The sequence below is a fragment of the Fundulus heteroclitus genome, chromosome 18, assembly GCF_011125445.2.
Source record: "Fundulus heteroclitus isolate FHET01 chromosome 18, MU-UCD_Fhet_4.1, whole genome shotgun sequence".
NCBI classification, from domain to species: Eukaryota; Metazoa; Chordata; class Actinopteri; order Cyprinodontiformes; family Fundulidae; genus Fundulus; species Fundulus heteroclitus.
The window spans coordinates 24,455,656-24,527,473 of NC_046378.1; the positions used below are offsets into that span (position 1 = coordinate 24,455,656).

Here is a 71,818-nt window from a genome sequence, read left to right on the forward strand (position 1 = left end):
ATAATATCTGACTGGGCATGAGGGAAATAAAAAATATGTTTAAGGACAAAAATATAAATATAACATAAGCATAAAATAACCATGTCTTGTAAAGTAGTCAGAAAACAAGTTACCCATATATGAAAAGTTTTCAAACAATACGAACTCAAATTTATAAAATTAAAGTTAAACAGTTAAATATATTATAAACAGTTAAAACTGTTTATAAAGAGAGTATGATATGCAATAGTTGATCGTTGAGTTTTAGTTATTTTGTGTAAACTAAGCAACTTTTGTAGGCTACTGTACTTTTTATGCTTTTTTGTGTAACTTTAAACTTTTTTTTGTTTCCCCATTAAATAACTTTACCAAGCTTACTTGAGAAGATAAAACATCTTATTGACTAAAGCAATATTCTGAGCAAACAAAAGCAAAATGACAAACTCGCCTCAATTAAAGTTCTGGCTGTTTTTTCTTATATCAATAGCAGCTGTTTTTTCTATTCTAAAACTGAGGAGAAATACGTGTAGCATAAACAAGTACCAGGAAGTGCAGTGTTGTATTGAATGATCGGATTTATTGTTTGTTTGTTCTTTACAAAAGAGATACCGCACTCAAACTAAAATCTAATTATGTAAATGTTCTTTCTAACTCTTCCCAACATTTTTGTTTCTGTTTTTTTTTTTTTATTGCGACCCTGGCTCAGTTCCTTCCTTGACCTCTCTCCCTCCTTCACGCCTCCATTCGCAACCTTTACAAACAGTTCTCACTCCATCGATAACATTTGAGTCTCTTTCATCCATGTAGTCCCCCTAAAGCTATGGTTCACGAAGGAGCGCAGGATCAATTACCTGATGGAGAAACACTTTCACCTCCATTGGATCAGAGAGACTGCTGAGCTGAATGGAACAAATTGAATTAACCCATAACTCTCTGCTCCAAAACCTTCTCTTTCCCAGCTGGCTTTGTCCAGACAGATTTTTCTCACAGTTGCTCCCTTCTTATACTTTCCTTCCCTCTTTAGGCTTTATTTTTTTGTTTCACTGAGAGTTGCTTCAAACTTATTTTTCCTAAGTTTCTCTCACCTCTCCGCATTTCGGTTACCTCTACACAGAAAAAGGGGTTTTTCTTCTCCATCTTTAACTTTCAAGGAAGTGAAAGCCCGAGGCAAAGGCTGTGCTGTTGTGGCTATAAAACTGTTTACCCATGTTTAGGTAAAATCACGTTAGATTGAAATCTACAAGGGTTCATGCACTCTATATTGCTCTATGACCCCCAGAATTCAAAATCTAATCACTGAAAAAATTGCATTAAAGCCAAACATGGATTGATCCGTGTTGCACAGCCATGCATAGTGCTTTTAGGGGAAGAGGCAATGTGGATGCGAGACTGGGAGTGTGAAATTCTACTTTTGAATCACAGGTCAAACTCACATCATGGCCTTTATGTCCAAGTGCTGCCGCTGCTCTCGATGAGACAAGCTTTTGTTATCGTCCTCGCTTCTGCATGTTTCAAAAAGACAAAAAGAGAAATCTGTCAACACACCACATGCTGTTTAGCACTAATCTGTTTTAGGCAAGTTTATAGTTTTAAAAGTTTTTTCCTCAGGTTTGTTACTTTACTCCTCAGTGTTAAAACAGTTCTTTTGAACCAGAACTGAAGTTCTGTTTGGTTAAAAAAAAAAAAAAAAGCTTTGTTGATACAGTCTGTAATCCTCTTTCCATGGACTGAAGGTTTCCATAAAACAGAGGGAAAAATTGAGGCACTTCAGCATCTTACCTCTCAATCTTCTGAAGTGCTGGCCCTCCACTGTGGCTGCAGCAGCGATGATAGCTCTTCACTTCTTCCTGCGCAGCAAAAACACAGATAACTTTCAGATCACCACACCAGTGATGTGGCAAAGCATTGAGCTCTAACGTGACAGGATATAGTAAAAAAAAATGCATAGTTGCTCATATATGAGTAACCGCAAATGTGTGACTTAATTTTACTGCAACGAATGAACTTTCTTTACGTATTAAACTGATTATCATTTAAAAAAAAGAATAGAGACACAATTTTTCTGAAGGAACTAACTTTGATCAGGCAAAATATTATGACTTTGCAGCTATGCAGACTCTTATAACAAACTGCAGTGCAGAACCAACTTTAACTTCTTCAACAATCAAAATAACATAACCAAATTCATCACCGTTCTTACCTTAGATCGCTTTTAACATGTACTGAAAACAGTGAAAACACCCAAGAGCCCCTTGCAAATCTCACTCCAACCCTTACACTTCCCCAACTTTCCCGCTTCTAACTTTAGATTTGATGAAACAATGTTCCTTTCTTGCTTAATATGACCCACTCCAAATAGATGTAATGATGAACAGATAATCAGTGTTGTTCCATTTCACCTGGTCATAATAATATGCTTCATCAGTCTAATACTAGATGTAAACAAAATAAAAACATTAAACTCACAGCTTTATTTAATTTTGAAAAATATGTAACATACTGCCCTTTTTAAATTTATGGCGGACTGATGTCCCTTTGGGCTCCATCATTCATGGTAGCTTAAAAATAGGAATCAAAGCTCTACAGAACTTGCTTTTTGCTTCGCAAAATTTTTTTAGAATTAACCACAAGAAACAAGTAACTTATAACTTGCCAGTACTTTGTTTAATGAATTACTACCTGAATAGAAATTCTCATTAATGTTGCCTTGATAAAGAAAAGGCTATCTGAGACATGAAGCATGCCCCAGAATTGCCAGCAAAGGCATAAATATTCATGTTTATAGAGGTACAGGCAAGATTTCTTGATGATAAATTGAAGCATGTGTGGTGTGAAGGCGCTGAACACCTCTATAATAGTTATGCGTAGGACCAACACAGGTCTCAGAGTACAAAACCCAAGGAAAGTTGAAAAAAAATGTCTCAGAGTTGACAAAGATTAGTTTCATCTGTAGCTATCAGAGGGTAATTATTTTTCTTTATCTCTGTTCATGTTCCTGCACCTAAAGTGCCTTGTTTGACATTTGTACCTCTTGAACTTATCCACATTTCGTCACATTACAGCCAAAGGTTCCAGTTAATTTTCCTTTATTTTGACAGATAAATCCAGTTTAGCTACAAACTGTGAAGAGCAAGAGTTTGAGTTTGAACTATTGTGTGAAGATGCCTGTGCAAATTCTCAGTTATCTGGGTCATCGTAACAGAAAAAAAGGCTTAAATCTGAGAAAAACGGACTTTCACTCAGTTCTTTCTGAAAACGTTTCAACACATATACAGGAGTCTTTGTCAATCCTGCTGGCACACACTTGAGCCACTTGTGTGGAGAGGAATGGACAAATATCTCAATCTCTAAATGTGCAAAGCGTTAAAGACACACCATAAAAGTTGTAACTGCAATGAAAGGTGATTCTACAAAAAAAAAACAAAAAAAAAATGGACTTAATGTAAATACATGCCATACTCAGATTTTCATGTGTAGCATATTTTGAAAAAACTGTTATACTTTCCATGCAACTCAAAATGATGTACTTGAATTGATCTGTCATATAACATCCCAAGTTTCTGGTTGCAAAATGCTGGAGTGAGAAAAAGTTCAAGGGGTGTAAATAGTTTTGATACGGTGCCCAAGAGGTGCAAACACACTGCACATACATAATTGCGGTACAAACACAAAAAGTACTCCAAACACAAACACACAAAACACATGCAAAGGAAAAATGCAGAAAAGTGAAAGTCTGCAATCACAACTAGACACACAAAGTGCAAATATTCTGCAAACACAAATGATGCTCACACACAAAACACATGCAAAGGCAAAATGCTGCAAGAAGAAAACACAACTGCAAGTTCAGAAAAGCTGCAAACTAGCTCCACATTACGGAAGTGCTCCTGACCACTAGGGGGAGTCGGCCACCGACCAAGTCATATGCGACAATGTTGTATGTTTTCCTTCATGTCTTTTTAAACACTTTTTTACAATATTATAGGACAGCGGCATTTGCACCTCTCGGCTACCATGGAAAAGTTCAAGGGGTGTGAATACTGTTGATTGACACAGTAGTCATCATGTTTGAGTTCTGTCCAGCAAGTCAGTGAGTAAAGCAGATTTTCTGTTTGTAGGCCATAATTTTGTTTCCTAATTTTCTCTGGTGAATATGTGCTTGAAAGTTTGTAGCTGTAATGTGGCTACATGTGAGAAGAGATTATGGGTGTAAACACTTTTGCAGGTTCATGTACATGACTGGTAAAAGGATATATCCTATATTCTACTCTTTTATTCGACAAAATATTCAAATTACTATAAAACATAGTGTCAAAGACATATGTCATTATGGAACTCAATCTCAGCTTTATGGGGAATTTTGTGGCCCTTCTTTTTTGTTATTCTTCTTTTTGCTCTACAAAGGATCAATGTTTTGAACAGGTCCCACTTCCAGCTGCACTAGGCTGCCATTTTCAAAGATGAGGCCACTGTACACTGGATTACTTATTACCCTTCCACTAAGTGTCACAAAAGCATGAAGCTACATACTGCTGAAGAACATCTAGCAGCAGTTTTCAGCTAATAAGCTGCAGGAGTTGGTGAAAACAGAACTACCACTAAAAGTGAGTGAATATGCTTGCAATCGGCAGCTATATAGACAAGCAAAACGAGATGAATGGAAATTATGCTCGATGTTCCTGAACATCCAAATAAACAACTGCAGGGCTTTCAGCTTTAGGAGAGGATAGCAGATCAAGACCTCCTTTTTTTAAAGATAATTATACATCAAACCCATAATGACATATTGACAACAGCTGCATGGTTAACATGTACACATTTCAAAAATTTGAACAGGCAACAGACCCTGATGGAGACGTTGCGACATTAGATTTCAATATGACTTATTACAGGAAAAAACGCATAAACCTTTTTGGTCAAATCAGCGCTCCATGGCTCTAATTGATCGTTTGCATTTTAAATTGCAGCCATGGTACAATTCACAAGGTAGAAACATTAGTACACTAAACTGGGACAAAATACATTAAAACCAATTTTTTTCATTATTGTGTAGCGATGCATCTTGCCCAAACACTGTCTTTGCTGTATTCATTTTACTATTCTGTTGCTTCTTCACTCAGACTGTAGAGGTTTGCTGTTGATACAAATGGACAGAAAGCCAATAACGATTTGAGTTTAGATGAATCCAATATTGTAGGGATGCATGAACTGAAGGCTACATTCAGATGGCGGAGGAACATGAGCAATCCATGTTAAATAAAAGGGATTAATTAGTTGGTGAATTCACAAGGAATTAGCTTAATTTAAAAGGAAAAAAATCACAAATGTGATGAGATCTGGTGTTTTTATTTTACATGGAACAACCTTTTCATATATTTTTGGAGTAGAAAGCTATATCTTTAACATTGGGGAGCTGCTGAGGAGGTTATGGGAGTTTGATTTTTCACTCCACATGTATTTTATGAATCTCGAAAAGCCTTTGTCCCTTGAGGCATTTTATGAGGGATGCTGTGGGAGTTTGGGGTGCCGGTATATGGTCCTTGTAGATACTCCAAGCGTGTCTCCATCCAAATTTCCAGCAGAAAATTGAGCTTGTTCCTACTGCGGGTTTGACTCTGACAGGTATGTCCCTTGTCATTGATCTTGTTTGTGGTGTTCTTGGATGGGATCTCGAAGTGTAATAATTGAGAGGAGGGTGCCTGGTTTGGGAATGTCAAGGTCTCATTTTTGTTTTTTGCCGATGATGTGGCTCTATTAGTGTCTTCAAGCCAAGATGTTCTGGAACAGGTACCAGGCGTCGCAGAGAAGTTTCAGCTTCTCCAGTCCTGGCTCCATGATTCTCAGGCAGAAAAGGCGGGATTCCTTCCTCTGGTTCGATTGTCCATCTCTACCTGAAGTGTTTTTCAAGAGTCTTGGTGTCTTCATATAAGATAAAGGTTAGAGCGCCAAATGGATAGAGGAATCGGGGCTGCTGGTATGGGAATTCCAGTCTCTCCTGTACCTCCATATGTTTTCCTTTACGTCTAATGCCGTTGCTGCATGTATTTCTCTGCCAACTTGATGGCAGATTCTTGTTAAAAGCTGTAGGATAAAGGTTATTCCTTGAAGCAAGATCAACCTAGGAAGACCTTTAGAGGGCTTGATCTACAGTACAATGAGCGCTACTCAGCTTTGTCATGGTAAAGAAAAATTTGAGCCAACCAGCAAAGCTCTTGATTTACTGTTCTATCTAGGTTCTGACCCCCACATATGGTCTTGAGATGTGAATCAAGAATGAGATTCCTGGACACAAGTGACTGAGTTCAGGTATCTTTGTGGACGGACTGGGCTCACTATCAGATCCATCATCCAAAGGAAGCTTGCAGTATAGCCGCTGCTGCGCTGCATCAAAGTGTATCAGGTGAGGTTTGTTCAGGCATATAATCATGAGGTCTATTAACCACCTCCATTTGGAGGTTTTCTGAGCACACACCACTGGGAGGAGTTCCCAAGGGGACCCAAGGCATTCCCCTTCTTTCTGAGGAAAGAAGATCTGAAGAGTGCCACAGGGAACAGAGAGATCTGGGTTTCCACCCTGGACCTGAGACCATCAGAACTTCAACTCAGGCAAGTGGAAGTAGTGGGCATATGGATATAATCTACCAAGGTTATGAAACAAGTCCCAGAGGATTTATATGACTGAACCTGATGACAGGACAGACAATTTTAGCCAAAAGATATATTTAGTAAGCCAATAACCGTAAACATGGTCGCATAGAGACACTAATATTAATAGAATCTCTTCTCCTGGGCATGTAAACATCCTTATCCCATTAATTTCAATATCAAAATAAGGGCAGTCAGGAGATGGCACAGCAAGATGAGGTGAAGGTAGACAGTAATTAGAATTAAGCTGCTGAAAAATGGAAGACAGACAGAAAGAGGAAGGAAGGAAAGGAAAGCAGCAAACAGGCAACAGAAAGCTTGCTTCCGTTTAATTGATGAGTTATAAAAATCATAATTTCTCAGAGTCTTAGTCGTATCACAGAGATCCATTACAGGCTTAGCTGAATCATATATTAACTTGACCGCGTTAGAGATGTTCAAGATTAGTTTAACCCTTCACCAGTAGTAAAGCCTTTACACATATGCAAAGACGCGGGAAGTCACACATCAGTATGTGAGCTGACACGTATCAGTGACCTCAGTGGATCTGACTGCAGCGTGGGGATGTACTGACGCATCGGACAACCGGCTCTCTGGCTGCAACTTGATTTGCCGATCAACCTAAGGAAATACCCAGTCAGAAGGGGTGTACCATGGAAGACAGTGTTTCCCGCAGGAATTTGATTAGGCGAGGCGTAAGTTTGAGGGGGGGGGGGTGCGACGACACGCTTTCCGCGGACCGAGTCGCGGAGCGGGGGGGGGGGGGGGGTATTTTGGTTTGGACGACAAGTTTTACGCGGCCCGACGCGCGGAGCGGGGGGGGGGGGGGGTGGTGGGGGGTGTGTGTGTGTGTGTACAAAAGATTTAGGCGGCCCGACGCGCGGAGGGGGGGGGGGGGGGGGGGGGCGGGGGTGGGTACGACACGTTTTCTTTCCGTGGACCGACTCGCGGAGCGGGGGGTATCCAAGGGTTTTTTTCCCTGCCATTCACGCACGCGCGTGTTGACGTCACACTTTTTTTTTTTTTTTTTTTTTTTTTTTTTTTTTGGGAACGTTGGCGTGGCGGGGGCGTGAGTTTGGCGAGGCGGCCGCCACGCCAAGATAGCGCTGCGGGAAACCCTGGAAGATGTTCATTATTCACAGAATGGAAAATCAATTTACATGCGGAGTGCATGTAAGGAGTAATATGGAGACAACATTTACTCTTTCACCTCAGTGCCTGAGCTCAAAAACGGCCTGCTGAGGGAAGCAGGTCTAACTGATGTGTTCCTTCAGAAGCACAATTTTCTCTTGCTGTTTATGGCTATAGGGCAATACAGTGAACACTGATGTGTCCATGTAGTTTCTACAAAAACCTTTCAATACACTTATGGATGGAGACGCAGGAGAAGGACATTCCAGTTCAGTGGCATGAAAGGGTTGAGCTGTTATTGATAGATGGTAAAATGAATTCTACACATTAACATAAAACACAGGTTTCTGCACTTACAAAGCTGTTTACAGTAAGCTGGGTCAGGTACAACAGAGCAACCAGCACAGATAAAATAGTAAAAAAAGCAAAAAGGGCACAAAGATTTAATTATTGTTTATTTTATATCTATACAGCCTATTAAAAGCAATCATATCTTTTTTTTTTCATTTTGTGGCATTACAACTACAAGCTTTTTGTTGGGATTATTGTGAACTGAAGGGCAAATGCTTGTCAAGATTATTTCTCAGGCAACTGGTTGTGATGGATTTTACTTATAGGTGTAAAGGGAGCTGAATACATATGCATATACGCCTTTATTAGTTTTGAAAACCAAGATTGTCCTTCTACTTCACAGTTATGTGCTATATTTGTGTTGATCTACCACTTAAAATCTTTAAAAACATATTCAGCTGGTGGTTCTAACGTGAAAAAGCTCAAGTGGTATGCATTCCATCACAAAGTACTGTATCTTTAGCCGTTTTGGATAAAAAGGCACATTTCTGTTGGAGCAGCGCCTCATAAAGACATAAATTCTCTTCCTCATTTCACTTCACTAATCTCCACATTTAAGAAACAAAGCACTGTTAATTATTTTTAATTCTTCTTTGATAATGAGTGAGTATTATCAGAACACTTTGCCAATTAATTTCATGTTTAGCTAATAGCTTGAACAAAAGTGAAATGTCTCCCCAGGACTAACACGTGAAGAATCTAAACTATTCTGTGAGGAGTGGGAGAGCATATCATTAAGGAAGACATATTGTTAAAGAAAGATTAGGAGGAGAAGATTTCTGGGAAGATGCAAAGGTGTGTGGGTTTTTGACGGGTTGAGAAGGTAGAGGGGGAAAAGATGTTCTACAGACATAAAAGATAACAATGACTATATACAGCAACGACATTTCTTTATATTTCTGGTTCTTGGTATTGCTCAGAGGATGTTAAACTAAATCGGATGCTTTGAACTCTTGGCTTTTACATCTATATGAATGCAGATGCCTTTGTGCCTTTTAAATTCAATGAAATAATTAATCTGAAAGTTTATTTTTCATTTAAAAGGGAAATACTTTAAACCAAACAAATCAGAATATCATTATAAACTATGTTTATTTCAGTTATTCGGTGCAAGAAGTAACACTGAAATACCACAAAAACAATATATTATATATATTAATCACATCCATAGTGATGACATTGCAAGCTTTTTTCGGTTGATTTTGATGGTTATGGCTTACAGTTTATGGAAACCATAAATTCAGTTTCTTGAACAATTAGAATGGAACATAAGTTCAATAAAAAGGGATTTTTGTCACATATGTTATGGATATGATCAGGTCCATGCAATCATGGTGACTACAAAAGTCCCACCAGATGTCCTGCAGATAGTCAATGATAGGCCCCAGAAGGGAAAGCCAGAAAAGATCATTACTAAAGTAGCCTAAAGGTTGCAGAATGCTGTATTCAAGTTCATAAAAGGAAATGTGAACGGGAGGAAAAATTGTAGTGCGGCTGTGCAATTAACAGAACAAAACAATAAATTTCAAGCAATTACAAAAACAATGTAATCATCAACACACAAACATATATATATATATATATATATATATATATATATATATATATATATATATATATATATATATATATATATATATATATATGCATTTACGTTCGTTTTATCTATTACATTTTACAAGTATGCTTTTAATTTGTAATGTCACTGAACTGATTAACAGTTCTTTTGGAGGCTGAAACCAATTAGGGAGAAGACCAACAGTAGTTGGTCGTGGAAGACTTTACCATTTCACACCAGGAATAAGTTGGGCTTTAAAAATGTGAAGGTAGGAAATGGTAAAGGGGCAAAATAACCAGTAATAGCAGCAAAAGCAGTAGCCGTATCGGGCCCGATACCAGCATTAGTTACTCATACTCCTACTTGTAAAAGCAACCTGATACTCTGAACCAATACTAATTTTGTGCTTGATTTTTCCCTAAGGCTGAGCTACGCTGCAACTCAAAGGACAGTTGCCTCTCTATACCATGTAGTGGTGCTTTACACCAAGAGGTTATTTGCTGACATTCCAAAAAAAAAAAAAAAAAAAAGAAGAGAGGTGTGATCTATAAGTACCACTTTATTGAGTACTCAGTATCGGTGCTTGGAATTAGCTAGTATCTAAACTGAAGTACTCGTGCTTTTACTCGGTTTGTAAAAAAAATGGTATCGGGACACCCCTACCTGAAAATGTCCATGTCCATGAGACATAATGCAAATTTTTCAGGTATCCTGCTGTTTTGTCAGTATAAGCCTCAGTCAGTGCAACTTCAACGAAGTAAAACAATGTTTGCTGAAAAAAAGAGTCTCTTGAGAATATACAGACATATCATCATCTGGTATAAGGCTGTATCTCACAGATATACATAAATGTAGTTAGAGTTGCTTTTAATTGCTGAAAAAATGCTAAAATAGAACTTACAATGTAAGCTTTCAGTCTTCTGAGGTGCAATGAATGAGGTTTTCTTCCGTTGTATACTAACTTGTTACTATTGGTTACAAAATCTAATTACAACAGGATTCTTGTTTTATTGTAAAAATTTCATCCCTTTCCAGAGTCAGCTTTCTAGACGTCCATAGTCCTTCATGTGCATTTAAGAAAATGTAGGGGGTAAGGAAACAAAAACAGAAGGACAACATTTTTGCAGTGGGAATAAAGTCTGGAAATACAAATATATTCCATAATCTATTTTTTTCCCCAGAAATAATACAGAAATAATGTCCCAAACATTTGCATATTTCTTTCAGACGGCATATGGACCATGCTTCTAAAGATAAGGGAACAATAAATAAGTAATTTCATAGGACTGCGCGTAAAAAAAAAAAAACTCGGAACTATTCCTTTAATATACGGAGAGCAAGGTGCGTAACATCAATTATTGTGAAAAGTCTTCTTTAAGTGATCAAAGGCTAAAGCTTATACACCCTGAAACCATTCCAGCTCTGCAAGTGGTTGTAAACAGAGCAGATGTGAATGACTGCAGACCTGGGATATGTAGGTGTGAGCATTCATGCATGTGTCTTTTGCATATGAGTTGGTGGATTTATTGTGCAATTTAATGACACTTTTTATGGTATTGAACCACAGAACAGATCCACACACACACACACACACACACGGATAATATCTTTAAGTCTCCATCTGAAGTTCACGCTGTACCAAGATGACACGTATCCGTCAGCGTGCCGGTTCATCATGTTCCTGCACGGGTTATTACGACTCAATCGTGGAGCATTTGAGTGAGCCGGCGCAAATAGCGCTCAGCACTGCAGCGTCCCGCTGGGGGAGATACAATGATGCACTCCTGAAATATGACACCCATCCCTGGCACCACACTCCCACTACGTACAACCCCTATATGATACACAATGCTATGTCTGAGTGACATCCATCGAGGTCGGATACTGTGAAGCGCAAATGCGGTTCGTCTGTAAGAAAAAGGGTTCTTTAGAAAATCAGGGTTGCAGACATGAATCTTTTTTAAATAGGAACTGTGTATACTAATGTATATATTTCATGATTAAAGTCCATTAAACGTGGCTGATTTGGCACGCTGTTTAAATAAGCTCTGGGTAAAATGGTTAACAACACGGCATGGCTGTAAAATTCAGCTGTCCCATTGATTACGGGGTAATAGCTGGATAGATTAATGTGTTTCTCAGGGGGGTTCCCGCCTTGCCAATGAATCTGAATCACTCATGCAAACACAGCAAGCGGAGCTGCCTCCCTCACCAACAACCCACATTCGTATCCTTATTCATATTTCCCCCCCCTGCCGATCGCTGATTAGGGTTTCAGCAAGGTTCTGCTCGCTCCCTCTCCCTACCGGCTGATGTGGATCTGATGAGACCCGGATCGGTTTTAGAAACGCCGCAGCTGAAAAAGACCCAAACAGAAAAGTTTAGAGGAGCGGCGCAACAAATAGGAGGGTGTTGCGTTTTGCGCGTGCGACGGGATGCTGCACCGTGGCAACATATTGCAGAGTAAGTCGGAAGCCGTGATGGAACAGAGCTCTCAGACCTCACCGGCTCAATATCCAGGGCCGCCGATAATGCGCAACCCTACATCACTGGCATTAAATATTCAGAAGCTTCAGTACAAGGCAGGTGAAGCCCCACACCTACACTTAGCAAGTCACATAGACCCTGTTAAAGATGATGCATGCAGGTTCTCTCTTCAGCTAACGGCTGCCTGAGTTTCTAAACACCTATTAGACCCTGAGATTGAGCTCTGAACTCCGTGAGATGAGGAGCACCCCGTCGAGCTGAGCACCCCAGCTATTTCTCCTCCAGATGAGGTCATTTACAACTGGAGACATAAAAATATGATATATGGTATAAAAAACGAGAACTTGTGCAGCCGTTTTAATGATAAAAATCTTCAAATAGCCCTAAGCTACACTAAAAATAGCAGTATCCCAAATCAAACTGATTAATGCTAATCAGGCTTCTTTGAATGTGTGATTAAGAGAAACTAATTTACTATAAGACAATGGATCTTAATGCAGAAAAAAGGAAAAAGGGTCATTGGTATAACCAGACCCATTTTAACAGGAATGTGTGCACCAGAGTATATATCCTCTGTGCTCCAGTACAATTCCTGATTCAAAATTTAAACAAAACCGTGCAACTATTAATCAACAAAGTGCCTAATGATTGATTTTGAAAGGTTAGAAGAACAACTGATAGTTTTGAAGCATATTATTTAAATGAATCACTATAAAAACCTGCACAGCAGCCTACTGTAACATAGAAGTACTTTTATGACAAGGAATATCCTTGTCCAAATTTTGAATTCACAAAAACACAAAATGGGAACTAGTTTTACAAAAAAGAATCATGCAATATTAAAAAAGCTTTGCAACCAGCGTTTTAGAACCACTAAGTCATTAGGAAAGCAGCAAACTAAGTTATCCCCTACTATTTCTAAACACGGTCTAGCTTTCTGATGTGTTTGCTCCAAACAATCTGATAATGACTAAAGAGACTGGATATAAATAAACCGACAATGAGACTCACACGAAACACGTCTTCCCAATGGTAAAAGTAACAAGTCAGTCCATTTCAACTCAGTTTATATGTATACCTCCAAATTACGCCGATGGTAGTCTCAAGGCACAAAAATTTACCCAATTTAGATACAGAAATGTATGTTGCGTCAATGCGATCATACAGATAGATTCAAATTTAACTAAAAATTTTCTTAATTTCATCCTATCAAACCATGCAATCAAGTTCAGGTTTTCATTGAAAGGCATTAAAAAGTTTCCTGCCTAAAGAAGCCCAGCTAATGGTATGTCCTTTTTGAAATGAACATATGGAAATGTGAATATATATATATATATATATATATATATATATATATATATATATTATATATATATATATATATATATATACACACACGTGTGTTTACATTTTGCGCATAATTCATATACCGAACCTTTATGTGTTAGTTCTGCTTTACCTGCAAGTATATTCTACTGATCCGTCCTAAGATGAACTTACTGGTTAGTAAATTACATCATACCTGCATTGCTCTCTTATTAGAAAATAGGGGTGGGGGGGGGGGTCACTCAGCATTCTCCCAAAAGTAAAGAAAAACACACCATCTAGCACAATTAAAGCTGTTAACCCTCTTACCTTGTTATTGATGCACAAAGCAAGGTGCTTCCTCTCCCGAGCCAGACTCCCGCTGCGCAGCCTCACCTCCTCCCCTTGAGGCATGTTTCTGGAAGGACACCAGTCAAGTTAAAACACTGAAACTCTCCAGTGAACACATCTGTCTCTGAGCTCTCTCTGGTGTACACCAGCCCTCTGCGTCCAGCTGCACCCAACGTCACACGGGGTTCTTTCTATCTGTCGGCGCGTGCAGGAGCAGCCGGAGCACGGAGCTCGTCATATAAACGGAGAAACATCGTCCCCCTACAAACAGATGTGTGATTACAGACGAGTCGCTGCATGTGACACCGACCTGAACGCGCCGCTCCTCAGCATGACGACCTGTTCCCTCGCAGTCAGACAGAGATGAAGTGAGCACTTTGGGTCGGGAGCAGCCGGTGAGAGACCAGACTTGGTGGATTATCCCAGCCAATCGGATGCTGAGCGTGTGCGCAGCGCTGCCAGCACGTGTGTGACGACATCTCTTAACTTGGCAAATATATATATATATATATATATATATATATATATATATATATATATATATATATATATATATATATATATATATATATATATAAACGGAACCTTAGTTATTCTGCATGCTGTCTCTCTAGGGGAAAACAAATGACACTGTTATAATAATAAATATTATATTCTGAACTAAGACAGAAAAACATGCTTTCAAAGTTCCTATATGGGGTTCTTAAACAGCGTCACATAAAAGTCCTAGTTTTTTTTTTATTTATTATTATTTGTTGCACGTGGACGAGATGTGGCGTAATTTAAATTGTTGACGTGTTAGGGGAAAGCGAAAAACCTGCAATTAAAGCTCTTTCACGCACAAAAAGATCCGAAATTTAAGCATCACAGACACTTGTAAAAGTATTCATGCTCCTAATTCTTTCCACAGCATGTCACGTTAAAACCACAACTTGAATGTTTTGATTTGAGAACTAATGATAAAACAATGCAAAACAGTGCATCATTGTAAAGTGAATTGAAAATGATACATGTTTTTTACACGTCTTTCTTCTTCTGACGACCCTAAAGACAACATCCCTCTGATCATAAAAAAACAAAAACAAAAAAAAAAACATGGTGGTGGGAGGATCATGCTGTGGGCATGCTTTTCTTCAAATTATATATATATATATATTTGGTTGATTTTTAGCACATTTAAACAATATTTTACATTAACAATGATCCTTTACAATGCATTAAATAAGAAAAATTACAATAGTGTTGCATGCAAATGTATTGAGCCACTGGAATTAATACTTTGGAATGCGACTTTTTACTGCCATTGCAGCTGCAGCGTTTCTAGACTGATATTTATTTTACTATTGTTCCTTGCAAAATAGCTGCACAACTGTCAGATCTGATGGAGACCTTCTGTGAACAGCAACTTTTAGATTTTGCTACAGATTCTCAAGTTTAGTTCAGGACTTTGACTTGGTCAAAGTATGTAATCTAAGCTATTCTATTTTATTGCTGGGTGTACGTTTAGGAGCACTGTCCTAACAAAAGGTAAACCTTCACTCTAGTCTCTGGTCTTTTGCAGCTTCTGACAGCTGTTCTTCCAATTTCTGTTCAGCTGCCAAAGAAAAGAATCCCCACAGCACGGTATGGTCCCAATGATTTTTTTTCACTTTACATTGGACTTGCCAAGGAGTTAATTCAAAATAGCTTTTTTTGTTGTTTCTCTTCCACAAAGATCACATTTGTGGAAAACACAGCTAACAGTTGTCCTGACACCAGACTCTTCTGACTGAGCTGTGGGCCTCTGCAGCTCCTCCAAAGTTACCCCGGCCTTCTTGGCTGCATCACTGATTAAATTGATTGAATGGTGCTAAATGAGGAGTATTGTGCTAGTGTAAAGTTTATTTTCTTTCCGTTCCCTTACATGCCCTTACAATTGCCTGATGTGCAAAGCGAGTTTTCCTCTATTAGTCAGCTCACGAGAGAGTGATTCGGGTCGCTTTCTCTGGGCGTGCATGTGGGTGTGACCCGCAGTGCACTCTCGTTCGGCAGACTACTTTGTAGTCTCTGCTGTAATCGGTGCCTTAATGAGAGAACACAGGCTAACTTCAATATGTATAACTTTCTTACCCCAGAAGACATTACGCCTCTAATCAAAGACATGTGCAGTAGCAGCAACAGATGATTTTCCTCTTCTCTCATGTGCGTGCACAACACTGGTGTCATTTCAACTTGTTGCCAGAGGGGGCAACTTGTGCAAAAACTCTGGAACTTGCTTAGCACCTTTAAAGAAGGAATAAGTACTTATGACACCTTGTGGCTCAAGTCAGTACAACAGCCAGCCGATGACAATCTAATATTGCGTTTCTAAACAGTGTGTTGCTGTCGTGAAGCCCTGCTGATTTTTTAGTTCTACAGGAAAGGTATATGATGTTGTATATTGTTCTATTTCTGGTCTGCTTCTCTTACTGTCTTACTGGCTTCCATGTTTGCAGGCTGCTGCTCTTTTGCCAAAATAAAATACCAAATGCTGCGCTCTGTTTTGGGAACCCTGGGAACTCTCATATGATTGGCTGAGGAACCAGGCAGTAAACATGAGCTACACACTGAGCCGAAGTCGTTCTGAACCGTACCTCTAGGTTTGAAAGGACAAAAACTTGACTAAGACATTGTTGATGGAGCGGACCAATTGTTCATAGGGAATGTCACTTCCATCCTGGGTGACACATGAGAATGATTTTGGTTATTTGGCAGTACATTTTTTACTTATTGCTCCTTTAAAGCTCATGAAGTTTTTCAAACTAATCCTGCTTTTTATTGCCACACAACTTTATCCCTCACCACTTGTGTGCTCTTTGGTTTCTCTAACAACCCTCAGAGACCTTCATAGAAGAGCTTTATTTATTCTAAGATTAATTTATACATATGTGGACATACTTTACTAATTAAGCAAATTAATTTTAATCTTAATTTTAAAAATAATTGCAAATTATGTATCCTTTTCCTTTAACTTCACAGGTATAAACAATGTTGTGTTGGTTTATAACATCCCAATAAAACACATTCAAGACGTTTTTGCTTTTAGCATGAACAAATGTAAAAGTCTTCAAAAGGAAGAGACTGTACTATTTAATTTATGGAATTGATAATTCCAAAATTTCACCACCAATGAACAAGCCCACTAAACATCAACTTTGGCTGTTTGTTTTTTTTGTTGTTTTTTAAAAACTCATGTTTCTGTTGGTCCAAAAAGTGGGTTAAGAGCAGTTTTGCCTAACATCTCAAGCACTGAGATGTTTGACAAAATTGCCAATAATAATATCTATCTAGATCGATTTTTCATGAGAAAAATAAAGTTTTCATGACTGTCAGTCGTCAAGTTAACTATATTAGTCTGACATATAGAAAGTTGTGGAAGAATTTGGTCCCAACATCCGCAGCTCAAGTAATATATCTAATTCAAAGCCTTTCCATTGCAGATTTGTTGCCATGGTTGTAACAATCTATTTGGTGACCAAGCAGTTTGACAGACAACCTCATATTTGACTCTAAAATGCTTTGGTAACTAGACAAACTAATAGACATTTAAAGACTGCAGGGTGCCAAGGTGCTGTGGCTGCAAAGTAAGCCCAAATTATCACCTACCCAACAGTCTAATAAATACCGATCTGTTTTTCATGAAAAGCATTCAACAAAACAGTGTTGCTTAAACTATAGAAGGACATGATGATTGCTGTAGACACTGACATATTTAATGTTTTAGATTAGTCAGACCCTTCAGCAGCCTTTGACCACCACACCATCTTAGTTAAAAGACTGCACAGTTTGGTTGGGATTTCTGGAATCGTTTTTGAGTCATTTAGACCTTCTATTGATGTAATATGTGGGGTAAGAGACTGTTTTGGACCCACTTTGGTTTTTTGCTATTTATTAGTGTAGGAATACACTAATAATAAAATTTGAATTCAAGCCAATGGAGGGATTTTACTGAGTTATTTCATTGACGTGTTTCTGCACGATAACCTTTAATTTTCTACAAAGGTCTTTTTTTAAGTTTTCTTATTCTATTCCTTGTTGCAGGGTCGCACACTGGCTCTTTTGTGGTAGATCAAATCTTTGTTTATGAGGACCTCCCTGTTTATTGAATGAGTGACAATTTCCTATTTCCCAGTCTGAAAAGCCAAGCACTGTACACATCCTGTTCAATATTGCTGGACCTTTAGTTAACAACATCAGATACCGTTTGCATGGATGTGTAGAATTCAGTGCAGTGCATAAAGTTAAAAACAAAAAACACACAAGAAAAGGGCCCATCAATCAGGAGTAAAGATTCTACCAACAACTTCAATTCTAAAAGTATTTTTATTATTTCAAATATAAAAAATTACATGCTTAAATAAACTTCACAATGCTTCAAACTCTCCCTTATCCCAGTAACATGTGGTAGCTTAGAAAACATGAAGAAAATGTAACTGATTGCTTGATTAAAACAAAGCAAATCCCTGGTCATCCGTAACAAACATCTGGGTGCATTGGCGCCCTCTGCTGTTTGCAAGGGCTGTACGTCTAAAACGGGTAAAAAGACAAAAAAACAACAACAAAAAAAAAACAACATCAATGATCACCTGAGATCAATACTTTTCGAAAACATTTTTTTTGTCAAACTTTACCTTTACTTAAAGTGATCTCAAGTGTGCAGCAAATCCAATAATACATGAAGGTGTGCAATAAAAATGAGTGGTACGAATTAACAAAAGAAAAAAGGAAACCCCAAAAGATTCAACCATGAATATCAAGTCTCTCTTTTAGGTATGACACTTTCAAAGGAGAAAATGTAGAATCATTTTGTGGAAAACGTGCCACTTTTGAAGCACCGTCCTAATTCAGTGCATACTTGTCTCTACAGCTCTGCAGGAGCAGACAGATGAATGACGGCTGTCATTTCAGAACACTCCTGTGGGCAAGTGATGACAGATGGGTGGAGCAGTGATCTGGGAGCTGAGAGCAGAGAGGACAAATGAAATCAAGCAGGACAAAGCGACCACAGGCTAAACAGCACCACTGTTGTAAAACCCCTTTAAAAAAAAAATTATGTAAAAACAGAATATAAAGAGAATCTTTGTTGAATTTTGACTAATAATGAGTATACCTGCGCTCCCAGCCTGGAGAGGTACCTGTTACGCAAGCCAAAAGCAGACATGGGTGCCAGCCTAGCATGCTCGCCCTGTGTCATCATACTGGGCTGCATTTTAGTCCTGCAGGAATAATAATGTGGGCACAATAACCATCCTCGCAGCCACACTGACATGAGCATCACAACGCAAAAAGTAAGCAGACCAACGCATGACAGTTGAGAGATGCTGCAGTGATATAGAGTTCAAATGTTTAATAAAAGTTATTCACATTTATTATGTTATAGCCCTTGGTTTCAAATGTGATTTGGTGCAAACATTTAATAATCAGCATATCTCAATCACATAATTTAAACAAATCAACAACAGTTAATGCAGCCAGTGTTACAAAAACACCACCACCATAACTCAGTGTAACAAAGTACAACTTAGAAGATTAGTTGGACTAGATTTGCCTGGCTATCAGATAGCTTAAAGGGGACATATCATGCAAAACGGAGTTTCTAGTGTAGACATTTTGAATGTAACCTGTCCAGGAGCTGCATAGACATCTTTACTTTCTGTTTGGGCCATATTGTTCAAGCCATTCAGTTTTCTGTTACGTTTTCTGAACATTTCGGTCACGGTATTGACTGCGGAGCTGCTAAACAAGGTCATGAACTTCAAGATTACCAATTTAGCAAATCTGCCATTTTTATTTCTTGGAGCGATTTTGTAGTACAAGCTGAAGGATGCAGAAGCTACAAGTGGATAAATCAAAATGTGCAGTTGTTCAATACACCGTCCCCCAGCATACTACAAAAGCGGCCAAACGGGGTGGAGTGGACCGCTCTGAGACCTGGAGGCGGGCGGGGTATGAAGCGCCTCCTTTAGATCTAAAGAGACAGCACCAAAACAGGTTGCTCTCAGACAGACCTCAGAACAGGGGCAAAAGAGGGGCCGGAGGGCAACAATAATGACGGATTCAGACCAAAGCAATGCAGTTCCACTTTATATAGACCGCAACTGAATGATTTCAAAGCATGATATGTTCCCTTTAAATGACCCGCTACTCTAAAAAGGTCAGCAATGCAGAGATTTCATTTTTTTGTTACAGACTTGAAATCTAGCATTCAAATTGGCAGCCATTTTTTAAAATGTTTTGTGCATCAAAATAAAATATTAAATGTTATAGGTGACATTATTACTGCGTCAATATGTTAGAAATACAAATTATTACAAATTATTTTTTCCCCAAATAATTTCATCATGGTACACATTTTTGTTTCAATTTTAAAATGAATGGATGGTGTGTGTCTCATACCAGCTCATACATCGTCTGAAACCCAGAAGTAAGCATATGGAGAATAATCTTCAATTACATTGTTAAAATACTAATTGTTAAGAGTGCATGATGAGTCTGTTCAAATGAAGCAAGCAGCAATTTTGGGAAAGTGCTTTGATCAGGTTAATCCTGTGAATATAATACACGAGAATAACCTATAAAACATTTAAGTTTTTTAAAAAGGTCCCCTTACAGAAAAAAAAAGGTCCCCTTAAGGATCAAGTTTATAAAAGATACAGCTGAGTATCCTTACACAGTTAAGTGCATTCAAAAGTGGGCTTAATGTTTTTTTTTATACTGGTACATTAATATACCATTTGATGATGCAACAGAAAATTACCTCTTGTGAACTTCACAGCTCATTGATAAGCAGTTTAGGAAATAAAATAATTGAGCAATAAAGCTTAAGCAGTCAAGACCATGCTCTTTTGGAAATTATTCAGCAACTAAAAAGATCAATGAAGCATCTGATTCAAGCTGATGGAGAAAATAAGTGTGCTTATTTCATTATGAAACAGTTCGCTTTGGCAGTGATTATGCTGACATGTGTTAACTCAAATAAGCTCTTCTGGAAACAAAGCAATACCCATAACGTTTGCCTAAACTGAAATAGGAACCCTATATCTCGAATTACAAAGGGAGGTAGTAAAAATCTAGGATATTTAAGGAATAAGTGCATCATTCCTCTTGACAGTATTTAAAACTTTCCAGCACTTAAGGAACTTTTCGCTGGACATGAAAAGTTAGTTGTCAGTGTGAGCAGGTAGAAATGAAGTCAGATGAAAAGTAGTTATGTCCAAAATGAGATTTGTCATTTGTCAGTGTCCTTATATAAAACGCAGGGTTAAGCAACAGCCAATCCCAGACAGTCAGTTCAGGTTCGAAGAGCCACAGATGACATCACTGGGCAGAGCCAGAACCGCAGTCCCGCCCCATTGGCTGTAGACTGAAAGCTGTGGGGTGGACAGTGCAGCCTGCTTTTTCTGAAGCCCAGGACCCATGTGTGTTCGCTCATCACCATCATCATCATCATCTGGAAAATATCAGTCACAGCATGAATCAGAAGATATTAGTTAGCCTCTGTAGGTCTTATGTCCAACATACAATAAAATTCAGGTTAAACACACACACACAAAAAGTTAATTGCAATTGTTACAACATGAACTGGTGGTAATTGTAACACATTTTCATGCAGTTAATTAGAACAAAAGTAGTCATGGAAAACCATTTAGAGCACATACACAAGAAGTGTAGTAGTAGCATGCATTATGCAATGTATGGAAATTTAAGAAACCTCAAAAGCAGCAGCTTAGAGGAAATCACAAAAAACATTCCCCCGCATGATGTTTAAGGGTATTAAGGAAGGATGCTCCAATATAATCCTGAATATTGAATCTGTCTCCCAATTAGGGGATTTTTGTTCGGCATCCGTGTCAACCCAACTTCCCAAACCTCTTGTTGACGTGCCGTCTGGTTTTACGTCAGCCACATCTGCACTGAACCACACGGCTGTCAGTCAGTTTTTTTAGAAAAAAAAAACCACAACCTGATTTTATGTGTACAGTATGCAAAACTGCATCATCATGATGCACTGATTCAAGAAATCTGGGTCCCCCCCCCAACAATTTCAGTGTATTAACAGGGATGCCCTGAAAAGGACATTTTTTTGTCCCCGATACCATCTGATTTATTTAGCAACCGGCATCAGCCAGCAAATGGTTCAAGTCTATTCATTAATGTTAAGAAAATCTATGCCTTGTATATATTTGAACACTAGCTAAATATTGCAATAAAAAAAACACACTACATCTCGACATTGTATCAGTATGACAGCTCACCCATCCAGGATGCTGTGGACAGTGTGTCTGTTATTCTTCTATTTGACAGAGTTTCTGTAGTTCAGCCTTAACATGCTGTTCCAACACAGGTTAACTTGGTTGCAATGCTGCTATAACATGCCTCCTCAAACTTTGACAGCCGCTTCTCAGGTCTCGCTGCTTCATATGATGTTTAGTGAGTTAGCAAAGTTGAACATAACACTGCTTTTATTGTTGCATCGGACACGGATTAAAAACGGGCCTTTGTATTTTGTACATTTAGGGACCAACAAATTGTCTGAAGACTGAACCTTTACATGCATTTTAACTAAAAGGTAACAGGGTGAATATGTATAAAACTTTACAAAGGACAAGATGTGCAGGGACCCCATCTCTTTGTTATGATAAGATTCTTTAAATCCAAAATGCCTGCAGGAGGGTGGCTGACCCTGCCAAATACAAAAATTACTCCTAATTTATCCCTTTTTTAAATTTACCGGACCTTATGGCAGGAGACATTTATGATAAAAATGCTCGCTTTTACAGGATGGCCATTAGCAGGTTTGCTATAATGGCTACCTAAAAGCACAATAATGTTGAAGTGTACTTCTGAGCCTTGTAAAACTGTTGGTGTTCACTCATTAAACCTTAAGGTGTTGCTGCGACTGTGCAGCTCTGCATAGGACTAATGCATGTGGGGGTTTGTGAATGAATTTGCAACTCAGCTCCAATTATCAATAGACAAAACTGGATATTAATGAAAAGACTGAATAATTAGTTGCTTTTTTATCCTGATATTTCAACATATTCCACTCTCACTGTAATAAAAACAGGTTCAGCTTAATCCACCTAAGTGCCCCAATGAATCTCCTTCTAATGATGATTTTTTTTTCTCTCTCTAGAATATATGGGTAATTCATTCAGTTTAAATACTGGTTATGTGAATGGGAGAGATATAAAATGAATGCTACTCACTCTGAATCTGGAGACGTCTCCTTTTGTAGTTTGGCTCTGGCAGCAGCTGACCGGTTCAAATCTCCACCTGGAGGAAAAAGAGAAAAAGATGTGGAAAAGTAAGTCTGGTGATAAGCAGTTGAGCTCGCTGAAAGGTGGCAGAGTAAAGTGAACAAATGTAATGAGTATGTGGAGAATGAAAAGGCAATTAGGAAATACAAAGGAGAAAATGAGGAGTGAAAGACACGCAGAGCTAGGGAAAACTCCAGGCTTCAAGTTACCTTTGAGGTAATCCACAAAGTATAGCGCCACCACTGCCATCATAGCAACTGGAAGACAGGTGGAGAGAAATCAGTGTATGGAATAAATAATGCCGCTCAAAGCGTCCGACAGGACTTTAAACCTTAGATACTGAAGAAAAACTGAAACAAACTGACTGCAAATACAGGCGCAGAAAAACACTTCCAACACCAGGTATCCTCTTAAATCCACAATGAGTCCTACTGCAATCGCAATGACAGCAAGCCCCAGGTTCTGGATGGACTGCATGCTGGTGGGCAAACCAAGGTTACAAAAGGTCAATACTTTTGTAACCTATATAAAATAAAATAAATCCAACACTAGTTCAATGACAGTCAGAATATTAATCCAACAACAGAATATTAAAAGGAATGTTAAACTCGAGAATTACGTACAAGCCATAGGCTGTTCCCAGTTGATGCTCAGGCACCACAAAGGCCACCATGGGCCACAGTGCACAGGCGAGTAGGGAGTATGAGAGACCAAGCAGAGACTGGAAGACAGGAAATGGTTTTACATTAGATTAATGGTAAGCAGTTTGCACAAGAATGGCAAATTAAAGCTACATAACGTCATGACATTATTTGCACTCATGAAAAAATATAGCAAAATTCAACAGAATGTAAACTCTTTGATAGCTGGAGAATTTAATTTCATCAATCAAAAGCACAGCAGGCTAATGATGTAGTGGGGTTTATGAAGCATTTAACTGTGGAGTGTTAAATGCTGAGGCAAAAACAACTGAGATGTAAATCTAGAGCTTTAATTAAAGCTTTGTTTTTGATTGCACATTCAACTGTTAAACGCTTTACAGTGGAGCCAGGAAACACCCTGCAGAGAAAGCTTTCACGTGTTCATCTCAGTCAATTAGGATGTCTTCAGAAAGTTCATTTATTTCAGAAATTTCATTCAAAAACTCATGTAGAGCCATTACACAGTGATATTTCAGATGTTATTTTGTTAATTTTGATGATTACAGATGTCTTACAGATATCGAAGATGTAAAAACAATTTCTCAAAAGATTTGACTATTAACCAAGACCAAAAAAGGGATCTTTAATGCAGACATATCAGTCTATTAAAAAACTATGTCTATGTACTGTACAGAATAGGCACTCAATACTTAGTCAGGGCACCTTTTAATTGAATTCTTGCTTTTAAAAATCACAATTACTGTGCAGCTTGAACTCTATGTCTCCCTTCAGACTCTGGGAGATTGGTGTTTAAGTAAATGCAAACAGGACCATTTTAAAATAGATATGTGTGAAAGCACAAGAGTCCAGGCCTCTTTGTCCTAAGCCCAATAAGCAAAGTCCTGTGTTGTTGCTGGTTCAGTAGTTTAACACTAGGAATGTGACAGTTATAGTTAATTTCCTAGATACATGTGTTTTTGGTGGCTCTTGAAGCAATGACTCCACCCAGGTCCAAACGTCATGTTACATAGAGCGTGCTTTATTTCATGCACAGCGTCACCTCCAGTATAATTGCCTATTATATAACTTTGGTTCCTCTGCTCAGAGTAAGACCATAAAGACATAGATTTGGTTTCTCCTGGCTGACAATTTAAGAATGTGAAATCATTCCTTTTATTAGAAGTTGAAGCTTTAAAAACACAGCTAACTATACTGAAGCTCTATAATGACAATTTTCAGAGATGGCGACTCACGTTTGAGATTCCTAACTCGAGTCGCAAAAATATAAAGACTTCAGACTTGACTTAGACCAGGGGGACTTTTCAGTGCAATACCACAGACTTTGATGGCAGCAAAATTATTCTTATAGGTTATAAAAGATATAGGGGCTGCACATATTTTGCTAAAAAGAAAAAGATGCCATAAGCATTACCATAGCAATCCATGGGTTCCAGAAGGTGAAGGCCAACATCATGTGAGCGCCAAGTGTTGCGATGACCGCAGTAAGGACCCAACCAACATTCCTCCCAGTCTTGTCAACGATAAACCCAAGAATTGGAGATGCAGGAGCTGAGATGATGTACACAATACTGGAAAAGAGTTTTGTTCACAGTTACTTCGAGGAATGAAAAAAGGAGCTACATTTAGATGAAAAAATTAGAACGCTAGTTAGATCTTTTGTGCTGTTATTAAGATCTTATTTAAACAGTATTATTAATCAATCCAATTTAATCAGGCAACGTTTAAGTCCCTGTAACTGTTAACTTGTTATTTAGGAACTTAAAGGTTGGGGAAATATTCACCTAGCCTGTCTTTGAAGCCTTTTCTCTGGAGGAAATTACGAGTAGTTAAGGATACTATTGACTCCATCCCCTTTGAACTTTTAGTGTCTCGTGTTAGGGGGGCTCATACTGTATGTAGTGATGAATATTTAGTGCTGTTTAATGTCACTTTTACTGCAATTCCAATAAAACACCAAACATCAACATGATGTATTGTAAGATTCCAATTAGATATAAAGGCAGCTAGACAACTCTGGAAAATATCTTTAGCTTCAAAACAAAAGTTTTCTAATGAACAGAAAAATCTATAATATTGTCATACAACAGGCCTCTTCAAAAAACAAAACAACTAATTTACTGGAAGGAGAATAATGTATATATTCCACTATAAGGAAAAGGAGAAGACAGTTAATTACCTGTTGACAGCTCTGGCTTGAGCTGGAGAGAAGTTGAATTTTTCAATAAAGAATACTCTGGAAAAAAATAAAGGTTATTAGACTCCCAGCACATACCTCCATGTATATCTTATGCTTATCTGAACACAAAAGGAGGAATAAAGCAATTTTATTTCCATGATGGTGGATTGTCTCCCAGACATTGCATTTTCTCTCCATCTGCATTGCAGCCATTTGTTCTGTAAGCATAGAACATCTGCAGAAAAGCCATGGCAGTTGCAAACTCATCCGTGCCTTTCATTGAGGGCAAACTAACATTTTTTTACTCTCCGCTACAAATTCATCCATCAAACCTATTCCCATTTTTAGGCCCCATTGCCTTTCCTTGTGGTGTGATAGAACTTGTTTTTCATTCCTAAGGCAACAATAATAAAAAAGGAGCAGTTTTGTCAAAACTAGCAGCATCTTTGAGATGCACATGCTGGGTTTAACCATCCCAACAATAAAGCACCTGCTGTGGCAGGATTTTATGCCCGGGGCAAATGCAACCGTATAAAAAAAAATGGGGACAACGTTAGTATAAAGGGGAAGAAAAGGATGGCAGTGAGAAAAAAAAAATCATGAGATTTGAGTTTTAAGGATGTCTTTTTGTGCCATTTGATAAAGAATAAAAAATAAAAACAACATAATTCTCAGGTATGATAAAAAAAACAACAACATCTAAAATAGAAATATAGCATTTTCTAGATGTTGGGGGAATCCCAAACTGTTTTTGGTGTAAAAAAAAACAAAAAACAAAAAGGTTCATCTGTTGACCAACATTATGATGAAATATCTTTAAAAGTGAACCCTAATTGCCTATTAGGTGAACTTCAAATTGGGATAAATTAATGGACATTATATTTCCCACCTTTCCTATATGTTTCACTCATGGACTGTAAAGCCCCCCACATACTTGCACGGACTCTGTGCACGTAGATAGGTGCTGTACGTGGTGTCACACTACAAACTGCTTGACAGCAAGAAGTCTTTACATCAAACTGTTTCATATGTGACAACGAGCAAGGACGCGCAGCATCACAGTCCCTCTCTGTTCGCACTGACAGGTGTGCGGCGGGAGCCTGCTGGAAAAGAAACAGCTCTAGGTGCTTAGCTAGCTAATCACACATTTTACCATCCCTTCACCCGCTTCGTCTCATTGGCAGAAAGTGTGGTAACTGTAGGAATTTGCCACAAGAAATATAGGGAATAGGTACGCTCGACTACAAAGGGTAAAACGTCCGCTGAGAGTCAGCGCGACTCACAGTATACGCACAGTACGACCCAGTATGTGGGAGTCTTAACTGATTAACGTTTTCTTAGGTGAAACTAGGCCTCATTTTACAAGGGACAATACAGCGGAGCAAAGTGGATCAACATTTTGTTAAGAAATAATCTACTTGGCTAGTCATCAAATGGATCGAGGAGAAAAAAAAAACAGAAGGACCAGATCTTTAAGAAGCTCGTTAGTTTTTCTGGTAGACAAGATGCAGTGAAAACCGGATGTTTCTTTTCTTTGCTGCTATTGACGAACTGAAGCAGCACCATTTGGCAATCGATTTAAGTGTGCGCTGCAGGTTGGTGAAAGCCGTCACAACAAGGAAAGGTTAACCGACATGTGGACTCTTTGCCTCAACATCTATACTAGAATAAATTAGAACATGTAATAGTGCTAAACATTAAAGATTACAGTAAAAAACAAAATTAGAGTATCTGGAAATATATTGTCAGATGAGGGTAAGACATTTAGAAGTTGTTAAATAAACATGAAAAAATGTAAATGAAATTTAAAATACATAATTTCTAGAATGTTTTAAAAGCATAATTTAAATATTATATGATTTCATGATTTATTTCATTTTATTATGCATTGTGGCAAGTATATATATATATATATATATATATATATATATATATATATATATATATATATATATATATATATATATATATATATATATCCGTTGTCTTCCGCTTATCCGGGGTCGGGTCGCGGGGGTAGCAGCTTCAGTAGGGAGGCCCAGACGTCCCTCTCCCCAGCCACTTGGGCCAGCTCCTCAGGAGGAATCCCAAGGCGTTCCCAGGCCAGCCGGGAGACATAGTCCCTCCAGCGTGTCCTGGGTCTTCCCCTGGGTCTCCTCCCGGTGGGACGTGCCCGGAACACCTCTCCAGGGAGGCGTCCAGGAGGCATCCTGACCAGATGCCCGAGCCACCTCAACTGGCTCCTCTCGACGTGGAGGAGCAGCGGCTCTACTCTGAGTCCTCCCCGGATGACTGAGCTCCTCACCCTATCTCTAAGGGAGAGCCCAGACACACTACGGAGAAAACTCATTTCAGCCGCTTGTATCCGGGATCTCGTTCTTTCGGTCAGGACCCAAAGCTCGTGACCATAGATGAGGGTAGGAACGTAGATCGACCGGTAAATCGAGAGCTTCGCCTTTTGGCTCAGCTCTCTCTTCACCACAACGGATCGGTACAGCGCCCGCTTCACAGCAGACGCTGCACCAATCCGCCTGTCGATCTCCCGCTCCATCTTCCCCTCATTCGTGAACAAGACCCCAAGATACTTGAACTCCTCCACTAGGGGCAGGACATCCTCCCCAACCCGGAGAAGGCACTCTACCCTTTTCCGGTTCAAGACCATGGTCTCGGATTTGGAGGCACTGATTTTCATCCCGGCCGCTTCGCACTCGGCTGCGAACCGCTCCAGTGAGAGCTGTAGATCACGCCCTGATGAAGCCAACAGGACCACGTCATCCGCGAATAGCAGAGACGCAATCCTAAGGCCACCAAAGCGGATCCCCTCAACACCTTGGCTGCGCCTAGAAATTCTGTCCATAAAAGTTATGAACAGAATCGGTGACAAAGGGCAGCCTTGGCGGAGTCCAACTCTCACCGGAAACGAGTCCGACTTACTGCCGGCAATGCGGACCAGACTCTGACACCGGTCGTACAGAGACCTGACAGCCCTTATTAAAGGGTCCGGTACTCCATACTCCCGGAGTACCCCCCACAGGATCCCCCGGGGGACACGGTCGACAAGCACATGTAGACTGGTTGGGCAAACTCCCATGCCCCCTCAAGAATCCTGCTGAGGGTGTAGAGCTGGTCCAGTGTTCCACGGCCAGGACGAAAACCACACTGCTCTTCCTGAATCCGAGATTCGACTATCCGACGGACCCTCCTTTCCAGAACCCCTGAATAGACCTTACCAGGGAGGCTTAAGAGTGTGATTCCTCTGTAGTTGGAACACACCCTCCGGTCCCCCTTTTTAAATAGGGGGACCACCACCCCAGTCTGCCAATCCAGGGGAACTGCCCCCGATGTCCACGCAATGCTGCAGAGCCGCGTTAACCAACACAGCCCCACAACATCCAGAGCCTTAAGGTACTCAGGGCGAATCTCATCCACCCCCGGAGCCTTGCCACCGAGGAGCTTTTTAACAACCTCGGCAACCTCAGCACCAGAGATGGGAGAACCCGACCCAGAGTCCTCAGGCTCTGCTTCCTCAATGGAAGACGTGTTCCATTGTTACACGTCTTCCATATATATATATATATATATATATATATATATATATATATATATATATATATATATATATATATATATATATATATATATATATATATTTTAGGGCTGGGCAAGTTAACGTGTTAATTTCGCGTTAACTCATTAGACTATTAACGGCGATATTTTCTTTAACGTGCGTTAACGCATGTTGCTCACATGCTTTTATTTTGTGAAGGTCTGTTGCTGCGGTGTAGGGGTTTGAATCAGAACAGTAGGTGGTGATAATGCGCCAATAACCTCGCTATCAGCCAAACCTCGGATTCAGAGTAAGAAAGGTGCTGGCCGGAAAAAAACAAAGCCGACATGCGGAAGGCGGTGTTTCCCGCAGGCGAGGCGGTGAGTTGGCGGCCGGAACAAGTTTTGTGCGGAGCGGAGCGAGGTCTGCATCGACACCGTCGGTGAAGTCGCTTCGCGTTTCAAAGTATCCATGTGTTTTTGCCTGTTTTTCCCTGCCATTCACTATATGCACGCGAGAAAGCAACAACAAAAAAACGCGTGTCAACGTCAAATAAACACAAGCGAACCCAAGCATATCGAGTTAGCAAGCATTTCAGTTTAAAGTTCTTTCAGCATCGAATATGACAGAAACAAGTTAGTTGTAACCACTGCCAAGTTAAACTTTGGTATTGAACATAAAATGGTAATGCTGCTCCCTGCGGTTACCTCAGAAATTGCCTGTTTTTGGTAGATTTTTTCCCCATAAAGAGAATTCCCTGTCAGTGGCAATAAGCTTTAATTTATTATTATTGCTATTTTTTGTTTTACATGTTTAAGTTGAGCTTTACACTAAATATGTGTTACTGATAAGTGCTACAAATGTTACAACACTTTTGTTCATATGGCAGCAGAACATTAAAATAAAAGTGCTCTTTACACTACTTTTGAATTCATTCTTGGAGTCCTCCTCTAATTGAATGGACTAATTAGTTTTATTTCAAATTGTAATTTTTTTTACAGTGGGCAAAATATTTCTTAAACATCCCAAATTTTCTATTGTTCTATTGTTATACGGTGCAAGTGAAATGAAATCCAAAACAGATCAGTAGCAACCCATCCAGTCCACACAACAAAAAAACAAAGAAATAAAACCCACACATTTCCACTAATGAAGTTATGCGTAACAAAATCGAATGAAAAAAATGACATTCCATGCCTCTTGCACCTCCTTTTCTTCATGTGTTCAATTTTACTCTATGTCCTTCAATTTTATCACAACTCAAAATATAGACACCTGTTGGTTTGATGTATGTACTGGATGGGTTGTTAGCAACATTTGGTGAGAATATCATGTCAATTCAACCCTTAGAAATGTTGCTGATGTTTTCAATAATTCTATTGTCTACTGTAGATGTTTATCAAAATCATGATCGTGGCCCTCCACAATTACGTGTGATGATATACCGCACCTTGGACCTAAATATTTGCTTTATTTTTGGACTGTAGCTGAAGCCAAAGTGCCAAGTGTTTGTGTGTCTTAGTGAGAGAACAAGTAAAATACTTACTGGCCCTGTCCAATGAATGGGAAAATGGCCACATAGTAAAACACACAGATGATAAAGATGAGCCAGAGGGCTAGGGAGAAATCTTTCACATCAGTCAGCTTTATAACCTCGCCTAAAAACAGAAGATCAATATGTGTATCAGTTTCAGACAGAGAGTCATTTCATCAGCAATAGTTCATCTAAAAAACAAAGCTGGCTAAAAACAAATTATACAAAACCCTGGTTGTAACTAGGTTTCATTGGGAAAGACTAAATCAATCAATCTCAACACAGACAAAACATGGAGACTAATCAGTTCTGATAAAGCACCAAAGACAAAGCAAGGCTTTGTAATCTGGATTGAGTCAAAGAAATCCAAGTAGTTATTGACAGGCTGTGTTAAAGGAGGAACAGAGATAAAACAAACAGAACAGCATTATCTTAACGTTACCTGTTTTCCCCTGTTCTTTGTGGAGGATCCTCTCTGCTCTCTTATCAAGAAATCCCAGCACCAAGGCACACATTAGAGAAAACACACAGGTTCCAGCAGCTAATAGGAAACAGAAGTGTATTAGGAGCTGGAGAACCCAACATGAAACATTTCTGTTTTACATACTTCCTGTCAACTGACCATTGGTCATTTGATCAGATTAAAGGGTAACTAGCAGTGTCATAAAAACCAAGGTACTTCAAGATGTGCAAAAGTAGAAGCACTGCTTTATGATTAAGAGAAAGCTGCGTGAGAACTGACACTTTTCTACATCCCGTGACACTTCTGAGATGCCGAGTAGCACTTTTAGTTCCCTTTCCCACTTCTTCGTTTCTACTTGGCTGTGTTACCCGAGAGCATGCTAGAGGGGCTCAGTAAACCGAGCGCGTTCAGGGATATAGCGTGTGTAACCAGAAGCTTAACTTAACCTCACTTCTGCTCAACCGAAGCAAGCGGTTCATGCACAAGTGTATATTACTTACCTATCATGAGTGATATGCCGAGCGTGGTGTATCCAGAGGAGCCAACAGCAGATGCGACTTCACTGTACACCCAGCCCATGATGTTCATGTTCACTGTGCTGCCCTATGGAGAAAGGAGAGATGGCTTCACTGACGCATCTTTACACCTACAGTCCCTTGCAAAAGTATTCACACACCTTTCTCTTCAAGACATTCAAATCAGAATATATATTTAATATATATTGTTTGTATCAACTGAACACAAATTAGTACACATCTATGAAGTGTTAGGGGGAAAACATTATATGCTTTCAGGACCGTTTTACAAAAAAAAGTCTGAAGATTCTGGCATGCAGATGTATTCAGTCCACTTTCCTTTGACACTCATAATTAAAAATGAAGCTCAAACAATTTCTGCATAATTTAATTTCAGCCTTAATCCAGCTGTTCTGTAAATGTTCTATAAATGTTTGTTAGAGAACATTCGTGAGCAAACGGCATCATGAACAACAAGGAACACAGCAGACGGTCCAGGATGACGTTGTGAAGGAGTTTAAAGCATGGGTGGGTTACAGGAAACCACACAAACCTTTTAACATCCCACGTGCCACTGCTTAATTCAATCATGTGACAATAAAAATGACACAGCACATGTGCAAATCTACTAAGACAGAACCATCCACATAAACTGACAGGCCACAGGAGGAGCCAAGAAGCCCCTGGTAACTGTGGGGCAGCTGCAGAGACCCACAGCTCAGGTGGGAGAATCTGATGACAGGACAACTTCTATTAATGGACTTCACAAACCTGCCGTTTACTGAAGAGCGGCAAGAAGAAAGCCGTTATTAAAAAAAATAAAAGCCACAAGCAATCCTATCTGTAGTTTGCTAGAAGCTGCGTAGTGTGGTGGGAAATCTAACCCTACATATCACCCTGAATGCACCGTTGGCACAGTAAAACATAACAGCGGCAGCATCATGCCGTGGGATGGTTTCCTTCAGCCGGAACAGAGAAGCTGGTCTGAGTTGGTAAAAAAAAAAAAAAAAAAGATGGAAAAGGCGAAAAAACAAACAAACAATGGAATTGTTTAGATGAAAGCGGATTAACGTCATCTAACCTCCCAGTTCAAAATCTAGACAAACAAAAGAGAAAATTTTGGACCTGATGTATGTTGTTCACAGATGCGCTTAAATCTGTCTGAATTTCAACAAATGTCAGTACATAGAAGTGCAAACTTGGTACAGACATACCCCAAGACTTGCAGCTGTCAAAAAGTATTTACTTACAGGGACTGAATACAACTGCAAACAACAAGTTTCTGATTTTCATTTGTAAAATGTGCCCATGCGAACTCTCAGCCATTGAGGTCGTTGCAACAGCAAACAGGCTTAAATCAGAGGAAACTGGACTTTTGCTCAGTTGTTTCTGAAAATGTTGAAACGAGGGGTGAAAGAAGCCATCTTGGTCAAAAGAGATAAGCCATCATTAGACAGGGGGGGAGGAGTACGATTCCAACTCCACAGTGTTTACAGCTCTGTCCTCCAACACATTCCAAAGAGATTTTTACATCAGCACTATCATCATCATTCAGGTGACCAAGTACTCCACTCACACCAAGCAATAGCTTCTAATGACCCAAGACAGTGGTGGGTGGGTCATTGATTTGTATCTGACTTAGAATACATTGAAGCTTGTAGTTTTAATTTATCATGACGTGACCAGCTTAACATGTATGTAAACCAATTAATGATCCTCAATGGATGTACATCTTTTTTTTTTTCTTTTTTTATAAATTGTTATTCTGCATCCTTACCAGTCGGGCCATGCTCAGCTGAAGGCCAAAAACCAGGTTGAGTTCCTTGCCTTTGAACCAGTTCACCGCGTAGGTGTTTTGGGCCACAGCTAGAGACTCACCCCCAATACTGTCAAAGAAAACAGATAAATAAAAACACATAAGCTCTCTGTGAAAGTGGAAGACAGGCATAGTTCTAATATAGAGAACTAGTGTTATCTGTCATACCAGACTCCATTGTGGAGATTTGAGATCGCATGAATGCCAAAATTTAGTTGAAGGGATCAGTTAAGATCAGTTAAGGATGTTAGATTTTGTGCTGATGATGGGTGTGGAAAAGATGTGAAAAGGTGTTTGAGTGGGCTTTTTAGTGAGTAAAATGGATTTTGAAAAGCCAAACATTTTACCCAAATACAAAACGTCCGACTTCCATCAGCCAAAAACGATTGCCCCACGCTCCGGCTGCAAATATTACCTGTGAAGATGTGAAAAGAAATCCACATTAAAAAAAGAAGATAAATAGGCATTTCTAGTGAAAATGTTATCCATTTTACATCTAGAGTTCAACATGAACCAACCTGTCCAATACAGACAAAAAGGGAAAAGATGATGGTTCCAAGCCTAAAGAAACAAGAATGCAAAACAAAGCTCAATCAAAGCGGCGTACCTTGATTCTGAGAATGCAAGATAAGGATTTAGCAGAAAACCAGTTCAACTTGATCCTCTTTGGTACCTGATGCCGAAAACCCTGTCGATCAGGAAGCCTCCCAAGAAGCAGAGAATCACATTTGGCCAAGAGTACCAGGCATACAGCTGCATGAACTTTGCAGTGTTCAAATTCAGATCCTGGAAACATCAGAGAGGAAAAAACGGTTTCTTGGCGAGCTGTTCACACCGACAGACTGGCTTTCCTGGAATGACTGGGGATGGCACACTCAACTGCTGGATCACGCAAATAAACATTAAGAATGCATGAATGGTTAAATTGGGCCCATTATAATTTTTTGTGTTTCAGTTTTAAATATCCAAGTATCTACCTGTAGTTTTTTTGTTTTTAATCACTCTGTGCTTGTAATTAGTCAGGCGACAGATTGTTACATGGCCAGTGCTGTTTTCCATTCATGTTCATAATTTTGTTGGATGATCATGAGCATTTAAAAAAAAACAAAAAAAACAAACGAACAAAAAAAACAAAAAAACAATGGGCTCACACTTTCCCATTAGTTGTTGACAACACAAGTTTGCAGTCATTTGTCACAAACCAGGTCCTATCTAATGAATACTTCTGTTGCCAACATCAAAGAAAAACAAATAATCAATTGATTACCCCCCCCCCCCCCTCCAACTATTTCTCAACCCTGTGGTACTGTTTTATTGGAATAGGCACATGAACAAAATGTATTTAGTAAAAAGACTACTCAAGTACTGAGTAACTAATCATAACAGCTGATGATCTGATATTTAAAAATTATGTAATCGGACAGACAAAAATTTAAGGTTATGTGCAAATTCTGGTATTTCTGGAATAACATAATTGCAAAATAACAAATTCAGGCAGTATAAACTTTCTAAACCCTTTTTTCCAACATTAAACTTGAAAGCAATACTTACAGCAGTTAACGTATATACAACATGTTAGAACAGTGCAAAGTACTTCCAATGACAATATCTACTGTTCACTGTACATTCTTATTGAGCTCAGCTGATAGAAAAGCATTAAAATAACAACGCTCGTGTACAAATAAGAAGTCTCACTTTAACATAAACGCAAGGTTTTTGTCTCTCTGGTGCATTCTTGGTTAAACGAGTACTGTTCTTATTTCATGAAGTTACTCACAGTACGTAGTTACAGCAGCCAGAAATTTTACTCAAGTAATAGTAGCGATACCTGAGTAATAATATGGCTCAAGTAAAAGTAAAAAGTAAAGTGCAGTAAAACTACTTACTAAAAGTACATTTTGCTCAAAAAGCCACTCAAGTAAATGCAACTGAGTAAATGTAACTAGTTACTACCCACCTCTGCTTATTACACAGATACAACATATAACTTCTTCTTTGTTTGTTTTCTCGTCTCAGCACGTATGAAATCTCCCCTAACATGCATGCATGTATGCATTTATATTAATGTTCTGTTATTATTAAATGATCAATAAAAAACATTCCAGGTTTGAGCCCATCTCACACTCAGATTTCTGTGCCAGCACAGATCAACACGGACTTTCTCCGACTGGGAATCGGGGAAAAACCTCGCGTAGTGTGTCCCCAGCTTAACAAAGGGCGTACATTTAGTCCCTTTGACTGTACGATGACGACAGATAATTGGACTGCTGTGCAGGAAGTCGAAAGTGATTTTAGTGTAGAAAACAGGATACGCAGTGGGCTGATTTCTCCGGTGGAATTAAGAGGAAAACTAACATTTTCTCTGGACGTGGATAGACCGACTCACCTGTATGACTTGAGTTTGAAGCGCAGCTGGATTGTCATAACAGAAGTAGCTTCCTGGAACAAACGCAAAAAACGTGTAAGACAAGATATTTTCCTTAACCGAAAATAAACGCAACGATCACATTCCAAGCATTTTTGTAAGATCTCATTTCACTTTGGGTCATCTAAAAATCACCACTATATCTGGCTGGGACGCTGCTCACCGAATCCCAGGAAGCACATAAACACCAGGACGACCACTCGGTGCAGGAGGTGGCTTGGGTCGCAGATGGCGGCCATCGGCCTGCCGGGTCCCCTTGCTTCCGGTCGACCGGCGAACGAGCATTCATCGTCGTCTCCCAGCAGAGTCCGCCGCTCCTGAAAATCCGCCATGATCAGCAGCTGTTAGAGGAAAACAGACGCCGAGCGGGAGGAAGATCATATGACCCCACCAGAGAAGTCACGTGGCATCACAGCGTCCCGTTAGCGCGTGGATCACCGAGAAGGCGGGGCCTCGCGGGAGCGCGCACAAAAGCAGAAAGTCCTGATTAGCAAACGATATCATAAAACAATACGATATTTTTAATGCTAAAATAAGTTATTGCATTTGTTTGTGTTTTTTTACTTTAGGAATCAAGACTTTCGTTGAATCTGTCCTGACTTTCGCTTTTATCACCTGGTTTGGCAGTCTATCAACTGGAAACAAGAACAGGATTAAGCAAATTGTAAAAATTGCTGGCACATTTATAGGAGTGAGATTATCCAATTTAGAAGAAACTTTTTATTTTATTTTTTAAAAAGAGTTCCACAAAAGGCAGAACACATAATACATTCTTCAAATCACACAATCCATAGTGAATTCTAGTTACTGCCATCGGGGAGGAGATTCAGACATCCTAAATCAAGAACAAACAGATGGAAAAAAATTAAGGTTTAGGTTTTAGGTACAGATTGTAGTACATTTTTATTTACCTATGTAGCTTTTAAGAAAAAAAATGAGCTGAATATACCATAACCAGAATCCAGTGATATTACAGTCATGTGGTCAGATCAAGTAGATACCACAGCACAAAACAGACCAAAACATCCTTCCTTCTTGATACATGAGGTGATTACAGCTCCGCAAATGTAATTTATCTATCCTCTTCTGTCGATGTTCCACCTCCCCCTGCTGGTTGAGATTGATTATTGGCAGGATTATGCTTTGTATTGGATATTTGTTTCACAACTTAGTGACTAAATGCCTCTTAAATAGAACCCAATAAATATTCAGCAAAAGTAAATCTGAATTTGAGTGACATTATCATGTTCAAGGAACCAGTTAAAGACATGCCGCCATCAGCAGTATAAAGTCTTGATGCGATGCGAGGCAGGATGAATCTATGTTTTCAGAATGTTTTCACCAAACTCTGACTCCATTTTCACATCTGGTGTCCAATTGTGACATTTATTCCAGCTTCTTTTTAAGTTTCAACTTTGTGTCTCCAATGTTATTGCTTTGTTTTAAGGTGTGTTTTTAAAATAGTTTTTTTGGGAGCAATTTCATAACCGAACATAGACACATTAACACACGTAACGTGGTTTGACAGACTGCTCAGCTGCAGCAATGGGTTTAGCAATTCAGGCCACAGACTTGCTGTGTCTCTGGTTAGATGACTAACTACTTCAGCCGCTGACCTACATACAGCAAAACAAATAGTCTAATAATTCTTTCATGACTAAAAATGAGGTCAAAGTGAATGTTTGAAGTGCTGTTTGTAATTTGAGTTCCATTGACAAAAGTTGAAACAACTTACAGCGTATGAGAGAATGTCTTATTCACTTTTTGAGTGTTTGTTGGAGGGTTTATGAGGGTCTTTAATACTACTATTCGTTCAGCCACTCTGGGGCATTCTGGCAGGAAACTTTCTGATGCTCTTCTGTGACACGCAGACACGGCAAGGTCTTTTGACATTTCAACTGTTTTACCACACACTCAGCTGCAGTAAACCCTGTCTGTCATTCTGAACAGTTCTCATAGGTATTTTTTTTGTAATTTCTCTTGCAACCCTAAGTCGTCGCAAATGCCCACGCTAGACTCTCTACTTGGTTTAAATTATTTAAATTTCATTAAAAATTTCTGGTAATTCACTACTACAGGGTTATCTGTCAGAGGATTTAATCTGAGGGTGACAAGCGGCGCTTCCTGTGGTCGCGTTTGCTGCTCTGGACGCGCTGCAGCTCGTTCATTTCCTGCCCAGTTATCAGCTTCTGTCATAACTGACAGACGGTGGGCTGGGGAGAGATTATATTTCATTTTTGCATTAATCAAACTTGCATGCACACTCAATTATAAATCATGGAGCAGGTGACATTAATTCTGCAGAACTAGTTTGAGAATGTCTTTAAGCCCATCTTATTGGTTATGTCAGAGTTGGAGAAAGTCAATTTTATCCACATTTGCATTTTCTTCTTTCCTAGTTTAATCAGCCACTGGCACAGTACTGGGAACGATGAAAGCATACATCTGCAAGAGCTTGCAGCAACGGTAAGTATTGGTAAACTAGTGCAATTTCAGACCTTTAGAAACAAGAGTTTCATTTGCGCTAGATAACTTTTCAGAGTGGATATTGGTTAGAAAAACCAGAGCTACAAAGCTGATAAGGTAGCTCTTTTGTTGCAGTTCCATCTCTCTATAGTGTACTGTAAAACATCGCTGGGTCTAATACTCCCATGTTCAGAATAGAGGGGAATGTAGGGGAGAGCAGCTTTTTGTGGAGTCATCAGGTAAGAGGTGGGTCACGGTCATGAGAACACAGCAGGGCCAACACGTAGGAATGCCAAGTCAAAAATTTAATAATAATTTCAAAATAATATGACAATATTAGTTGAAATAACTTTATATTTTCCACACTCCCTTTTTGATCTCCTGTGACTAGAATGCACCTAACCTTAGGCCTTTTTCATCACCAGAACTCTTGTTCTTGAACCAGTTTGCTTCGGGTGCCCTAGAACTTTGGTACTTTGTTGAGAGCCGATGGCCGATGATAGCATAGCAACGCTATTCATCTGTAGAAATGTATTCATTTATTTTATTTTTATTTTAACATTGTAAGCGCTGTTAAGCATCACAAGAAGGTGAAGGGCTGCCACTTTTGGTAGGCTGAAGGACAGATGGAGGCGTCTCCTAAAGAGAAATGACTGTGGCTTTGAGCTTACATAGAAGAAGATGGTTATGACAATACGTGCATAAATAATTATTATGCTTTATCCATTAAAACTAATTAAAACTAATGTCAATCCATACTGGCTGACCTAGAAAAGGAATGCATTTCAGGAGAGTCTGTGGTCGGCCTCAGCGCTTGTCTTTAGCCTTGGACACGGCAGATTTTGGTGGCGCTGCTGGTGGTGCCTCCCTCTCCGGGTAGGTTTTGGTGAACGTGGGTGCCTATTGGAGTGAGTGGGGGATCAGGCCTCCTGGGAGGGCCTGCTGGCTGCATGGGGCTCCCACTTTTAATCCTCCCAGTTTTAAATGCACTTGAGAACCACATGCAACATCACAACATTTGAGCAGTTGGAGTCAGGGTTGGTGTCTTTTTCACACCCACCTATGGCCGCTTTGCCGGGGTCTGGGCTGGGGATGGCCGTTGGGTCCAGGGGTCAACTGGAGTTGACACTTCTGCTCTGTCCAGGAATAGAGTGTGGGGTTTAAGCATGGAGATCGTGTTGTGGAGGAGGCAGCACATCCGGGTTCATGGGGCGGACCCTGGTTGGCTGGCCCGTTCAGATCGTGTTGGCTTGTATCAAGCCCCGCCTGTCTTTACCTCGTTCAAGCACTCGGCACCCATCTCCCCTTCTCACCTATCAGCTCATAGGCACATATTTGCAAAGGATATATACACAGCAAAACAGCACCACATTTTGGAGGAACATGTCTAGTGAAGAAGTAAGTAACTCATAACTTTATAATGCTGTTAGCGATAGAACAGTTTGATTCAATACTGTGCTCTCTGCAATTTTGTGCCTGGCGATGGCCAGCTCCGTCAGGGGTCCGCTGAGAAAGCAAAACAAAGCTGGCATACACGGATTCCTTCACTTCTGCATCTGTTTTAAGCAGAAGTGAGAGACTTATCTTTGAATCGGCTGGCAGTTTCTCCCAATGCCAGGGAGGAACTGAGTTTCAGAAAGGCTCATTCTCACTCAGCTCGTGGCCTGTTCCAGGCACCATGCATGGCTCCTGCAGGCTTCCAGTCATATGGCTGCCGAGGAAGGACCCCCCCCCCCCCACCCCCCTCCTGCAGCAGGACAGAATTCCTGTTACCTTCTCCATACCACTGTTCAGAATTTAATCCGAGATCAATTATTCATCATGGCGTTATGGCATAACACAAGAGACTGGAGAACAACACAGGGAGATGCTGTGTGATGTTTAACCATAGTCCATCTAAAAAGATACCATTACTTCTTCACAAAACTATTTTTTAGTTATTTCTATCTAAAATAATGATATTTCACTTATTGCTCATTTAAATACTACGTATTTTTCAGTGATGTTATCAAGGCGGTTGTTTGTATCTACCTGTTATACTTTTTTTTCGTTGTTTTTATATATCTCTCTGCAGGTGTAGAAGCAGACTGAGGATGTTATCTTGCTCTCTCTATTCCCTCTACTCAATTTTTGTCACCTTCTCTCCCTTTTAACGCTTTGCCTCGTCTTTTCCTCTTCCTTTCTTTCTCTTTTACCTTTATCTGTTTCTGTGTCCATTGAACTTGAAATAATCCCAAAATAACATCTATTATATTTTTTGCATACATGTCAAGCAGAGCACTATAACGAAAACAGTAATGCTCCACTTGTGAAAGTAAACCTGTTGGGCTCTCTTTGGTATTAAGACAGCAATTAATTTATGCTACACTGCCAGACAGGACACACACACACACACACACAAAGAAAGAAAAAGGAGAGTCTGTGGAAAAAGGATAACATTTTAATAAATACATAATCTGGCTTCCTGTTGTGTTTCTACATTAATATATACATTTTTTTACAAACTCACGAACAATATAAACCAGTTGTGTAATTCACTTACTGTGTTTGTGTATTTAGAACTTTCCTTATGTTGTTGTTTTAAATTGTATTTTTGTTCTGACATCACGGTTCCGAAGAAGAACCAGCTATTCTGCAGTGAACTGCTTCCCAAGTTCAACTACCTCCTTTTTTTCAGTAGAAATACGTGACTGCGGTTCGAAAACACACGCTGGAACCAGAATGGGCTCCAAACCTTGTTGGAGCAAAAGGCTATCAAGTGACCTCATGTGTCATTGCCACTATTATCTCTGTTGGATCTTGTGAACGTCTATTAACTAGCCACATATATTAAAAATAAGCAAAGAGTAAATGTTTAAGATTTTACATATACTATTAATATAAATGCCAAGCAGTATTTCCGCATTATAAAATCAAAATGAGTTGAATGTTTATAGAAAAGGTAACAGATAGGTGTACTCGAGCACTTCAATACAAATGTGGGCATTTCCTAGAACCTTTTGAGATATTAATATTGCACACTCTTATGATACGATGGCAATGGGCTTTTAACATATAATGACACCTTAGTTTCCACTATAACTACAGTATCTTTACCTTGTTCAACCAATATGGTAACGTCTATTATTAAAATGGAAGCTTAATCATCCATTTATTTTTTATCAAAACAGTGGTGGAGTGTCAGATTTTGATCATTGTGTTATCTGAATACACGATCTCCCCAGATTCTGTACAAGTCACCCACTGCGTATTTCATGCATCAGACAAGTTCTCTAATCATGGCCCGTTCCTTCTTTACTAACAGTTCTCTCAAAGTGTGCAAATATAATACTTCCTATGTGGGATGTTAAAAAATAAAATACCCAAAAGCATAAAAGTTCAGTTTTCCATTCTCACTTTTTTTTGCTACAACACAACATTAATTAAAATGTAATGAAAAATTATTAATTCATAGGTATAACGATAAAAAATTTACAAACATAAAATACTTATGTGCAGGACAGTCAGAAAACAAGCTTATACAAAATGTTTTAGGGTAGAGCGAACCAGTAAAAGTAGAAGTTCCAGTATCATGTCAACATTAATGCAACTCAATGCATTTACCAGCTTTCCAGAATTTTGCAAAAACTACTAGTTAAAATTTAGTTTTGAAGAAATTATTTGCCACAATCACAGAACTAATGCACAAACAATTTTGGTATAGATTTTACAAATCATTTCAATTTGTTTTTATGATAAGGAAAATCAAAATGAGGCTTTCTTAAAAAAAAGTTTTAGGTACATTTGCCTGCTTGCTTTATGTGTAATTGCATTTACATTTGGGCTCACTAGAGCTATTTGTCAGGTAACCACTTTATTTTTTTTATTTTATACAAAATATTCTGAGTCTTACCTAAGTCTTTTACTGTAAAATATAAAAGTAAAATAAAATCTGTTTTTATAAGTAAAAATGTATGGTGCTTATTAGGTACTATAGTACCACTCGGAATGTGCCTTTTTCTGCAATTAAGGCATTTCTGTTGTAGAATGAAACAACAACCCAAAGAAAAATGTTACCATCAGTCCACAAATAGTACTGCTGTTGTGTTCCACCATCTTTGCAGATTATAATAACACCATACTTTAATCACTGCACTGAAAATAGCACTGCACACTAGCATGTCAATGTGATGATCAGAACTTGGTGCCTGATCATCACAAAATATACCCTAGATCATCGAGGCTTTTTGCAGGAACCAGCTGGAACACCAATATCTTTGTCAGCATTACTACAGCAGTCCTGTAGGTGCATTCTTTTCTGATATATAGCCAGCAGTCACCTTACATCTGATGATCTTTGATTATCTAATAACCCTTCTTATTTGTCTTTTTAAATCTATTGCTCAATAGCAGTAAATACTAAATTAATTTCCAAAACCTCACATCCAGAAACAGAAAGCTAGCTCTGCAACCACACACATGTAGTTTTAAGTCCACCCGTTAATAAGAGATTATTAGTCTTCCAGCATTAAGATTAATACTATACAAGAAAGGCACAAATATGTAGCATGGTTGTAATTCAGCTCATAGTATAAATACTGCTTGTGATCAGATTGATTCTGGAAAGCTTCTGGTCTCCTACAGATCTTAATTTTTAGCTCCTACTTGATATACAGTTTTCAAATTTTGTTCTGTTGACATGTACATGTGTCACAACAGTCAGTGTTGAACAAAGGAAAGTGCAGTTTGAGGGAGATTAAACCACAGGATGCAGGAATGGACAGAAAATTCAGGAAATGTCTTCAATGAGTAAGCAAACATTTTGCACAAGTGCTTGGTTCACAGAAATAACAAAAGCAGTGTGATGTGCACCAAAGTTAATGACACATCTTGTTTGAGTCTGCTAATTTTAAGAGATTGTGCAAAATTTTTGCTAAAAATAAACTGCACCATACACAGACAAGAAAAATACTTTTAGGTTTGCACCACACTCAGTCAACGCTTGAGTCCAATGTGCTTTGTTTGATAAGGGATGTTTCATTGTGTGACAGTCTGGTAGTTTGGGCCATTTGTGACATCTCCAGTTGTGTTAAAGTCGCTTTTGAAGATTCTTTGCTAGCTTTGCAAAACGTGGTCATAAGTTTTTTCCTAAATACCCTGCACAAGAAGATGTAAATAAGTGGGTCAAGACAAACATTACTTGCAGACAGCCACAGTGTGGTTTCCTTGGCAAAGTAGAATGCGTTCTGTGCCCGGCAGGGAAGCGTACTTCGGGTTTGAGTCAGAGTGTAGGGGACGCGTACAAAATGGAAAGGGGCAAAGCAGATAAAAAACACCCCCACCACCACAAAAACCTTTGCTTTGGTTCTTCGATTTGCAGCATGAGATCTGCTCTTCGAGGCTTTGTATGACTCATAGACCTTCTTGCTGATGAACGTGTAGCAAAACACCATCAAGGCAAGTGTGCCCCAAAATATGACCTAAAAAACACATAAACAAATCATGAAGCAAAATAAATAATCTGGAGAACATTTTATTTGTTAGCAGAGTTGTTGATGGACTAGCTGTGACTAAAAGTAGTTTTCATGCAGATTCCTTTTTTGTAAATAATGTATCTTCCAGCTAAGAATTGAAGTAGATGAGATGATTTCTACCCCACCTATGCACTGCATTGTAGCAATGGCCTTTTCAAAGCTTAGTGGATTGGATTTTCAATTGGATGCATCTAAAAAATATTATATTCCAGATAAAACTTGCTCTCCAAAATGTTTATGTAGTGACTACCTGACAGAAATAGTTGAATCCTTCATGCCACGATATGCCAGCTTTGCTCTTCATGGAGGTGCACTTCAGTTTGCCTCCCGAGGGCACAGGGGTCTTGTTGCTGAGAATGACGTTGGGCAGTGCCAGAGCTAGCATTATGACCCAAATGGCGGCACACAGCAACTGGCCGACCCGAACCTTCTGCAAGGCACACCTTCCGAAGGGTTTTACGATCTTAAGGTAGCGGTCCAAGCTGATGAGGCCCATCAACAAAATGCTGATGTACATTGTGATGTAGAAGAGAACAGCAGCGTATCTGCAATGGAAGGCACGCAGCTGCCAGAAGCCCACCCCTGCATCACTCAAGATCTTTATGGGGAGGGTGAGAGTCATCAGCAAATCAGCCACCACCTGTTGGTAAAGTACACATGTCATTCCTTTGTTATTGTTTTCATCCAGTCTGTATTGATAGTAACTTTCTGAATTATGATGAATTGTCTTTCTTATTTTATGAGCTTACCACATTTTTTAAAAAGACCACAAAAGTTGTGGTGCTGGGAATATTGAAGAAGGTAAATGCCGCCAGGAAGTTCAGAACGAGGGCGACTATACAAAGAACACTATATAGGCTTGGGAAAAGCACCGATGTCACACTTGTGTCTCTAATACACTTAATGGAGGTGTTCAGCAGTGTGGCGTTCATCTTCTGATGCTCAGTGGACCTTTGAAAAGATGAAATAAACACATTTGTAAAGACGTTTTGAAGTGAGAATGAAACCCTGTTTTAGCTGCAACACCAGATGCACTCAGTGATGAAGTGAACAACACTTGCTATCTGGAATTTTTGCACATACCACCTAAACTAGCTGTCGCAGAATAGCAACTTTCCGTGGTCGGTTTGCAACTTCTCCCATTTGTCCCCGATTTAACACCTATGCACTTTGGCTTCACCTGGTTCTACCTCCCATTTGTAGCTGTAAAAAAAACCATACCTAAACTCTTATATTATGGTGTATTGATTTATGTTTTTGTTGCAGCTAAGTATTTTCATGAAGTAGGGAGATAATTTGTAATCAAAATGTCCCTCAGTACTGTATAAAATCTAAAGAATGTAATTGACACTATTTCATTCATTTATTTTTGGGTTCCATACCTTTTTTGGGCCTGTACAAATGACTGATAAGGCAATGTTTATTTGTAAAGTACATTTTAGTAGCAAGGTGATTCAAAGTGCTGTACATGAAAAAAAAAACATTTCAGAGGAAAACACATGGACAGTGGAAAAGTAGCAGCAGGTTAATATATAATGTCATGATTTAAGTTTTGTTTGTTTATTTTGGACTTTTCTGGACTTGAATCAGCCACCATCCTTTCATCTTGTCACCTCTCAGCCACCTGTCACTATCCAATCACCTCAGTCACCTGTCAATTAGCCCAGATCAACTCCACCTGCTGCCAGAACGTCTCATCTCGTCTTTTGTGATGTGCCCCTCCTCTACCCGTTCCTATGTGTTCAGCCAGCTGCACTCTTCTGATAAAGTTGTCTGTGTCTGTCTGTTTCCCTGTGAGTTCCATCTGCTCGCTCTGCGCGTTCTGGTGGTTCCCTGGTGGTCCACATCGCCTGTTCTGGTCTGTCACTACCTGCATCTTCTGGCTTCTGGTCCCCTGCTCAATCCTGCACCATCTGCCATTATTCATCTGTCAAGTCTGGTTCAGATTGCCTGCCTCTGCTTCCACTACTCATCCTCACAATAAACCTTTTAAAAATGTAACTCTCTGTCCGGCTGAATATCAGGTTCATTAGCATTATTCATTACAATATAAGGCAAGGACAACAAACTTTAACATGAATGTTTAAAGGAAATTCTAAACAAATAGATTTTTAACCTTGATTTAAAGGAACTCACTTTAACAGTCTTCTGGGAGTTTGTTCCAGATAAGTGGAGCATAAAAATGAAACGCTGCTTCTCCGTGTTTGGTTCTGGTTCTGAGTATTCAAAGTAGGCTTGAATCAGAAGACCTGAGTGGTCAGGCTGGTTGATATATTGATAATTAGTCTGTGATGTATATAATTGCTAAGCCAGTCAGTGATTTGTAGACTAACAGGAATATTTTAAATTCTATTCTCTGAGACACAGGAAGCCATTGAACTGTAGAACTGGGGTGATGTGCTCTACTTTCTTAGTCTTGGTGAGGACGTGGGCAGCAGTGTCCTGGATCAACTGCAGCTGTCTGATCGACTTTTTTGGCGGACCTGTGAAAACACAGTTGCCGTAATCAATTTGTCTAAAGATAAATGCATGGATTAATTTTTAAAGATCGTGCTGAGACATTAGTCCTTTGATCCTGGAAATGTTCTTCAGGTGATTGTAATTGTGTTTAGATGCTTTTGGAGATTCAAATCTAAGACAATTATGACACCCAGATTTCGGGCCTGATTAGTGATTTCTAACTGACTGAAGCTGTGTGCTCACTTTTGATCTCTCCTCTACTGGTCCAAAAATGATTACTTCAGTTTTGTTTTTACTCAACTGAAGAAACTTTAGGCACATCCATCCACTTAGCATTTTCTCAGTGCTTGAATGGGTTCACAGTCACCTGGTGACATTGTGATGTAGAGATGTTGTCTGCATAGTTATGGTAACTTATGTTGTTTAGAAACTTTAAGAAATCTTGGGTCTGTAAAAATTATCTGTGGGCTCTACATTGCCACATTGTTCTCTGGTAGACTATGTTTAGAACATGGAAAATTACTTAAACTGGTTTCTTGTCACATCCGATATAAACACCCCCTAGCAGATTCTAATGGATACATTGTCCCAGAAATCAAGTATGAAATTACCTGGAGCCTCATGCATAAAAAAGTTTACAGCTTTTATACTGAAAGTTGATGGTGGTGAGAAATAATTAAATAAAGTATGTGTCACTGCATACATTTCCTTTATGCATCCTAATCTGTGGGAAAGTATGTGTACCTGCACGTGTAATTTGGGCCGAACTGCCCCTAAATATTTAGGCAAATCAGGATATATACCCAGAAGGCACTCACTAAATAACCATGGCAATGGGGCTGTCAGACACAGACTTTGTCTACACACTAGTCAGCAATCACGCACAAAGCCTGCTCATATTTTGTTCCCAACACATATACTTTATTGGTAATAATTATATATATTTTTTGACAGTATAGCAGAATCCTGAGTTAAGCGGACCAATAAGTCTACATTTATGAGACATAGTTGTGCAAATAGGGTGCAGATAATTTAAAATGAAAAATCTACAAGTGCCCTCATAGCAGTATGAGTACAGTTATGAAATGTAGCTAAGGTTACATTCTGAATTTGGGTCCTCTCTGCAAATGACAGACACAGTTTAATGGACTATTATGTATCTGAGCAACACATGGATGAGGTCGTCCGATACAGCTGGCAGGACATAGCCCAGGGATTACTGTGAAATACCCAATCTGTCAGTCAGTTCCCTTTTGAAAGGTGACTCAATTTCTTTGTACTGGTTTAAACCATATAAGCTCAAACTAATGAAAAAAAAAACATCGGGCTCAATGCTCCTTGAGTTAAAACGAACGCAGTTGAATTTAAATGTATTCGGATGCATTTTAGTACTTTGTAGTTTGTTATTGTCAATTGAAAAAGTTTGCGTGGCTGCCACACATATTCGTTTCTTGTTTCGGGTTTCTTGTGTATGTAGATACGCTTTATATATGAGGATCCCGAACTGCAAAAGTATCACATGGCAAAGCGATGAAATGACTTGCACCCCAATAAACCTGTGTCATTAAAAGGGAGTATTATTGCCTGTATAGTGGGTTTCTTTAAATACAATAACTTCCGGAGGAAGCACAAAAATATTTTAGGAAGTTCATGTCATGCCCGCAGATAGTTATTCTTCTTTTGTGTTGGTTCAGTAAAGTATGAGCATTTTTTATTCTAAGAAGCACGACATGCAAGGCAGTTACTTTAAAACGGCAATGCTATTATTTGATGTCATCTTCAGTTTTAAACCTTACGAATAACTTTGTTAAAGGAATGCGAAATGGCAAGCATTAAAGAAAAAAATCTCACCTCATATGAGTGCATCGGTCCAACAGACAGTAGAAAGCAAATAATTCTAAAACTCTGAATAGAAAAACCTTTCTGCCTGAAATAACTAAACTTACTGTTTACACACCATTTTACTTTGTTTTGTTGTTTATTCATTGTTCTTTTAATGAAATCAAAAGCAATCATCATTTTGTTAAAAACTACAATTATATAGTGTGTGGTTTTTAACCCACATGAACATACATGCGCAATGTAACAAGAGCAAGACTAAAAGCCAAAAGCCGGTGCTCTGACAACCTACGTCTAAAATGTTTTCAAACATTTGTTTGTCTAAGCTTGAACTGAATGTTCTCTGCAACAGAATTAGCTATATCCAAGTGATATTTTCTATAAATAAGTCAAAAGTTGAGTCTTACCTTCTGTTGTGACTGTGGGAATTACAAGAAAAACATGAGCAATGAAAAATAAACCATTTCACAAAAAGAAAGAAGTGAAATACCCGATTCCTTTTTCTTTTTTTTCCCTTTCTTACCTCAGCTAAGAAATATAAAAATGCAGAAACAAAACTAAAACAAAAATAACTTCCGGGGTTTGCTATTTTTTTCAGTGAACAAACAAGTACTGATATTAGGAACGAGCCTGCCTTTTTCTCTGAAGCTCTTCCCTCCTGCTGTTTTTCTGCTTTTAACAGTGCACGTGTGTGTGTGGGTGTGTCTGTGTGTGCGCGCGTGTGTTTGTGTGTGTGATGCTCTTACAATGGGTGGTCTCTGGAGTTATTGTGGGGCTGTCTTGTCACAATCCCAATGAGTTAGCTAGTCTTCCTCCGGGTGAAAGACCCTTTCCTTCCTTGCTTCCTGTTCCGATTGTCTGCTGAAAGGCTTGTTCTACTTCGTGCCAGTCCCTCTGCCTCTCTCAGCCTCACTGGCTGTTGACAGTCGAATGGTAAAGCCATGAACATTTTTTTTAAACTAAGAGTTGCAACCTCCTGCACATTGTTGCACCTCTCTTTAAACCAAAACACATGTTCATCAGAGTCAAAAAGAAAGAAGAAGTGGTTTTAGTTGTTAGTAGTGTGAATAACACTTAAAGATACTGTTGTCACTGATACTTTTCTTGTCATTTTTAGAAAGACCAGTACAAAGAAAGCTGTTTCCTTTGTACTTTGCACCACAACAAATTATTTAACAATAACATGATCCGTAACTACTGACAAATGAAGTACATGCCTTTTAATTCCCCTGCATTCAACTCAAGTTTTGCTTTCAGAACTGAATTCGCCTCTGTGTTGAAAACACAAAAAATCCTTTCTGAGAACTTCTCAAAATAACTTCCTGTGGGGCTCTTCTTGGATTGGAGCCAGAAATTATGACAGATGGAAAGACCGTGTGCGAAAAATAGTACGCGTGTTACTGCAAGCACGTCCTCTGACGAATAGTGGTCTTCAGTCAGTCTTCGAAACAGTGAGTGATGTTGATGTCTGTCTTGTTTACACCCACACAAACTTTGAGTTTCACATCTCAGCTATAATTTGAAATCCATCTCACAGTTCTAAAAATTAAACTGAGATTTCTGTTGTCATTGTATTTATTGTATTTATGGATTGTGACAGCCATACTTGATATGATTACATCATTATGAAAAAAAAAACAAACAAAGAAAAAACAAGCAAACCTAATGTTAAACTTTAAACATGTTTATTGGGGTTGAAACGTGCGCAATCATATATACATATCTAATCTATGTAGCTTTAAGTACAAAATAATCAAAGCAGTGAGACTGAAGGTGAATTCATGTCCACACAACCTTTACATCTTGCAGATAATCATGCAAAGACAATTGCAGCTGCAGATAAAGACACTGCACAATAGCAGAATTTGACACTACACTTTAACACCTCAAGACCACTGTAAATATAAAAGATATAAGCATGATAAGCAAATGACCTGATATGGTTTACAAACTGCATTTACACTTGCGCTCAAATTATGCTTTCATTTATATGATGCAAAATAAATTTGTTATTGCACTTTTGATCATCTGTAAACAAAAATATTTAGCTTTAAATAAAGATTGTTGCAACATCACTGTTCAGTGCTTCTGGTACTGTAGCATATGCAAGCTTATCTCCAGCTAATCTAAAACTTTATCTCCAGCTAAATCAGCTGCATAAGTGTTGCAACTTAGGGAGGCTATATAAACAGTCTCTGACAACGGATTACTTGACTCATGGCTTTCAGAACTGTAAATTATTTTGAACAAAAATGATTGTGTGTGATCATGTATTGGAGAACTACCTGTACCCAATTATTGGTTGTTTATTAGATAATGATTGAAAAAATTGCAGTCTGTTATTTAGATCCACTTGATGTACATTTTACACCCTTCATCCCATTAAACATGTGTGTGTGTGTGTGTGTGTGTGTGTGTGTGGGGGGGGGGGGGGGGGTCATCATATATATACATACTTCATAAGCAAGCCAAGACGATGTTTCACAAAATGCTCTTCGTTTCCATCACTTTTAGACCAATGTACAACACATGATCCTTGTAAGAGCGTCGGCCACATATTTGACTGTGGCTTCAGCGAGGCAAAGAGTCTTTGAATATTTGTTTTCGTGTTGATTTATAAGAAAGACACACATTTTTTATCATTGACATAAGTTTCTCCTTGAACTCTCGACAAAGGAAGACATAGAGCAGTGGATCCATGCAGATGTTGGTGGTAGCGAGCCAGTGGCTGAGTTCCTTCGCAAACCTTAAATGCTCATAAGTGTTAGAGCACTGTGCGTCAGAATAGGTGACTTGCTCGGAAGTGTATGGGATCCTGATAATGTGGTATGGGCCAAATGAGATGAAAAACACAATGATGACGAGAAAAACACGCAGTTTGATTTTCTGCTTTCCCTGGCTGTTGTTGCTACCAGAGTTTCTGTAGGACTGGATGACTCTGTTTGCGATGCAGAAGTAGCAAACCACAATGACCACACTAACAAGCCAAAAGAATATGTTCAGGAGGAGAGATGTTTGTCCATGGAACTTAACTCCTGCTGGTCCTTTTAGAACCATGCATGTGGTGATTAATGATGCATTGGCAACTGATTTGTTCGTTAGAAGGATATTTGGCAAACCCGTACCTCCGAACAGAACAACCCAGACTGTGGCAGATATCAATTTGCTCATGGTCAGACTTTGCCCAAACAACCTGCTGTGCGGCATCATGATCTTAAAGAAACGGTCGAGACTGATCAGCCCCAACAGAGCAATACAAGTGTACTGTGCATTGTAGAAGATGACAGCAAAAAAACGGCATGTCGCTCCAGATAGATGTTCCCATGTGCCAGGTAAGTCTCCTGCAGCTTTGATTGGGATCATCAAGGTCATAATTATGTCAGCAGCTACTAGATTTTTCAGGTACACCACAAAAGTGGAGGTAGACTTAAGATGCACAGACACCCATGCTGCTACGACATTCAGCAACAAGGCTATTGGGAACATCAAAAAGAAAAGAGTTGGGACTATGTAAGGGTTATAGTAAAATCTAGCACACTCTGATTGATTGAGAGATGTATGGAGGGATGGATCCACTGCATCTAAGGAAAATTAAAAGACAGATGGTTATTTTAATTTACAAATTATTTCAACATTTGCAATTAAATCAAGAAGAATTGTGATCTTCTGGAAAACCGTCAAGTGTCTTTTCACTCTGTACTCACCTTGTTGGTTAACATTAAATTGTGGGTCCAAGTAATCAGCCATCATCTGTTATTTAGTCCATGCAAGTTATTGACTGGGGGGAAAACCAAGCAATGTTTTAATGCTACAGGTTACGTATATCATGGTATTTGTATTTTTTGTTACCATAACTATATCTGTTACAAATAAAATGCATCTTTTGTTTTAAATTAGGTTTATTAACTCCACAGACATACACCCAAATGATAAAAGTCTAATTCTGTTTGTTCAGGGCATAATCGTGGCGCAGCAGGTAGCGCAACCCATATACAGACACCTTAGTCCTTGACGCAGTTGACCCAGGTTCAAATCCGACCCACGGTCTGCATGTCTCTCCCCCTCTGCCACCCCACTTCCTGTCAGCCTACTTTCATAAAAAGCAAGCCACTAGAGTGGCAAAAAATCCCCCACCCCCCTCCAAAAAAAAAAAATGTCATAAAAAAATGTTGAAGGGCTTTTTGGGTCATTTCAATCGGTTTTAAAGCCTGCCACAATGTCTGTTTTTATGTTTTTTACATTAACAAATCAATTTATATGGCTTGATTGCTTATAGAGAAAATTGCCTTCAGTTTGTGACCTTCAGCTGCACTTGGGTTATATCCATCAAATGCACTTCCATTATGTTGCAAGACAATGACACAGAAAAACGAGCAAGAGAAGAAGAAGAATATTTTATTTGTCAACGCGTGTTACCACGGCGAAATTTCCCTATAGCTACTCTGGTTTTACATCACACATAATGAAGGCAATGAAACTGACAGACAAACATGCAACGAACAAGGGTTACATTTTTTTTTTTTGCGTTCCTGAAAGTCACAGATAAAGATAATGAGGTATAGGGTGCTTATTGAACAATGATGATTTGAGGCTTCGGTTACAGAAATGTGCAGTTAGATATTCAGAGACGATAGTGTGCAGTAGGCAGTAACATTAAGGTGATTGTAACATATGACAGGCTAGTAACAGTGGGGTGATTTTATAGTGTTGGACTGCAGCTATCAGGGGGCAATTGTCCTCACAGCTCTTGGGAAGAAACTGTTTCTAAGCTTATTTGTTTTGGCTTTGAGGCTTCTGAAGCGTTTACCTGATGGGAGAGGGGCAAACAGCGTATTGCCTGGGTGGGTGGGATCAGTAGAGATGCGTTCTTTTCAGTTTCCTGAGGAAGAAGAGCTGTTGTTGGGCCTTCTTCACCGGGTGGAAGGTGTTCGCAGTCCAAGAGAGGTCAGAGGAGATGTGAATGCCCAGGAACCTAATGCTGTACACGCGCTCTAACACCTCCCCATGTATGTAAACAGGAGCATGTTCAGTCCTCCTGGACCTTATGTAGTCTATTATTACCTCCTTGGTCTTCCTGGTGTTCAGTATCCAATTGCTCCTGGAGCATCACTGGGTGAGATTGCTGACCTCATCCCTTTAGTGGGACTCATCGTTGGAGATGAGACCCACTACAGTGGTGTCGTCCGCAAACTTCACCACTGTGTTTGTGGGGTGGACAGCAGAACAGTCCTGAGTGAAAAGGGTGAAGAGGGCTGGGCTAAGGACACAGCCCTGCGGCGTTCCTGTGTTGAGGATCAGTGGAGCAGATGTGCGTTTCCCTATCCTCACCACCGGGGGTCTGTTGGTGAAGAAGTCACTAATCCAGGAGCAGAGAGGTGTGGATAGTCCCAAGTTGTGGAGCTTCAGAGCTAGCATGTCTGGTAGCACGGTGTTGAATGCTGAGCTGAAGTCCATGAAAAGCATAGGTGTTGGGCTGCTGCAGATGAGTCAGAGCTGAGTGAAGTGTTAACAAGACCGCGTCCTCTGTGGAGCGATTCTCCCTGTAGGTGAACTGCAGCTTGTCCAGGCCAGCAGGGATGGCGTCCTTGATGTACTTTAGGAGGATCCTCTCGAAGCAATTCATGATGAAGGGGCTCAGAGCGATGGGATGATAGTCATTGAGAAAAGTGATGATTGGTTTCTTGGGGACAGGCATAATAATGGATGATTTCAGACAGGTAGGGAGAGGTTGAAGATGTCTAGAAAGACCCCTGCTAGCTGGTCCGCACGCGATTTAAGCATCCGGGCTGACACCATGTCTGGACCTGCGGCCTTTTTCAGGGAAGAGGTCACTTGGTGGAGCTGCGGGACGAGAGGCTAATAGTACTCCTCTGGCTGGGGAAGATGTTCAGGCTCCCTGCAGCTTGGAGAGTTAAAGCATGCAAAGAAGCTGTTAAAAGTGTCAGGGAGAGCCGGATCATTGTTCAGCCGCTGGTTGGTGTGCCTGTAGTCTGTCATGTTTCTGATGCCTTTCCACATGTTGCGTGGATTGTTGCTGCTGAAGTGGTCTTTGATGCGCTGCTTGTACCTTTACTGGGCCTTCTGGATGCCTTTCTTGAGTATGCTTCTAGCCTATCTAGCAGATCTGAATGCTGCATCCCAGGCCTTCAGCAGGGACCGCACTGAGCTGTCCACCCATGGTTTCTGGATAGGAAACACTCTGATTGTCTTTGTGGGTAGGACAGCATTAGTGCAGAAGTGGATATAAGAAAGGACAGATGATGTGTAGCTTTCTAAGTCAGCGCCCTCTTTAAATACATCCCAGTCAGTGATTTCAAAACAGACCTGTAGAGCTGAGAAGGAGTCTTCTGTCCAAACCTGAATGTTTTTTTTTTATCACCGGGCTGGTTCTGCAGGTCAGTGGCTTGTATCCAGGAATCAGGTCCACAGAGATGTGATCTGATGAACCAAAATGTGGGGCTGCAACAGCTTTGTATGCTCCTGGGATGTTACAGTGAATTTGATCTAATGTATTATTGTCTCTGGTCAGGAACTAAATACATGTATGGAACTTTGGGAGCACAGACGTTAAATTACCATGGTTGAAGTCCCCAGCAATTATCATAGCCAATTCTAGATTACTGTGCATTAGGCCAGTAACTAAGCAATAGAGTCCCTCAAGAGCTAACTTAGTATTAGCTCTCGGCCGAATGTACACTGAGCTGAGCTCTTTGGACCGTTTAAATGGTCTGCACTTAACTGCAACGTATTCCAGGTCAGGTGAGCAGAAGGTTCCTACTACTTTTAGCGAAGTTCACCAGGTGTTGTGTATGTAAATTGCCAGACCTTTCTCTTCCCGGAACAGCGTGTGTGCCTCCAATCCTACCGCTTCGTCAGGGATGCTGCCGTCTAACCACGATCCTGTGAAAATCGCTACACAGCTGTCCATCTTGCGCGCAGCGGTTCTTAACCAGATCTTGTTAAGTTTATTGGTGAGGGATCTTACGTTTGCCAGAGTGAGGCTCAGAAGTGTTGGTCTGTATGGGTTAGCGTTTAGTCGAGTCAGCAGGCCTGCCCGACAGCCTCGGCGTCTCCTTCTTCGCTTACCCCGTTTCCTTGGTTTCCAAGGCGGATAGAGTGGAGCCTCCTTTGTCCATATCAGATCGGGGTGAATAAAGTCCTGATTCCACGGTCGATACAGATTGTGAACTCCCAGGTTGGGTTGCAGTTCCAACTGCTCCTCTCCCCTGTATTGTATTAGAGCTTGGAGTGGTGATAACATGAGTTAAAACACAAAAAGAATCAGAAAAGCACCTCGGCGGCTGCGGATCTCTGCGCCACCGCCATCTTGAATTTTGGCCTTATGTGTTCTCCAAATGTGTATCCCAAATAGCTCAAATAGATCAAAATAAAGGTTTGGAGAGGCCCAGTCTAAGTCTAGACTCAAAGCCAATTAAGGTAATACCAATGCATTTTAAACAGACTGCGTATTCTTGAAAACCCCTCAATTTGGCTAAAACAAAATCCCTTTACAAAGAACGGTGGCTCAAAGTTCTTTTGCAGCGGAACTCTGTAACACTTATCTGAAAGGCTTGAGGGCAATATTGGTCTGAATGGCACACCCATCCTCCATTAAATTATCTAATTTTCAACATGTATTTTTATATACCTGGGTTAACTTTGTGTGACATTACAATGCGTCTGATTATCTGAAATGCTTAACAAAAATGTCAAAACAAAGGAAACGTATAAGTGGGAATTTAGTCCCTCCCACCGTATGTCAGGTATTTTGAAAACTGCACCAAGTTGTCCTGCAGCCTAAAGGCAACCACGGAGATTAATTCAGATTTTGTTACCATATTTGAGCAACACATGCTTTGCTTAAATACATATCTCTGTTAAACAAAAAATGTCAAAGTGTAACAAGTTGGAACTGCATCAGGTTTATGTCCTGAAATGAACAGCTATTAATTTGCATGTGTATACCATCACTTTGTTTAGTTTGCTATTTCAATAGATGTAGACATTATCTCTCCGAATAGCTACACTTATTTTTACAGTACAACCTTTTCAGTAAAAGTCTATTTTCTTATTATTTACTCATACAACCAGATAAGCAACAGGTGATCCAAGTTTACTAGGAGCAACACGTAAAGACTTTTCAATGAGAAACTTTACAGATGACTTAGCAAATGACTTTAACAAGCAAGCATCTGCATAAATATTATCCTGTTATTAATAACAAGGCAACAAATTATAGTAACATTGTATGCATGTGACCTGTAGTGTCTTAAATCAGTAGCTGTGACATAACAAAGTAATTATTTACTTTCTTTGCAGGTGATCTGTCAGTCAGGTATAACAACCTTAAAAATGTAAATTTTAAATATACACTGCTGTGGAGAACATAAACATATATTTATTTACCTTGCAAAACACATTACATCTTTTGTTTAAATATAGAATATTAATTCATATAAAATAGGCTACTTTTTTGGTAAATAGACACGTTAAAGTACAGGACTTGACGTATTTAGGCCTTGTTCCATATTTTGAAACATAGTGTTTAATGTAAATTAAACAAAACTATCACTTGCCAAAAGATTAAAAATAGTTCTTAAACACTAAGTAAATGTTTAGTTTTTCTCAGCAAACCAATCTGCTCAGCTTCATATAAAACATATATTTCTTTTTCTTCTATGGTCAGTTTAATCAGCAGTCACTAGGACCACCTCACAAGCTTTTCTTTGTTTATCATAACTAACAATAAGAAAAAAATTAACATTTGTTTTGATGAAAACTTACTGAAACGGACTTCAATTTTTCAAGCAGACGGGTACCAGTTGGATCAGTCTGACTGTGATATGCTATTGTAGGTGCTTAAGAACCCCATCTGATTTTCCTAGAAAACAAATTCAACTTGCAGCTGGATTAAGACTGGTAATTTTGCAGGACATATGCAAAAATAGGTAAAGCGTAATGGTGTTTTCCAAAAACAAACCAGACACATGGCATCCAGCTGACATGGAGACCTAAGCTGCAGGCTGATGTCTTTGATGTTTTAGTTCAGGTCTCCTGGTGTTTTCTTTAAACACACATGAACGTCATATATCAACCATTATGGGTTAGCTTTTTCTGGCCCATTTATGTAATGTATTGTCGTTTATGAAGAATAACATTTTAAATTATCATGATACTTATCATCATGTGCGTGATCAGAGGTGGGTAGAGTAGCAAAACACTTTGCTCAAGAAGTTTTACTCACGTAAGAGTAGTTAAATCTGAGTAATAATATGAGAAAAAGGAAAAAGTACAGTGCAGTAATGCTACTCCAAAAAGTACATTATGTTAAAAAAAATACTCTTGTAAATGTAACTAAGTAACTAGTTACTACCAAACCTCTTTGCGTGATTAGCATTACAGCTTAAGTCCTTAATCTTTGGTACTAGCATACCACAAGCTTTTATTTTCATGTAGGGTAAAACACATGACTTCTGCACCCATTCTCAGCTGATGTGGTGATTATTTCATGGGTTCTTAACCAATTGTTTCACCTTGAACAGCAAAAAGTTTAGCCACAGCTTTCTTGTTTAAAGCTCATGATTGAAGGGGGCGGGGGGATGGAGACAGTAAAACATAAATGACACAAAAATAAATTAATTGTCACATCTGTTCTCTCATAAAATGTGTCTGACTTTTGTTTTCTTTCAGCATTCATATTCCATTCCGGCTTTATTGGTGGTTATTTTTTTTTTTTTGTGTTTAGGTCACTGAGGGGCTCCGGACATAGTTTTTATGTGTCGTTTTGGCTTTCACATCCAAGCTACACAGACTTCAGCTTTAATGTGCTAATTGTCATATTTTAAAAATCTATTTTACTACTTATTTCACTTTGCTTTGCAATGATAAGAGAACTAGTGGAATTTCCAAATTGCTCTGTTCAATGACAGAACCTTATGAGTGAAAGCTTTGATGAGGTACAGACCTTTAATAGTCCAAGTAAACAATTTATTACAGAATCAATCACTACATCCCAACGATTCATCAGCCAATTTGGATTTTGGGGTCAGTTTGTGAAAAGAAACCCTCTTCTACTTAAAATATCATCTTAAAGGGAATGCCTGTCTGTCTTGTTTAACTTTGAAGATGGGAATTGGACTTTTGAGTAAAAAGTGAATGCACAAAAAATTACATCCTTCACACAAACATGCTGTCAGTAGTATTTTATTTTTGTTCTCTTTTTTGTCTTTCTGCAACAAACAGAACACGATAAAACAATTACAAAATTCTAATTTAAAATGTCTAATAGTTTGGTGGCAGTTAGTCTTTACTGAGAATATACTTAAAAACAGTTTTAGAACCAAAATCATCAGACAACCTTTCATCCTAAAAGATGTTGATCCACATTAGGTCACTAGAGGGCTGTGCAACACAAACTTTAAAACCAACATTGCCTGGCTGTTTTTCCTCTTTATAAGCCATATTTAAACTTGACAAAGTTTAAATATTTTTGACTGGTGCCCACTGTTGTTTTTCACTTGCTCTTAATACAGATACCTAATCCTTTCCTATCGTGTTAGTCGTTTTTTCTTTGTAGTCCTTGCACATATGAACATAGATAAATAGATCCAGGCAGGCATTCTTTCTTGTCTTCTTTCTTTGGATGTTGTGATCTAGATATAGCAGGACGATCAGCTCACTGAAAAGCAACAGAAAAAGCGTCTCCATAAAGCTCACCACATAGCTCTCAAGTCTCAATCCAAATGGACCCATCGGAGACAAGCAGATCTCTCCTGAGTCTCTATGAAGAGTTTCATCAGTTAGAATGATACTTGGGACAGCTGTACCCCCAAATAGCACACCCCAAACAAACGGGGACAAATTTTGTCCCAGTGTCTTTCCACTAGCCCAAACAATTTGGAGCAAGTGGTCAAGCGTGATAAGACCCATCGAGGGAACGCTCCTGTGCAAACTAGTGTAGAAAATGACTCTTGAGTAATGGCAGGTAAACACTTTAATGTGAAAATTAGCCCCCAAAAAACAGGCTTGCTGCCAGTGGAGGGACGGTCACTGTTAACCAGAACGTTTTTGAGATACTCTATAAAGGTGGAGACTGACCAGAGATCCAAGGGCACCAGCACTGCAGCTCCATTGGGTAATAATGCAAACAGGAAACACGATGAACAAAAGACAGGGAACAACAATATTCACGGTCTCAAAGCTTGAAGGGGTGCAGTCATGGATGGTGGAGGCCTGCTTGTACCTCCTCAAAATCTGTTTGAAAACAGAAAATAATGAACAAGCTTGAGAAATGCACAAATAAAACCATAATAAAAGCATTTGAGTTGCTTCTTTTGATCATCATTGATTAACTTGCAACTAATCTGTCCCTGCAAACCATCCATCCATCCATCCATCCATTTTCTCACTCGCTTTATCCCTCATGGGGTCGCGACGGGTGATGGTGCCTATCTCCAGCATTTCAATGGGTGAGAGGCAGGGTACACCCTGGACAGGTCGCCAGTCTGTCCTTGCAAACCACGAGTTCCTTTAAATCAAGGTTAAAAGACAAAGCTTTAGAGTTGCCTTTAGACGTTAATATGGAAGTTTGTAGTCCAACTTGTCTTATATCTTGGCCTGCTGCTACTACTCCACTGCAATGTGCTTTCCTCTGTATGTTTTTCTCTCTGTCTCTGTAATGTTCTTTCTTTCCTCTGTAATGTTTGCTTTTTTCATGTACACTTGAACACTGAACTGCATGCACACTTTGAATCGCCTAGTTACTGACAAGGGCTTTATAAATAAACTCGCCTTGCCTTGCAACAAAACATCTTGACTAAAGCAACAATGTGAAATTAGAAGAGTTAGACTGCACTTACGTCAGCTTAGGAGAGGGTCAGGACCAGGTTCTGAAATTGGCTGGAACAACTTACTGATTTATCAAGGGAGGGGAATGACTCCTGCTTTACATTTCATTCCAGCTCTCCCAGCCATATCTGCTTTGCAATTGTCATTAGGTGAGAAAACCTTTGTTGCAGTGTCCAACCAGAGCATTTGAATGCACCCTGACATTTGATCCTGCAACATCCACTCCTGACACCAAGGAATGGAAATTATGTAGTAGTTGTTGTTCTAGTTCCCACTCTATAAATCAAACACGTTGATGGCTATGTCATACAGGCACAGCAAAATACTAACAATGCCACTCAACTTCACACACACACACAATTGCAGTATTTTCTGTCTTCTCTTGAGGGATCTCCCCATCAACATGTGTTCCCCCCGATACTTATTTAAATAATTTATGTTTTGGCATTTTCTGCACCTCATAGTTTTATCATTTGTTTTTGAAGAAATATCCCCCTCAGCACACAGTCATACCATCGCATTCTGTAGGGCTTTACATTTGTTTTGTCGCTGTGGTGTTCTGTGTTGTGGTGTTTTTGCGTTTGAGTGGTTTCTTACGTTTTGTACTTTAAGTTTCCTTAGTCATATTCATATTCAGGTTTTATTCAACCCAACGCTATTCTGTTGTCATCCTGTTCACTTATTTCTCATGTGTTTCTTTGTATTCTTTGTAATGTATTTCGAGGTTGCTCATTTGTTGCCAACGTTTTTTTTTTTTAACATTCATTATCTTGGTTTTCTTTGGTTTCTCAGTTTTTTTAGCACTGTTGCCTTGGAGCAAGCAAATCCTGGAATCAAAACCTGACCTGGGGTTTTTCCCATGCGTAGGTTGCGTGTTCTCCCCATGCATACGTGAGGTTTCTTTGGTTACTCCTGCTTTTCCCCCGCAGTCCAATATGCATGTTAGGTTAATTTGTCTAAATCGACTCCAGAAGGTAATGTGTCTGTGCACGGTTGGTTGTCCTGTGTGGCGACCTCTCCAGGGTTTACCCCACCTCTTGCCCAATGAATGCTGGAAATGTGATCTATATCCAAATGTATATAGATCATAAGAGGTTGGTTTGCTCTCCTTTCGTGTTGGACATTCCTGTTACTATGATTATGTCTTGATGGTTGCTCTTTGCTGTTTTACCTTAATGTTCCCTAAAGCTTTTGTAGCTCTGTTTACTTTGTGAATCAATGCTTAGATGCTGGTCATGCCAAATTCCGACCCTATTATCAGTATGTTTCAAGTGAAATCAAGATTATTCTTACCAGGCAAATTTTTCCAATATGGTATTGTTTGATTTTGATAAAACCTGTGTGAACTTCAGTCTCACTTTTCTCTTCTAAACTGAAATGAAAGGCCGCTGCTGCTGAAGCCCGTCTGCTGCAAGGCTGACATGTCTGTGCATTCAGAAATGGTGATCTCCGTTGCTTGGTTGTAACAAGTGGTTATTTAAGCTTCTGCTAACTGCCTTTCTATCACCTGTAACCTGTCTGGTCTTCTCTTTTCTCACATCAACATAGCATTTTCGTGCAGCAAACTGCTGTATATTTAATAATTTTTTCGACAGTTGTCTGTAAAGCCAAGAGAGGGCAGAAGATAAAACCCCCAGTAGATCAGCAGTTTCTGTAACTTTTGTTTGTAACATTGCAGGATGGTCTGGCTCTTAAAGCAGCCGTGTCAATTGTCACCATCTTGCTTTGTGATAGTAACATTGGTACTGCTGGCAGGCGGCACAACAATGTTTATGTCTGCTAATCGTGCCTTGTGCAAAAAAAAATAATCTGGCTCAAAAAGGACAATATAAACTCTATCAGGATGAATGCTTGGCTTATATTGTTTTATTTGGCAATGTTTTTTGTGTGTTTTCTTTTTGTAGTCATCTCCCCCCTATTCTAATGCTCAGTTTGAACTTCAGCCAGTCATCTTCACCAAAGATAACTGCATAAACTCTGATACGGCCATGTAGTTGATGAAGTTGCAGTTTGGGTGAACAAGCACGTACATATCTGGAGTCTGACAGCAGGTACTATTAAATTTTTAAAGTGTTTAATAAAGTATTATGTAACATCAACAGAAGGCTCATGGTTAGTGGCACAACTCAACCAGAAAACAAAAACAAAAAAAGACATAAAGTCTTTAGAACTTAATCAGAAGGGAAAACATATTTACAACACAACCTTATAAAACACACAGTGAAATAAGTGTGAGATCTCATACACACAGACACATATATTTTATATTTCACTCATTAGATTTCCCTAAAACAAGTTTCATTCTTCTTCGTTATCCTCAGTCGGCACGGTGATATAGAGGAGATACTTCTTGTTAAAAACAGGAAGAGGAAACTGACCCATCCATTGCAACCTTTTTCAAGAAAAACATTTTAAACAAATGTTGATTTTTTTTTATTCTTTGGGTGATTTGTTTATATATAATTACCTCACCGTATATTTGGTTATGTTTCTTTTTCTTCTTCAAACTATACATCTTCTCATGTCACAATGCTAAATGAACTTCTATTTCTCAATAACTGGACATTTTAGGTGCCCTGTAGTCTGTTAACATACAATTTACATTTTCTGTGCCCTACCATAGAACTAACTTATGCCCGCTGGTTTTAAGAGGCCGCAGATGAGTATGTGTCTTTAACTGACCCTCTCTCTGTTAACCAGCTGCAGGTACCAGGAGACAGCCTCAGGGTCTTGAACAAAGTCATCCTGAAGGACTGACAGAGGAAGAAGTAGATCAGAGGGTCCAGTATGGCATTTAGGGAAGAGAGGAAAAGTGTGCTTTCCTTTAGCTGAAAGAAGAAAAGCTTGAACTTGCAATCAAAGAGAACCCCTCTGGTCTGGCTCATTGTGTACGGGATTCGGGCAAAGTGAAACGGCACAAAGCACACAAAGAACACTGCTAGCACCAGGAATACATTTGCATTCATTTTTCTCTTGGCTTGGGGAGACTTCCGAGTTGATTCGCTTCTTGCTGCTAAAGATATTGTCCCTTCAGTGCTGTGGGATTTAGTGCGTGAGTAGGATTTGTACAGCTCTTTGGAAATCAGAGTGTAACATATTATCACAGTAATGAAGTTTCCCCAGAAAACCACTTGACAGACGTGATTTACCACCTCGTGCCAAAACAGGCCAGCTTCTGTCTTCAGATCACCGCACTTAAAATAGGGAGAAGTTGGGGATTTTCGTGTAAGGATCACATTCGGCAGACAGAGAATCAGCAAAAAGCTCCAGACAGCCCCTGAGAGGAGTTTCCTGCGGGCCAGCCGGGCCGAGTTGGTGCCCCTGAACGGCATCAGGGTCTTTATGCAGCGATCGATGCTGATGAGCCCAAAGAAAAGAATGCTGATGTACATTGTGAGGTAAAACAACACAGATGAGACTCGACACACAAAGATCTTCATGTAGGATGGCGCCATGTTGGAGTCTGACAGCATCTGCGAAAATAGTGTTGAATCTTTTAGGTTTTCGTCTGTTGACATCCATTTTATATTCACACAAGCTGAGTTAATTTGGAGCTTACTGAATCTCATTCATTAAATGGAGAAAACACTTTTTTTACCCCACACATTCACCCATGATTTATTATTTCCAGATTTCCAGAATCTTCTACTTGTTGAGCAATTGACTCAATATTTCTGGCATCAGGAATTTAAAACGAGATAAATACTGAACACCTTAAAAGATAAAATATTTAAGCAGCCTGCCACATGTATTGGCACCAGGGACAGACAAAAAAAAAAAAAAAACTTATTACATACAGCCTCATATATTTCAAGCTTTTCTTCTGGTAATTTTGATAGTTGTGGCGTACAGCTAATGGCACAAAATATGTTGTTTCTGAGTGCTTCTGTTCTTCTCTACTCTTCCTCCAGACAATAATTTCCAGATCAAATCCAAAATTTACTTCATCTCAGAAGAGGATTTGGCATGACCAAGCAACAGTGCAGATTTTATTTTCAGTTTAGCCCAAGCAAGATGCTCCTGATGTTGTCTGCGACTCAGGAATAGCTTCAAACAAAGAATTCAATAGTTGTAGTTCATGTCCTGGATACCTCTGTGTCGTGGTTCTTGAAGTACTGACTAGCGTCTGTCCACACTTTATGAATCTCCTCCAAGTTGCTAAATCTGCTTTTTTAACAAGTCGATAAAAATCACAGCTATCCTTACTGCTTGTGCGCATTTTTTTACCATAAAGCCACACAACCTTCCATTACTTTTCTTTGCAGATGACACTCTGTGAACAACCGGCTCCTTTAGCGCTGACCTTATGGTTTTTTTTACCCTCTTGTGGAAGGTGTCAATGAGAAACTAAATCTTAGGTTTTTATTTTTGTGAGCCATACTAATAAGAAAATGATAGAAAAAAAGCTTGAGATTTATGACTCTATGTGTAATGAATGTAGATAATATATAAGCTTCACTTCTGAACTGAATATCTGAAGCAAATTAATCTTATCAACCTGATTACCAGTGAGATTTTTTTCTGACTCCCTGATCACTATAAAAAATACTAAATAAAAAAATTGTGGAACAAATAAAAATCATGTGGAACTAATAATTTTATGAAATAATTGTAAATTCTTAAGTCAAATGTATTGTCTTTAAAAACCATAGATCGATTGATTTTAAGTTTTTTTTAAAACTCCCTTACCAGGGGTGCCAACACACGTAGTAGCTGCAGAATTTTTACACGAGCTACTGGATGTAAATATGACAAACCTTGAAGGGGAACGTCAGCGTCATGACGACATCTGCGACAACAATATTCTTCAGGTAAATAATGAAGTGAGACTTAGACGGGATGCGAAAAAACACCCACACTGCCACAGAATTAAGAGTGAGTCCCACCAGAAAAAGACAAGAGTACAAAACGGGTAAAACCACCGTCTTAAAAAAGTTGTCACGAGAGCAGGTGCTGTTGGTTTGATTGCTCGAGAGCAGGGGGTAGGTTATATTTCCATCCATATGTGTGGCTAAAAATAAGAACAAATAAATGTGAGTCATCTAGAAAAAAAAAAATCATGACAAACGCAGATACTGTTTCACATTTTTTAAAGCTATAATATTGTTTAACTTTAACACAATTTAGTCTAACAGTAGCTGAAGATGTAGAATTGAACACAGCCTTATGTAGCATTTGATTAATATCCAGAGTTCAAATGCCTTAATAAACTTGCAGGATCGGTTTCTTACTTAAAAAAATTTTTATGTCAGTAAAATCAGATTTGTTGTCATGAATTTAGTGTAAGCTTCTGTAACCAACCTGATAGTTTTGATGATGCGTATCAGTGCGATGTCTTGCTCTCTCTCCTCAGTATCCTGCCTAGATGGCATGTTCTGTGGCCTTTCTGCTGGTTCGTGCATGTGTTGTTCTAAACAGGATTTTGTTACTGGGTCATCACAGGATGTCATTCTCATTTCTCCTTTCTTTTTCATGTGACAACAAAAACTGCACAATACCATTTCTGAGTGCATTTAAACAGCTAATTAGAAGACTTTGGAGGTTTTTGTAATGTAGGGGATGGTTACCCGAATCTCTTAAAATTGAATTTCGAAACATGAAAACTGTACCATCTATCAAACACTAAATTATTTTCAGTAACGTGTGTGCAGTGTTTATTTTAAAGCATTTGACCTCTGTTATAGAGACATGTGCTTCCTCTTTGTAACTTGTTTCTCATTCTAAGCAATTGTGAAATACGACTGTATCCGGATGATGTAGCTCCTGATGCCCCTTTTAAAAAATGTTTGTAAAAGTTTGACCCATTCATACTGCAGCACTTAAGAAGTATTTAATAACTCCACTTAAACATTTGGAACCAACTTATTTTTTAAGCTTACAGAAAATTATTATATACTGTGTTTTAATGTTTAAGCAATAAGGGCTTTTATAACTGAACTTTCAACTATTTCAACCAACGTTTCTTTTCTTTAAGACATTTACGGATTTCTGAAATGTCTAAATGCCAGAATGGACAGACAATTTTGTTTTCACATGTTTTAAAATTATTTTAATACTAGGAGTACTATGGCTTTAAACAATTTAGTAAAGACAATAACATGGAATTGTGTCTTTGTTAGATTGTAGTAGGTGGATTCACAGATTTGAGATAAATCATTGAACACGTGGATGTATTTTAAGGCAAAATTTCAAACACACATTTTCCTTTTTTGACATAATTGAAAAAATAATATCAGGAAATTAATGATTATGGTAAATGGTAAGTGGCCTGTTCTTGTAAAGAAAAAGTCCAAATGTCCATTATTCTGAATGTTTAGAAGTATAACCTCTGAGTAGGGTATTTCCTATAGTTACTCAGTAATTAAAATTATTAACCAACTCCACTTCTTCCTTTTCTGTAATTGCTGGTGTTTGACCTTATTGAAGTTTAGAAAACTACTGTCATTGGTGTTTTTTGTTCAGAATAAGCTTGTAAATTACATTTTAGCTAATTCAAATTCCCTGTGCAACAACTGTGTTTAAGACATAACATCACTCATTGGGACCTGTTTACTGAATATAAAACGTTTCTCTACTCTGGGCCTTTACAGGTCCTTTCAGTTGTAAAATCCCTAAGCGATTGTGTCAAACAAACTCCTTAGTTTACATTGTAAACCTTTTACCTGCTCTTTCTTGAGACTTATCATTGTGACACATATTTGTCAGCAGTTGTAAAAGTAATTAGCTGCAATCTGCAAAGGAAGTGAATTACACAATCATAGAGTACGCATGTCCATTTGAATATGTGGAAACTCTTGCATGGTACTTCCACGAACTTAGTCTTATCTATGAATGACCAACTGTGTCTTAACCGTTTCAGTATTCAAGACCTAACCAAAACAAAAACAGGTCCCATTCTACATTAACTACATTGATGTTTTTTTTTTTTTTTTTTTTTTTTTAATTCTGGATAAATTGTAGACAAGAGTAAGCCTTTATGCATCTATATACAGACTAGGAACCAGTTCCTGAACATGTTGCTTTTCACTTCTTCTTTTTCTCACATGACCCTTGTCTTTCTGCCCCTTCCAAATGCTGTGGCTATCTTGAGATTCCTGCTGTTAAAACCAGACTGGTACTTCAAAGATTCATTCATTTTGTTAATGAAAGATCATCTAAATGTTCCAGTGTGAAGAGTTTTTTTTTTGGTCTTGAGGTTTTGAATGTCAGCAAAATTTCATATGTTCAATGTGTTGTATCTGGAATCAGTTTCCTGTCTGTTCAAATTTACTGTACGTCCAGTCATGTTTCTCACAGCTGTGAGCTCTGCACATCTGCTTTAGATCAGAAGTGAATCAAGTACATATTATCCAGTGGATGACTGATTTCATATCAATGTTTCGTTCTATTCCTTGTAAACGTTCTAATTGTTCAGTTTAATTCAATTTATTTGAATTAAGGGGCTTATTTATATGTAATAAATAATTAAATCCAGTCCGAATTTATTTGTTGCAGTAACAGTTGCAGTAAATACTCAAATTTAGATTCAAAACCAATCACACATGGTTTAATTCAATGCATATATAGTACAATACAGATAAATTCACCAAATCATAAAATGCCAATCATTGAGACGATGTTTTTGGATAGAAAAAAATATTACTTATATTGATTAAGCATGTGGTGAAAGTGGAGAAAAAACGTCTTCCCTTTGAACTTTTAACCAGGCTCACCAAGAGTGGCCATCTGACTTGACTGACTAAGGGCTGCAAGGACAAGAGACACAAGTAAACATTAAACACAGGGTGAGGTGTACCTTCTATAGAAGGTTATGACCAGAATGATAAGTTGCTTTTGACCTGAAACTGTAAGGTTTGCTGTATATTAGACATTTTACATTTTAGAGCTTTTCATGCTCTCATTGGGGGATGATCAGGAATCATAGCTACAATTTCTATTGCTGATGAGGAGCTTTTAGTTTTCAGGCCACTATTCTTTGGAATCAGCTTCATCTCTTGGCGTATTGCATTTACACAATGCCAACCTTTATAACAAACTTAAAATCTTATCTGTTGTTATTGATTCAATATATATATATCCATCCATCCATTTTCTGATCCGCTTTATCCCTCATGGGGTCGCGGGGTGCTGGTGCCTATCTCCAGTGTACACTGGGCGAGAGGCGGGGTACACCCTGGACAGGTCGCCAGTCTGTTCAGTATATATATATGATACATTTTATTTATTGAACTGCCTGTTTAATGCATTTTTAACATGCTCAATTTTAAAGGCCCCAGTGTGTACAATTTTCTCCCTAAATGACAAACAATTTCACTGTAATAGCTTCTATGGAAGCCTCGGAGTGTATTAAGTGTGACAATGTAAACATGTCCTTCATGCATTAGCTACTGCTAATAGCTACGATAATCATGCAAAATGTTTTTTGGCACTTTTAAATTTCGTGTCTGGTTTTCTTGTGCTTGTTTCTGAACATACAGTCACTTATTTGGGCTCTAAATAAGTGACTATAAACACCGGTAAAGAGATCCGGCCGGTCTTGATGCTGTACTACAGACAGTGAATATCTATATATATATATATATATTTTTGACTAAACTCTCTCTCTCTCTCTCTCTCTCTCTCTCTCTCTCTCTCTCTCTCTCTCTCTCTCTCTCTCTCTCTCTCTCTCTCTCTCTATATATACATATATATATATATATATATATATATATATATATATGTATATATTCGTCTCTCTCTCTCGTTTCAGTATCACCCAACTACACTTCATTTGGCAAACAACAGAGCATGAACAAAACATACTGTGCTTCTCTATATTAAACTGCAAGCTTTGAAACATTGCCATTCTTATCAAATCACGTCATTGACCAGCAATCGCATGCTTTTCAATTAGTTAGATTATTGCTCTGGTGTCTGTACAGGTCTCTGAAATATATATCATTCAGGCAGTTGCGGCTCTTCCAGATTTCTGCTTGCAACTTAACCAACACCAGATAAAGGGATCATATCACACCAGTCCTTAAATCATCGCAGAGGCTCCCTGGTAGTAAAATGGAAGAATTTTTGGAAGTGGCCCTTAAGATGCTCTTGGCCCTATTTCACAGTTGTCTGTCAGATATAAACTCCTGGTTTTCAGATACTGCTTTACCCATTAGTTTCAATGCTCCTGATCTCATAAACAAATTTCTTTAAAACTTCAAGGTCTTCTGCAGAAGGATAAGACTGAACATGGCCCTGTGGTTGATCCCTTTGTTCAGTGGTGTGTCAAAAATGATCCGAAACTAAATATTTAAAAACGAAAGACATGGACATTAACTTCTGTGAAGCTCGACAGCATCCTACTCCAGTACTGATTAACCACACTGAAATTAAGAGGGTTGCAAATATATTTGGGTACAATCCTCAACAATAAGCTGGTGTTTAACATGAACACAGACTTTATGTATAAAAAAAGGGTTGCAGCAATTGTATTTTTTAAGGAAGTTAAATATTTTTAGTGTAAGCAGAAGGATTTTTTATAGGTCTTTTATCAAATCTATTTTAACCTTCTCTATGGTTGCCTGGTTCAGTAATCTGAGTGTTCAAAAATAAAAACAGACTAAACTAAATTGTTAAGGCATCAAATAAGATAATCGATGTTGCCCAACCTCCTCTGAATGGAATTTTTACTTGTCGTACCACTCAAGCCAAGTTGATTTTATAGTTTCCTGACCACCCTCTCAATGTGGCATTTCACCTTATCTCCTATGGGAGCAGGTTTAGGCTTCCAAGGATAAAAAACAACAGATGGAAGAACCATGTTGTACCTACAGCAATCAGCTCTCTCTCTCTTTAGATTTTTCTTTTTATAGATTTCTTTTGATAGAATTTTTATTTGTTAGTATTTTTGATGTTGCAAATCTGTGTTGTGATGTATATATGTATGCATGTATCAGAATGTTTAGCAGCAAAACACATTTCTTCCACAGGGGCAATAAAGGAACTGAAACTGAAATATGCAGAGACTCTTGGCTCCAACAGATCATGAACTACAGCTTTCCACAGAAGTCAGAGATTGTTTTATTAGTTTTTTTTATGTTTTTGCACGTATTTGTTTTAAATAAGCATTGTATGTAATATATATATTTTTATTGTAATTGTCTTTACTTTTGCTCCTTTATTTTGCCTGCTTTGTTTTTCATTGTTTCATATGGCATTCAAAAAACATCAACTCCTTCTCCTTACAAATTGATCATGTTGTATTTAACCTATTAATCCTAACAAACTCATATTTTTTCTATGTCTGTTTGGCCATGGCTTTTTGAGTTTTACTTGTGTTTGACAAGTGGCAAATAAAACAGGTCAGGAATCACCAACAAGCCAATGTTGGTGATTTCTACATATTTTTTCTGTCATTCCAGTTTGCATTAATGATTTAAGACCAAAGCATACTCAAATAATATGTGAATGCACAGTTTTCAACATAAGCAATGTTGCATGGGTATCAGTTTTCTGTAACTTTTGCAAACACCAGTGGCAGTATTAAAGCACACAAAACAACCTGATCTCTCTAAATCCTCCATTTAAAGTGCTTTATGTTTCCAACCCACACATGCTTTTCCTCACTCTGCTGGTGCATTGGTTAAAAACGACTCCCATGTCACCACTTGGCATTTAAGTGCCCACCTTCTTCTCTCACTTTCTGACAGTCATTAAACCACAAGACCAGCTGCAGCTTGCAGAGTCAAAATAATCACAGTGGGTAGAGCTTAATCTGCTCTCCATTGAGACTCACCTTTAGAGCCCTTTCAGAATCCATATGTGGTGGAAGTTCAGGGAAAAGTGACAGAAACCCTTTACTCTTTAGAAACCATGAAGCCAACCAGAGCTACAATATGGGCCCAAAGCGGCTGGCTGATGGAAATCCAGTGCTAGGCTTAGCGGTGACCCATTGCCCTTGCTGACAGGCAAAGATCGATCATTTTGTCAGGTTGACAGGAGAAATATGCAGCAGTGAAATTTCAAGGTGGGCCCATGGTTGTGGTTTCTTTTGCGCCTGTCTATGTGTGCAAGTTTATGTGTATACATTTCCCCTGGCAGCCTTTCAAATGTGTTTCTGCATGCACAATTAAAATGTGGAGGCCAAGCCTTGTTATGACAGTATGAAGTTTCTTTAGCTACTGCTGCTGCGGATGTACTGCTCCGTGTAGGTCTCAGCAGGTCTGCCTTCCATATGGATCCACGCTGACAAATCTGTAGCCAGTTACATGGAATGAAGCTTGGAATACATACTGTGAGCTGCTGGCGTGATTTGTGGTAGTGAAGGACCTGAGTGCAGTGAGTGGCTGTGAGTTTTTAATTATGCAAAAGACAACTCAGAGGTAGGTGGCGCACAGCGCATTGAAAGGGCACCCGGCAGAAGAATCCAGTGATGAGAAATGACAACCACAGAAAATTAATACCGGGGTAGGGGTGGAGAAATAACAAATTA

The 71,818-nt window shown here is 39.0% G+C and overlaps 4 protein-coding genes and 1 pseudogene across 6 annotated transcripts; all 5 read right to left on the bottom strand.

Moving 5' to 3' along the window:
- Nucleotides 1-18,129: 18,129 nt before the first annotated feature.
- Nucleotides 18,130-36,636, bottom strand: mfsd1 (major facilitator superfamily domain containing 1). Of its 3 annotated transcripts, none has more exons than XM_012871820.3 (17): nt 36,387-36,635; nt 36,185-36,237; nt 34,472-34,584; nt 34,317-34,359; nt 34,146-34,213; nt 33,760-33,868; nt 31,968-32,070; nt 31,447-31,545; nt 31,017-31,128; nt 25,924-25,980; nt 25,159-25,315; nt 23,709-23,806; nt 23,451-23,563; nt 23,295-23,342; nt 23,035-23,101; nt 18,936-19,041; nt 18,130-18,784 (listed from the first exon to the last, which is right to left on the bottom strand). In XM_012871820.3, exons 1-17 carry the CDS (start codon nt 36,553-36,555, stop codon nt 18,725-18,727), a joined length of 1,575 nt encoding a protein of 524 aa, XP_012727274.1. In that variant the 5' UTR covers nt 36,556-36,635; the 3' UTR covers nt 18,130-18,724. The 3 variants fall into 3 exon arrangements, with proteins under 3 accessions (XP_012727274.1, XP_021176800.1, XP_012727275.1); XM_021321125.2 differs by lacking the exons at nt 18,130-18,784; nt 18,936-19,041 and adding exons at nt 19,171-21,275; nt 21,922-21,924 and having other exon boundaries at nt 36,387-36,636; XM_012871821.3 differs by lacking the exons at nt 18,130-18,784; nt 18,936-19,041 and adding an exon at nt 19,171-21,275 and having other exon boundaries at nt 36,387-36,636.
- Nucleotides 36,637-42,064: 5,428 nt separating this feature from the next.
- LOC105932551 (P2Y purinoceptor 13) lies at nt 42,065-49,307 on the bottom strand. The gene is made up of 5 exons (XM_012871773.3): nt 49,248-49,307; nt 48,909-48,920; nt 44,952-45,153; nt 44,453-44,842; nt 42,065-44,148 (listed from the first exon to the last, which is right to left on the bottom strand). Exons 3-5 carry the CDS (start codon nt 45,132-45,134, stop codon nt 43,660-43,662), a joined length of 1,062 nt encoding a protein of 353 aa, XP_012727227.2. The 5' UTR covers nt 45,135-45,153; nt 48,909-48,920; nt 49,248-49,307; the 3' UTR covers nt 42,065-43,659.
- A 1,765-nt stretch (nt 49,308-51,072) lies between these two features.
- Nucleotides 51,073-55,429, bottom strand: LOC105932571 (P2Y purinoceptor 13-like). The gene is made up of 2 exons (XM_036150158.1): nt 55,327-55,429; nt 51,073-52,082 (listed from the first exon to the last, which is right to left on the bottom strand). Exons 1-2 carry the CDS (start codon nt 55,427-55,429, stop codon nt 51,073-51,075), a joined length of 1,113 nt encoding a protein of 370 aa, XP_036006051.1.
- Nucleotides 55,430-59,037: 3,608 nt separating this feature from the next.
- On the bottom strand, nt 59,038-62,380 carry LOC118566768 (annotated as a pseudogene).
- Nucleotides 62,381-62,400: 20 nt separating this feature from the next.
- LOC118556585 (P2Y purinoceptor 12-like) lies at nt 62,401-65,749 on the bottom strand. Its single transcript, XM_036150223.1, has 3 exons — nt 65,650-65,749; nt 65,106-65,359; nt 62,401-63,821 (listed from the first exon to the last, which is right to left on the bottom strand). The coding sequence occupies exons 2-3, from the start codon at nt 65,349-65,351 to the stop codon at nt 62,994-62,996; spliced, it is 1,074 nt and encodes a 357-aa protein (XP_036006116.1). The 5' UTR covers nt 65,352-65,359; nt 65,650-65,749; the 3' UTR covers nt 62,401-62,993.
- Between the last annotated feature and the right edge of the window lie 6,069 nt (nt 65,750-71,818).

Excerpts from the sequence above, each read along its gene's own strand:
- mfsd1 (XM_012871820.3), bottom strand. The coding sequence starts at position 36,555 with ATGGCGGATTTTCAGGAGCGGCGGACTCTGCTGGGAGACGACGATGAA. Across the intron at positions 23,343-23,450 it reads TTTCTGCGCCTGTATTTGCA|TTGCTATGATGGCAGTGGTG; the intron begins GTCAGTTTGTTT and ends CCTGTCTTCCAG. Across the intron at positions 23,102-23,294 it reads CTTTGTGGATTACCTCAAAG|GTGGAGATTTGAACCGGTCA; the intron begins GTAACTTGAAGC and ends TTTTTCCTCCAG.
- LOC105932551 (XM_012871773.3), bottom strand. The coding sequence starts at position 45,134 with ATGAACGCCACACTGCTGAACACCTCCATTAAGTGTATTAGAGACACA. Across the intron at positions 44,843-44,951 it reads TGGTCTTTTTAAAAAATGTG|GTGGTGGCTGATTTGCTGAT; the intron begins GTAAGCTCATAA and ends CTTTACCAACAG. Across the intron at positions 44,149-44,452 it reads GATTCAACTATTTCTGTCAG|GTCATATTTTGGGGCACACT; the intron begins GTAGTCACTACA and ends TGTGTTTTTTAG.
- LOC105932571 (XM_036150158.1), bottom strand. The coding sequence starts at position 55,429 with ATGGACAGCTGTGTAGCGATTTTCACAGGATCGTGGTTAGACGGCAGC. Across the intron at positions 52,083-55,326 it reads GCTGTTCCGGGAAGAGAAAG|ATGCAGTGGATCCATCCCTC; the intron begins GTCTGGCAATTT and ends AATTTTCCTTAG.
- LOC118556585 (XM_036150223.1), bottom strand. The coding sequence starts at position 65,351 with ATGGATGGAAATATAACCTACCCCCTGCTCTCGAGCAATCAAACCAAC. Across the intron at positions 63,822-65,105 it reads CGCTGACGTTCCCCTTCAAG|ATGCTGTCAGACTCCAACAT; the intron begins GTTTGTCATATT and ends CTATTTTCGCAG.